General features: G+C 41.9%; 4 protein-coding genes across 5 annotated transcripts in view; 2 read left to right on the top strand and 2 right to left on the bottom strand.

The window, feature by feature from the left end:
* LOC117148773 (glycine, alanine and asparagine-rich protein) overlaps positions 1-26962 on the bottom strand; it is a 55474-nt gene extending 28512 nt beyond the window's left edge. Inside the window, exons 1-4 of one of the 2 annotated variants that reach the window (XM_033316379.1) lie at positions 26569-26962; positions 26246-26508; positions 24968-26146; positions 24179-24340 (exon numbers count right to left, since the gene is read on the bottom strand). In XM_033316379.1, the coding sequence (XP_033172270.1) occupies positions 24179-24340; positions 24968-26146; positions 26246-26508; positions 26569-26962 (1998 nt within the window). Of the gene's footprint in view, positions 1-24178; positions 24341-24967; positions 26147-26245; positions 26509-26568 lie in introns of those variants that run through there. The other variant, XM_033316373.1, reaches the window with a different exon arrangement.
* Positions 20693-22023, top strand: LOC117148796. The gene is made up of 3 exons (XM_033316412.1): positions 20693-20750; positions 20814-20969; positions 21026-22023. Exons 2-3 carry the CDS (start codon positions 20916-20918, stop codon positions 21905-21907), a joined length of 936 nt encoding a protein of 311 aa, XP_033172303.1. The 5' UTR covers positions 20693-20750; positions 20814-20915; the 3' UTR covers positions 21908-22023.
* On the top strand, positions 22311-23535 carry LOC117148787. Its single transcript, XM_033316401.1, has 2 exons — positions 22311-22402; positions 22457-23535. The coding sequence occupies exons 1-2, from the start codon at positions 22346-22348 to the stop codon at positions 23390-23392; spliced, it is 993 nt and encodes a 330-aa protein (XP_033172292.1). The 5' UTR covers positions 22311-22345; the 3' UTR covers positions 23393-23535.
* Positions 26963-42317: 15355 nt separating the features above from the next.
* Positions 42318-70414, bottom strand: LOC117147038 (neuronal acetylcholine receptor subunit alpha-7). The gene is made up of 12 exons (XM_033313763.1): positions 69361-70414; positions 68815-69265; positions 62428-62567; positions 54622-54957; positions 54339-54414; positions 50849-51043; positions 49829-49915; positions 48040-48149; positions 43526-43677; positions 43016-43138; positions 42763-42901; positions 42318-42517 (listed from the first exon to the last, which is right to left on the bottom strand). The coding sequence occupies exons 1-12, from the start codon at positions 69835-69837 to the stop codon at positions 42365-42367; spliced, it is 2439 nt and encodes an 812-aa protein (XP_033169654.1). The 5' UTR covers positions 69838-70414; the 3' UTR covers positions 42318-42364.
* Between the last annotated feature and the right edge of the window lie 1379 nt (positions 70415-71793).

The following is a 71793-nucleotide window of genomic DNA, read 5'->3' as shown; positions in this document are numbered from 1 at the left end:
TCCCTCATGCTGTTCGGCTGAATAAGAAATAAGAATGAAAAAATTGACATAAAATTAGTTGCACAAAATCCAAAAACTATTTCATCAAAAATGCATAAAATAATAATAAAATCGTACGCGAAAAAAATAGACAACCGAAAATAGAAAAAGTTGAATTAATGAAATATTTATATAGCGCACCAAATGAAAGCGGCAACTGGGAAAAAAATGCGAATCAACTAAAAAAATATGTTATGTGTAAAATAAATAATATATAAAATATTTATATAAATTGCAAAAATGCGCAGCTCTGCATAAAAAATAAAACCAGCGTAAAATGTGAAATGCGCAGTCGCCTCTATTTTTCTATTGAGGGGGTCTACAGTTCCTATATGTGCATATGCATATATGCATCGGCGGATATATAATGGAATATGTATAAAATGTCAAATGATTTGTTTGCTCGCATCTCCCCCCTTTCCCGCCATCAACACTCACGACTGCAGCTGGCAAAAAACTAATGCAAAAAACAAATGGTTAGTAATATGCTAAAAAAATCTGAAACCGAGGGGGTTTCGTTGTCAACTTTTGGTGTGAGGCTAGAGCAGCAGCCACTGCAGCCAATTCAATTAAAAATCTGCCACTTAAGCCCTCTAGAAAAAAGGATTGGAACCAGGATTGCTCTGACCAGGAGTGCATGTTTGCGTATAGCTGAAACTCGATTTAAGAAAGGAATGATGTCAGTAGAAAACTGTGTTATATAACAATCTTGAAAATCTTGCACGCAAAACAATGTTTATAATAATCAAAAGTATGAGATATTTAAAAAAGGTTAGCTTCAAAACATTCTATTGATCAATACTGAACTTCAGTGCCTTAGTGGAACATAGTTAATATACTATTATTTTCAGATGCAGCCTGGTTGTAAGCCGGTTTGGTCGAACAAAGATCGCATCCCGTTCATGGAACCTCCAACAGAGCAGCAAACTAGAATGCAACTCACACCCACACAGATTTCGCTCGCACACAGACGGCATGTTGTATATAACAAAAATTTTATTCGAATTTATTTTTAGTGTTTTTTCGCATTTTCTCTGATGGGGAGTGAAAGCAGAAAGGTTCACGGTAGGTGCAATGCATTTTGTTTATATTTTTTTGGCCGCGACTACTACAACACTAAACTGCAACGATACATGCAAGCGTTGTGCGTATGCGTGTGTGTGTGCATGGATGTTCGTGTGTGTGGTCATAATAAATAATAAAATACAGGCACACACGTGAACACAAAAAATAGGGTAACCTGACAGGAGGAGAACGGGTTACTATGCTACAAAAAAAGGGGAAAAAAACGCTCATGCTGTTTGAATTTTGCGCACATTTTACGCCTGATCGAAATATTTTGCGCCATCCAGGCGATGAGGCCATAGAAAAAGTCATACGCCGCTGCGTTGAGCGGGAAGGACCTCGTCCTGCCGAAAATTCCACATCCCAGCCAATCCTCCTATGCACGCGCCTACAAAACTTTTATTGTGTCCGTCGATGTTTTTTCTGCTTTGACGCTTCGACCAAAAATTGCCAATGGGCTTTGTACGACGGGGCGAACAGGGGCTAAGGGTTTTTCGGTCGCGGGCGGGCTGGGGTAGATGGCCAGTGGGTGGTGCACTGCGGTGCATTGTGGTGCAGTGGTCCCCGCTTAGACCACGGTTATGGTTATGATTGTGGTGTGATGGCCCGCTTGCGTTCCATTGGCTGGTCTGTTGCTTGTTTTGGCCCGTTTTGTTGAGGTAGGCTAAGCAGCTGAATGCGGTATATATTCACTTCCACTGTGGACTGCATGTGCATTCGAATGTTTTGTTAATCAGTTTAAAGACCCACATGTGGGTGTGGTCTAAATGCAAAGGTAGTATAGGTGCTGTTCAGCAGAGGTTTGCAAAACATAAATAAATTTATAAGTACGTTTATATAAGTGCACACCTTTTTCTATTCGCTAATCAGTCTTTAAATCTTTGCGGAACTCCCACAAATTTGCTAACATTAGAAGCCAGTAATTTGAAAAAGAAAGTAATTTATTAAAAAATGATGTTGTCAATAATAACAGAAAAGCCGTTTAAATTGGGTTGAGTAACAGTTCATACAGAGATTATTCAAAAGCTACCTGCTCCCTGCATCTTGCCATATGTAATTAGAAATCTTTCACCGTATCAGTGCGGTTGATTTCATTGCGAGTCGCCACTCTTGCAAGCCAACAGTGAGCATAAAAAACCCAATTTAGTTTATTTGCCTCAATCAATTTTAATCAAGTCCAGTGGCAAGATGAACGCACGGGCGAGGAGGCAAAGAGACAAGGTCCGAATATACAAAGACATGGACGACATCTTAAACTTCGCACACTCATCGCATCTTACACACGTCACCTGCCTGAACGGTGCTGGTGTGGGTTTATCTCGAGGTTATTACCGCTGAGTGTTGCCACACAAAATAATGCATTAAAGACGACAGGGGGTGGTCGCAGGACTCAGGACTCTGCACCCGAAACAGGACAACGACAGCAGCAGCAGCAATTGCAGCTACATCGAATGCACAAGGCGCATTTTGTGGGGTCTTGTGAGAGCGGGGAGCGGACCAATGCAAGTGCCACCCCCCACAAGAGCTCATCCCACGACCTCGCAAAGTGCATTCACTTCCATGGCCACCCAAACCTGAGCATGCTCGGTGATTGTCCAACTAAGCCCGACTCTTTGGAAATTTATGATGGCCGAGTGTGGGTTTTCTTGGGCCTTTTCGGCCAATACATGGCCATATGTACGCCTATTGCCCAATACTTATGTACAACAAAAATGCCAAGTTGTCTTAAAATTTAATGAAACTCGTTGCCGAGAAACAGAGCGAGAAAGAGAGAGACCAGAGTCCGGAACTCCTCTTGCCAACCAGATTCTTAGGCCTACTTGGAAGCCAAATCTTTTTATGTACATGCTACACGTGCGTGTGTCTGTGTGTGTGTGTGTGTAACTGTGTGGTGAGATGCAGAGTGCGCTTATGTTGTAGTTGCTTTTTGTGCTTGTCAGAGCCTGCAATAATAAGTTTTCCATGCACTTAATGTCAAGTAAACAGAACGACACCCCATCCAGCCCCCAAAGAGTTCTTCGACTGCATTTTCGGCAGCTCACTTCGGACCCAGGCACACGCACACACTCAACGAGGGGTGTGCGCCCGCACCCACACTTATCAAACAACAGGCCGACTTTTGCATAGTTTTAGGCGCCTTCCAACACATTACGCATACGCACGGTTGACCTGAGACACCCCCCAAGTTGCTTTTGCTTGTTGCTGTGCTGCAACGACAACTACAACTACAACTACAACTACAAGGACTGCATTTTGCAACTGCATCTTCGAATTTCTTGTGCAATTTCTTAAGATCCTGCCAGAATATGCCGCACTGCTCGCACAGACCGGCTTACCTTCTCGCTTCCACCAACGGCCTGCTATCCAGGCATTGCAACGTCTTTTTGGGATTGGAAAATTTGTTGCTGCTGCATTTTCTTAAAATTTTGTTCAAATATGTGAATAATTGCAAAAGGTTCGGGAGCCGGGCCTATGTGCCTGCCATTTAATTTTGCCAAGTCGAACGGAGGAGGGGGCTTTCTTGAGATATCTTCAATACATAATGTGGAGAATATATTTCGAGATACGAATTTTGCCTTGCTCTGTCAACCCGCTCGAGATTTACATAAATAACTAAAATTTTAATATATGTTTATTAAAGCCCCACTTTTAAGAAGGCCTCTCCCTGCAAAAAGCATTTATACTAATTGCCTTGAACATTTGATTGGTCGGCCATTGATTGTGCAAAGTATTTTCTCTGTCTTGTGGGGGTCGCATTAAATTTGCAACTGCAGTTGATCACTCAACAGATCTGCCTGATTTTAGGCAAATCAGTGTATGCTTATTCATGCACATTAGACAGCGATATTTCGGCAATGGAAATGTGACCCACCCGGTGTTGAAAATTAGAAATTAATATTTAAGTTTGGGGAGGTACTTAAAAATTAAGATGATACTCAACCGAATTGACTACTTTCTAGTAACATATTAAACAGACAATTGAATAAATACGATTAGCAGTCAAAATACGACAATATTGTATTTTCCGTAGAAGATTATATGACAAGTGAAATGATTATATGAAAAATATGAATAATTCTACTCATATTCTTTAGATATATGTATCAGTCTGTAGGAATGGACACTTAAGTTAGCAAACCTTTAACTAGCAATTCAAGCCAAGTAATATGGCTTTGAAAATCAACATTTTTAGATACGCTATCTATTTCGAAAAGTTGAGCTCTTGAGCAGTTAGGAAAAAAAAAATCAGTAAGTTAGGCAAGATGATTCCATTTTCATTGGAGAAAATTCGGATTGTTTGGACTTCTAACTACCAGGTAAACTTGTTCCGCACATATGTATTTCCAAGACCTCAGATCCTGGCCATAGAACCAACAAATTGCAAGCGGAGTGAAATACAAGTATAAATTGCGTGCTCCTCGCCAGCGGCAAGGGCAAGGAAACAGAACAAAATTCGAAACATATAATGGCCCAAGACATATCCCTCGAAAATCTTGCAGCCAGTCAAGACGATGAGAAGGAGACCAACGGAGCGAGCAAGGGACAGGGACGGAGTATGGGATTTGGCGAAGGAGCCGAACAGAATGGAACTGAACAGGATGAGCCCGAATGGGACACATGCGCTGGGGCACCCTAAAACCCATCAAATCTAATCTCGGAGCGTAGCTGCTGATGCTCGCTGGGCACTGGACATTGGACGTTGGTTGCCTTGGATTCTGACCCTCTTGCCCTTTTTTTTTTCGTTGCTGTCCCACCAAATCCCTTTCCCCACCCGCGCTGAGTGTTCGAAAAACGAAGCGGACAGCTTTCTTGGAATGCTTCTTGCCCTGCTCTTCCTACGGCCAGAACGAAAATTGATGACCAGCCAGGGTCTGCTGGTCGTCCTGTTTTTAGGTTGGCGGCAAAGATTGGGTTCGGGGGGTTACTCCATCCAAGGTGCGGGGTGTTTGCCAGATTCGGTTTGGTCATTGGCGCTGCGGCCAAAAGAAGTAATTCATCTTATTTTTTTCCCCTCACTCTAGGTCCTTCCTGTCCTTTTACTCACCCTCGCCACGTTTTTGGCTTTATTCCGCTTTTCTTTTCCCCTTGCCCACTGCGGGGACCTTTTTTCCCTGCGCCTTGGCGACGGCTTCTCAAGACGCCCACATGAGTCAGGGCAAGGATACGCCAATAGGATAATGAAAGCAACGGCAGAACTTTGCAATAGAATGGGGCTAGGTCGGCGCTGGCGAAGGGGATCTGAGGACCTGGACCCAAGCGTTGAACTTAAGTGAACTCAAACAAAGGGAGCTGGCGACTCGGGGGTGCTCCTGCAGAAAAGGACGCAGGACCTCACCGAGCTGATCCCTCAAATACACACACACACATATATATAGACACAGTGGTGGCTGCCTCCAGGCATCATTACATCAAATGTCCTTCGCATTTCAGCAAAACAACAAGATGGCGGTTCCCAGCCAAAGGACGAAAAGGCATCCAAAGAAAAAACCCAAAAGCAGCCAGCACAGGAATCGGGAAGGAAAGGGAGGTTACCCAGAAGGATTGGTGAGCGAAAACGGAATCGTGGGGCTAAGGATATCGCCATGGTCGCGCCACAGACGAAAGGGGCGAACTTGGCGCCCCAAACGCTAAGGCGAAAGGACTAAGCTCGAATTGAAGTGGAAATGGAAATGGGCGGAGTGGGAAAGGATGGTGCAAAGGAGAACCAGCTCATTGGCGCAAGCAATAAACGTTAAATTTTTTCTTGCTTCTGCAGCATAATGGCGAAAAAGGACGGGAGTACGAGCCAGCCGAGCATCGGAGTCCGCACTCCCGGGCAGCAGGAGAAGTCCTGTCGAGCGGTCCAAAAAGTCTGACGTGCAATAAAAGACCAAAAATCCTTTTCCATTGCGCTAAGCTCGGAAAATGTTCGGTGGGTCGAGTGGAACGCCGACGGGAGGGCGAAAGCACTAGCTGAATTTTCGGCAAGAGAAAACTTTCTGGGTTGGGGTATAAATGATATAAAAATAATCGTCATAAGAGGACGGTAGGGCGTGAGGGTTGCTTAGGAGAGGGGGCTACTGAAAGTTGCTGGGTTGGTGGTTACCGTATTGCCACCGTGGGGACAGAAAGTTATTAAGTGCTCAATATTATGTAACAAGTAAGAATATAATTTAATGGTTATACATTTTTTTATAAGCCCATTGTTTCAAGTAATTTTCTAAATATTTTCTAATAATTATAAATTGGTATTCTTAAAAGAGTTATTTAGGTGTGTTTTCACTTCGAACGATTTCTACAAATGTTTTACTTATCTTATCTTATATCTTCGATAACTCTGTTTTGAATATTGGGCTATCAATTACGTAATATAACACGTCCCATCGATAATGTCGTTAACCAAGATTTAATTGGGTTATTTTTATCGGGTGCCCGGCATTTCCACAGTTCCTCCTTTCAGGACAGTTCCTCCTTTAAGGACTCCCACTGACATAAGTCAGAGTGGCGCTTGGGAGAAGAGAGAGAACCCCTTTCTGAAACGGACGATCTGTGTTATTAAGGTGGTGCCACGGGCAGCTCGTCCCCATCAGGACCCTTCCTGTCCTCTACCTTGGCTTCTGGCCAAAGTCCCCCGAAAACCAGATACCATTCCCTGTGTTGCATTAATTTTTACCGTTTGCTCTTTGTGCTGCAGCGTATATTCTCCCCCCATTTCTGTTCGTTATTTTTTCAGTCCGTTTCGCTCTTTTGGTTGGGGATATTTCTGCTTTGGGTGCCTAGTTTTTGGGGCCCCACGCAAGCTCGATTCTTTTCCGTTGCCCAGTTGCAGTGTTTGACCAGCGCTTTGTTTCAACCTATTCCCAAATAACCCTAGGCCATTAAATTGTTGCCCGCTGCACCCACACACACCCAACAGCGGGCTGGCTTCCTCCAACAAACACACACACACTCACACACTCACTCACTCACACAAAGGATAACTATGTTAGTTCGAGCCGACGGCCATGAGCCCTCGAACCCATACCGCACATCAAAACTCATTTCATGTAACGCGCATTATGCTTTCCACGGCATTTCGCGTCCACTAACTGACAGTTGATGGATTGGAGGTACAGCCCCCGATGTCCTCTCAACCCCCATTCCCTCCCCGATCACCCTGGCTTTGGTCAAAGTTGTATTTGATATACATAAAGCATTTGAAATCGGTACAGCTTTTTAAAGCTCCATTCGGTGGTTCGCGCGCAAGGCAAAGGCGCTGGGTTTAGGTTTAGGACAGCCACCCAGAAATTCCATTTATATTGTAGCTGACTGGCGCGCCCCAAAGTTGGTCTCCTTTGTGGGCCACCCCCAACTCACACCCACGTCCATGCCCACGTGCACACCCGAACGCACACACATGGGTTAAGCCACAATTTGATATGTCCATTGTGTCTTATCAGGCGACATGGTTACCGCAGCGAACCCCCAGCGAACGCTTCGAGCTGCCAGCGGGTCTCGACTCGAAGTAACACTCTGTTGGCCGGGGTCCCCTGGCAGATCCTTGCGGCCTTGCCCAAAAAAAAAAAAAAAACACCCCCATCCAACGCTTCTAGCTCGAATGAACAAAAAAAAAAGGGAAAATGAAAAGCACTTCAAAAAATAAAAAAATTCTATCATGGTATTGGGTCAAAAACAAATAATCGAAGTATAAGCTGGCTGGAGGCCAATAAGCAAGAGCAGATCACATGTCCAATTAGGTAGAATTTTTGAACTCCACAACTATTAATGTACTGCACAGAAAGTGTTCTTCAAAAAAAAAAAGCTATAGTTCTGGGTAATGAAACATACATAAACAAAGAAGGTGATTCGAGAAAGTAGTGATTCCAAATACAGCTTCCGCCTAATAAGGTACCAGTATTTAATAGTGTTGTTCAGTAAATCCGATTCCAGGACTATATCTTTTTCTCCAGTGCCGGACCGCACTCTCACCAGTCTGAAAACGCGCACTCGTCAGTCAGCCAGTTCCCTTTTTCCCTTCGGTAAGGAATGGAAAGTAAAGGACGGGAAGGGAGAAAGAGGAAAGGAAAGGCAAGGCGGGCCAGGGCCCAGCCCACGTCAGAGTAGTCTTCGTCTAGCACAGTGGCACACCGCCTTTTTTCCAGAGAATCCCCCGTCCCATGCCACTTTCTGAATCCCCAAGACCACCCGAAACTCTGGCAAACCACCCCGTCCCTGGCTCGTTTCCTGCTCAACAAATGCCAAGAAAAAGTTTTTTTTTCGACATCGCTCCCCCGCAGAAGCCCGCCCAGCTCTGTCCTCATCATCATTGTCGTTGAATTTGAAACGTTGTTGCAGCCACTGGGATGGGTGGGAGTATATCGGTCTGTGAGGGGGTCACTCGACGTCCTCAACACCCTCGTCTTCGTTTTCGTCCTGGCACTCGTGTCCTCCGCCTCCCCCACCTTTTGGCAGGAGCAGCGCCACATGGCTGGCCAAAGCGAAGGCAACACATTTGAAGAGGGTCGCATACATCGCCGGAGTTTGAGGCATGGGGTAAGCAAAGAAATGGGAAACTAAAATGAAAGAAATCCGGGAACAGGAACGGTCTGCACTGCGGTTTAATTCGTCACTTGATTTCCAACAAAAAACTATGACAAGCTTAAAGGGGCACAGTAGCTCCGGATTTTAAATATATATTTTGTGAAAGGAAAAGGTTACTCTGTGGATTTCTCATTACTTAAGGAGCCACCTTTTCGCGCAGTGTAGGGGCGGGGTTATTGGACTCGGACCCGGGTACATGTGCTCCCCAACTCCAGCTGTGTTCGTCTGCTCGTTTGTTCTTCGATTTAATGAAGGATATGCCGCATGGCTCACCTCTAAGCACCCAATCCCAAGCTCCAGACCATTTATTGAACTTTTTTTTATATATTTCATAACTTTGCCCTGCTCACATGAAAAAATTTGGTTTTAGGCCTAAAAAGTGGAATGAAGTCACCCCCTTCGTTGCTGGTCTGTTTTTCATGAGGATTTCGGGTTCGGTTTTTCTTACCCTTAACCTTTTCCTCAAATATTTCGCCAGCTGCTTTGCATAAAATGACGGTATCGCTTGATAAAAAAAGAGTTCGAATGGGGTTCAGCCCACCTTGGAAAAGACGCGATAAATTGGCAAGGGTGCCTTTCTTTCTAGAATGGCAAAGATGATGCCAAAATTAGGGCTACAAATGGCAGCGAAAATGTAAGTAAATGTAAAGGCAGATGAATATTTCAGGCTATTTGAAGTATGGTTGTCATCAAAGAAGTATTCAATGAATTCTAACTTCGATTAAGATTTACCCGCATATGAAACTTGAATCGCCGGCCACTTAGGCTTACCATCATTTCAGATGCTTAGCACATAACTTACGCCACTGCCGAATACATACTCGATAAAAAGGAGAAAGGGGAAGCCCTCAGGAGCTCCCTCTCAGGATATTGTCAAAAAGTAATTAGATTCGATGTTATTACAGAAGCGCAAACGGGCGTCCAAAATTGGGAACACTCACACACAACGAAACGATTCGAGGGATGGTGTTTGGGTCAAGGGAGGAGGGCCTCATCCCATTTGTGGTTGTGTGGGGGTGAAGCTCTGCCCATTTTTATATCATTTTTGGGCTCGAAAAATGTGAAACAAAGTAATAAATGGTGACGTAGCCTCGTCCCTTTCGTTTCTCCTTATACTAACTCCCTGAAACTCACCCAACCGCACCCCCTCGTCCATTCGCATCCTCGTCGTCGCAGGCAACAAATTAAATGCGGAAAATAATACAAAGGCGTCCTCCCTCCTGGAGGCGCTAACGATTCTGGTGACGCGAGCTCAGTTTACGCTTAGCGTGGAAACTTACGGCAAATGGCACTGGATGATGAGCATGGAGCTGGGATGGGATGTGGGTGTAAATGTGGGTGCTGGTGGGTGGTTGGCGCTCCTTCGTCTTCGCCGTCATGACAACAAGGCGCACAATCTTCAAAAACAACTCGGAGGTAGAGGTTCTGCCATTCGGGAGGGACTTTACTTCGGGGATAAGTTTGTGCGCTGAAGTTTGATGATGATGGGGGACATACAATGGGTGGTGCTCCCCCCTTTCCAAGCTCTAGATACGGTCCCAACGTCAGTTTCTCTCTTGATTTTTGGTCCTCTTCTGTTTCGGGCGTTCCTAATCAAAAATACATTTCACTTTCCGAAACCAAGTTACAACGGAAAAAGGACAGTAAGAAAAAAAATAAAAAACCTCTTGAAAGGTCGACTTGGTAAATACCTAGGACTTTTTTTGACTTCTCTAATCTTCTAAGCCAATGAGCTTTTGATAAACTAGCGTTTTAATAACTTAAATGTAACTACTAAATTGCTGAGGCTGTTAAAATTTACTAAATATAAGTGTTTATCAGTTGCAAATTAGTGTGAAATCTTAGGGCACAAGAAGTAATAGATACAAAATGCAATGTGCTCTCCTAAAGGGTACATAAAAAAGACCTCTGTAAAAATCTGTCGCACTTTTAACTCACATTGGATTCGAAAATTCTTATTTTGGGTAGGAAAATGTGTCTGATTTGCATTTGGGTTGCCGTGACAGAAAAGGGTTCGGTCCTGCTTCGGTTAAGGGGTGACAAAGTGATTAAAAAGTGTGCAAAGGGGTTGGAGATGGGGTGCTGGAAAACCAAGATGCAGGTGAACCTTCAAGGAAGGGTGCCGGGATAAAGAGCTAGGAGAAAGGCCCACGGTTGGGGTAAGTGATGATGGAACGGTGGCAGGCCCGGTAAGGGTTGCTCGGTTTGAGATTGTGCCTAGTTTAATTTCAGTTAATTGTGTTTGGCTTTCGAGTAAAGCATTTGAGTATTTGATGGAAATAATGCTGGAAAAGCGGTGAAATTTCTCGATCCGGTGGTGGAAAAGCCACGGGGGTGGCCCGTAAAAGGGTTGGGTTGCAAGGAACACACTCTTCTTGGAAGTATGTAACTACATATATACGGAAGTAGTTTGTGCCAAGTCATTTGTGAATCACATGCTAATGTAAATCAGAAAGCATCTAAGAACTTTGGGTGGAGTTTGATTGGGGGTGGTGCTAGTGCTTGGAATACAGAAATTAATTTCAGTAAAGCTGTCGGAATTTGCTGATTATATTACAGCAACCGAAACCTTACAAAAATGACATTCTCCCTTTGTGAAATACTTAATGAAACTACTCTTCTGCAAATGGTTAATATCTATATGTGTGAAATGAAATAATTTTTATAATTTCCATTTGTAAGAACCTATTTTACATTTTTAATAAAGTTTAAAAATGCGTGCGCAGCAACATGTAATTGATTTCGCTATGAATTCCCAGTTTGAATATTATTAAAATGCATCCCCATCAGGTGCTCTGTTCGTCTAGAGAACTGCGATCTGCATGATCTACCACTTCACACGCCATTAATCTTATTAAGTGCATATCATATGATATCACAACAATAACTCACAAAGTTTGTGAACCCTTCTCCCGCGTCATCTTTCCCAATAATTCCTAGAAGCAGAGCATGAAAAATCTCTTGTTGCGGTCATATTGAAAGTTAATTGAAAATCAAGTTAATGCGTTTAATTGAATAGCCGTATAGGCATATGTGCTGTCAGGGTTCCATCGCTAAAAACCTGTACACAGAAATGCAATAAAAACATTATACATCCAGCGAAAAAAGAATCGAGTACACAAACATAAAGCACACATAATTGCTCACACACACACATATCCGTAAACGCACACAAACAGCGGGTGGGAAAACCAGAGGGGGGAAACCGAACGGATGTTCTGTCGATGCGTGGAGGAGACAGAGGCCCATGTGCATATTTATATGTGGAAAATTATATACAAACACAAACACCCACGCCCTCACTGCCCGCCGCTCACACAATATATAGAAAATCATAATGACGACGATGCATCATCGCAGAACAAAGGCGACACGCACAGGCCCAGAACCAGAACCATAACGTTATCCCTAACCCCCGTCCAACCTGGCCGAGCCCCACAGGACCACACAGGACAAGCCTTTGGAAACAGGTGTGAGTTACGCACTATTTTGGGTGTGGGAAATGGGGGAATGCCCGCCTGTCCCAATCAGACAATCGAAGAAGGCTCCTTGCCGCCTAAGGATATGCAAAGCCCAGCAAAAGGACGGCGGGGTCTTACAATCATTACCATATTATGTGGAAAACATGGCAGATAAAATGACACCTTCAGCTGGAGCACACTCTCCTTAGAGTCATTATTTGGGAGCCTTCTTCTCGAAAAATCCAGCAGAAGTCTTAAGGACTAAAAGCAGGCAATGCTATCGATTTGTAGGCCTTGTTGCTTCAGCCGTCATCTCACTCACACACACACACCCACACTCACCAACGCACACACCCACGCTCAAGGGGGAAATCCATTTTTCTTAAGATAAATTTTGATTAAAATTTTCGACCAACACACGTGCGATTTTCCGGTCTCTTTCTAGCTCTCAGTCTCTCTCGTTCGCTCTCTATGTATCACTTTTCAATGCGATGAGTGTGAGGTTTTTGTATCAGGGATATTGTGGCACTTGCAAATGTCTTAAGATCATGCAACGAAAATATAAATGCAACTCATTGGGCGCTTGGGGTGTGGCATCTTCTATACATAAATGAGCAATTTACGTGTTTTTTGATAGGCGCTTTTCTTGGTATTTATGCAAAATTTACCATTAATTTGCATCAAGTCAGAAGTTTTTACCCAATTGAACGGAATTTATTGAAAGACATGACTCTACCGGGTAAAGTGGTCTAGTTTTAATGATTGGATAGAATGGCAAAACTTAATGTATGACATTAAGATGTTTTAGTCTAAGCGAGAAAATCAAAATTTGCTTAGACATGCTGATTCTTTGGGGTCGTATTCCATCTGTCCATCCTTGATGGCCTTCACAACTGGGATAACAATTAAATGTGGTTAAGAAAAGGGAAAAAAATGGGATTTTGTTGTGCCCAGTCAGCAATTGATGCACATAACACCCAAACCAGGTCTTGAATCATTATGCCCGGCACCCAAAAACTTTAGTGCACTTTCTTCGTACCTATGGCTGTCTCGCTCTAGCCTCTGTCTTCGCACACACTTGCACTCGCTCTCCCTCTCACTTGCTCAATATTAAGAAATTAGACCCTCTCGCTCTGGCAATCCGCATGCCGACTCTGTCTAGAGCAAAATGCAAAAATGTGCATTAGGCAAAGTCCAAGAAGGCAAAACGAAAACTTTTAGGGCGTCCAAATGGGGGTGGTGAACGGAAGCTGTTGCAGCTGCATGCGGTTTGCCGTTGTGTGTGGGTGTTTGTGAGTGTGTGTGTGTGTGCCAGTGCGAGTGTGCGTGGGTGGGTGTTGCATATGCACTTATGGGTGCAATGGGTGTAAGTGTGTGGTCAGCTTCTTAAAATACAAGCATACAGCTGCACGACGAGTCCCCGAAAATTCTTACAAGCAAAAGTGCAAATCTCTCTCTTTCTATATAAGTGGTAATGTGTGCGTGTGTGTTTGTGTGTGCGTGCGTATGTGGTCAACTGATGTATGGGAAACTCTTTGGTCAGTTTTCTTGCAAGAAAATCTAATCAACACACACACGCGCGCAGAAACACTTGGCCCACAGTAGTGTGTTACGTATACGCAATGTTGGACGAACGTCGTTTGTGCATAATTCGTTTGAGTGTGGAAAGGGGTGGTAAGGTTAGGGGTAAGGACCGTAATTTCTCCCAAGGGGTCGCCCACAAGCACATACATATATAAATGCTTTTAATTTGCACAGGACACACAAAAGGATCCAGGCAGTGCAAAATTTTGAAGAAAATTCAGCAGCACATGTCGGTAGTTGAGCAGTTGGGTAGCTGGGCAATCGGGAGTCGTAGTGGAAAAGACATTCCACAGACTGGGAAAATCTTACGACATTTGGCCAGCTGCAGAGCATGGGGTAATGCGAGAGAAACGGAGATGGAAGTCTGCATAGTGCTGTCTTATCTTTTTACTTGAAAGCCACCGCACCTCCTCAGCTAGTGCGTTAGATCAAAGGACTGGGTTCGGGGCAGAGTTATGCACCCACAGTTGAGTTTTGGGCTTTACGCATGCATAATCAATGCATTTTCTTCGAAATGTCTGCGCCGGAGAAAGAGTGAGCGAGTGAGCGAGAGAATGAGAGAGATAGAGAGAAAAAGCGAATAGTTTGGAGAAGGAGATGCGTTCAGTTTATAAATTAGTTGCAAAATATAATTCAAGTTCTGGTCTCTGTGCATTCGTCTTTGTGCGTGTGGCATCTTTGGGGGAATGTTCAATCCTTTTTCCTTTGCAAAAACAAAATCTCAACGAAAATCGATTGAAGTGCAGACTCTTGTTATTTTGATCTTTGTTTTGGGATTAAAGGCAATTAGCTAAGCCATTTTAATTGGACGTTTTTTAGAGCGGGTTGCAAAAATTATATTTAATAATTCATTGTAATTAGGATAAGTACGCGGAAAAGTTTTATGATTTTCATGGTAAAGAATTGCGGTCTTTAATAGATACGTTCTCATTATGTGTTTTATCTGTATAAATTTGACAATTTCAAAGGACCTTTTTTAGTGGAGCATTAAACTAGTGTAAAACACAATCTTTTAATCTATAAATCTTTCTATTTCGAATTCGCAGTTTTCAGCGCCATTTCAATTCAATAAAAAGCAATTACAGCGCAATCAATCGGTCATACCAAATGCAGCAATAAAAAGGACTTCGCGTCAACCGCAAAACTGACTCGCTTGATAAATCAAAAAATTTCGCTAACAAACGGGTAAAAAATATGATGCGAAAATCCTTTATCCCCTAGTCGAATATGCAAATAGAAAAGAAATATCTTACCATGCACGACCCCCTTTGTCTGGTTTTTGGCTTTTATTTGATCCTTTTGTTGCTGTCTGCTGTTTCTGCTCCACTTTTGAATTGATTTCGCCGAAAGTCGTAAATTCCTTTGGCAACTTTCGCTCGTTGAGTTTTGCATCCGTTTGGCCGTCGTCGTTGCTGTTTATTTTTCGATTGTTTTCTTGTTTTCATTTTGTTGAGTGTTTTGTTGCTGCTTTTTTTTATGGCCAAGAAAAACGGAAAAAAGCGTTGAAAGTCGGGATCCTCCATAATATTATTCAAAGGCATGCGTGTGTGTGTTTGTGTGAGAGTGTGTTGGCGGCGAGAAAGAGAGCGAGAGCGGGCCACCAATACAATGGCAAAGCCGCTCATCGTCGTTTTCGTTGTCGTTGTCGTCGTCGCGAGTTTCTCTTTGCTCCTTTTCGTCCTCGTTTCTCGCCTCGTGTTTGTTTATTTGCATTTCCGCTTGAGCTGCAGGACTCTCTCCTCGAATGCGTGTATGGCTGTCTGAGTGTGTGTATGAGCGCGATGACTCAACAAGTGGTTGTGTCTGTTGCTTCTCTGCCTCCTCCATTGTCATTCAGTTCTTTTTTCTGTTGTTGCTCGCTTTCTAGTTCGTGCTGCTTGTTTTTTGTCTGCCGCCGCCTCCAAACACTTTTGCCTTCGCATTTCTTTTCCGCCGCTCACATGTGTGAGTGTGTGTTTGTTGTGCTTGGGCTTGTGCTTGCGAGTGTTTGTGTGTGTGTGTAAGTGTGCGTGTGCCCCTAGCCTTTAGGCTATGAACATCATCTTCTCTCGGCACTCTCTCCCATTGTCGGCTTCTCTCGACTTGTTTGCTTATTTGTTTGTTTTGCCTCCACTTTGCTCTTTCCTGTCTTCTTTTGTGCGTCTTCCTCGCCCACCTGACCACCCGGCACCTCCGACCCTCCTACATTTTTCCCATTTTCCGGGGGATAATTTTCTTGGTCGTTTGGCTTTTTGTGCTTTTATTATGCCGCACACGGCTCAACTTTTCAACTTGTTCGTTTTTTAGCTTTTTTCGATGCCGGCAAAATAAAATGGAATAAAAAATACATTTTCGTCAAGGACGTTAATTGTTTTGCTTCTATTTTTTTCGTCTGGCCTCAATGTGAATGTGTGCTTGTGAGTGTATGCAAGTGCGAGTGAGTGTGTGTGTGAGTCCTTTGACTTTTATTTCTGCTTTTATTTTCTGACGCTGCTTGTTTATATTGTTTTTTATTGCCGCCTCAATTTGCGTGCACTTTGCGGTTGTTGTTGCTCCCGTTTTTGCACTGCGTGTCCTTGCCGTTATTTTGCTTTCTTTTTCCACTTTCTTCCGGTTTGCACAAACTGAAACACACACACACATAGTATATATAGCCATACGGCCATAAGTGGCGTTTAATTTATCAATTTGTCGTTTGCCAAAGGAATTCATTATTTGATTGTTGCTGTCTTTTTTTCCGCTTCCGCTTTCCCCCTTTGATGCGGTTTGTTTACTATTGTCTGGGCTTAATCTTTTGTTTATTTACCATCAACGGCATCGTTCCTTCCGTTAGATGTTCCTCTTTGTCGTTGCATCGGAAGTTCAATCGGTAGCAATGTACATTTTCTTTTTTACTTCCTTTGTCCCTCCTTCGGTGCATCTTTTTAGTGTGTCGGTAATTGGAGTCAAATTGTTTTTTGCCCTCAATAGACTATTGATTGGCGATATTGAGTCCTGGTTGAGCTCAACGGAACTGTGATTAAGAGAAAGGGCTCCTTAACGTTAAGACAGTAGATCCTGTGCACAAGGATCTCTTGCCTATTGATTAAAAGTTCCACTTCTAACTTTTCGGTGTCGTAGCTTAAAGACTTTTACCATATATGAATATTAAATTTATATTGATAATTCCTAAACACAAAAACCTGAAGTCAAAATAATAATGCAAATATATTTATCTCCGACATTTGTGCATATAAATGATAATATGATTATATACGTGTTGAAAGATTACAAGATCTATTACACATTTTCATATAAAAAGAAGAAAAAGCATCAGAGAGTCCTTGAATGATAAAGATTGAAGAAGAAACTGAGACAAGTTCTCAATTAATCTCCTTTCAATCCCTGTCAAAACGCAGCACTTATTCAAATCCGTCACGTAATTAAAACGCAAGTCCCGAGGCTAGCCAAAATAAGTAATTGCCACCATGTTCGACAACTCATCAGCAAACAGGAAAATTGTCCAGCAGTGGAGATGATAAAAAATTGACAAAGACGGGTAGAATTGCCCAGCAAGGAAAACTCCAACCGAATTGACAAATTAAAAGCAAGTGAAAATTTTCGAAAAACCCTGAATGAAGAACAGGAGAGCTTTGAAAAGGAAACGAGTTGGGAGCCCAGTGGACAATTAAGCAAGAGGGGGATTGACAATTAGAAGGAAAAGGGGTCGATTGTTGGCGCTCGGAAGGTGGAGCGGCTGAAGAATCGACAACTTTCGGGCGCGCAATTATGATTATGGGTGCGTTTGCCCATTCTTTCGGCCAAATCCTACTTTAATTGTTTTTTTGTTCGCTCTTCTCTCTTATTCTTACCATTTTTCCAGGGATGCTGCTGCTGCCCAGTTGCCTGGACGGAAATTCATTAGAGCAACCCTGGAGAAGCGGCGCAGGGGTAACTGGTCCCTGGTCATGTCAAAGCGACTCCAAGACGTTGTCTTGGCTTTTTTCCTCCGAGAAAATTGCAATTTTTCCAGGACCAGGGCCAGACATCGATGGGGCTGGTACGATTGTCCCTGCCCGGCAGACAGCCCATCCAACCCTCCCTCCACTCCATTCGCTATATCTTGGGGAGGGGCTGGGGGCAAAAAAGGGCTTCGCATCCTGCCAACGATAAAAAAAGGGAAGAGAATAAGGACCGCTAGACGACGGGCAGGCGAGCAAACATAAAAATGCGTTTTTGCCTTCACAAGTCCCTTTTCGAAAGGCTGCTCTGTGGGTGGGGTGTTTCGGCAGGGTGGTGACTTGGACGGGCACCTAAACTGAAAGTAATCAACCCACACACACACAAAGAGAGCTGTGGAGATACACCCACACAGATGCAGGGCAAAAAGGACGAGAAACGCGTCTCCACCTTCACTCATTTGCACTAAACACACCCACAACTTTGGTCCGAGCTGGAAAAACTTTTTTTCGCTTTCGCCGCTCCAGCAATTCTGCTTCCTCCGCGTCGTGGGGCGGGTGGGGCGTGGCATTGTTCTTGTGCCGCCATGAAAATTAATGAAGAAGTGCCCGACCCATGTTCCAAAGGCACTAAAACTCCCTTCCCCGCCCATCGACCGACTGACAGACAGTCGCTCCGGTCCCCAGTTTTTGAGGTTAGTTTGGGGTCTGAGACTGGGATTGGGACTGGGACTTGGGACCTGGACTTAGAGCTGGGTGTGTAGCAGTCGGTATGTGAAAAGGACGACTCCCTCTTGGGGGTGGGTGTGTGCCCATTGCTGCTGGCTTCCAATTTTTCCACAGTCCCCTAGCACTAAAATGGGTTTAGCATAAATTCAGAACCCCAGTTCGGATCTAAAAGGTATATATTAATGAAAATACATATATTAATATATAATAGAAATAAGCGAGACTGCAGGGATATCAAAATATAGTTAATCATTAAACAATTTGTATATCCTGAACTTAAATTGAAATATATATTTAAAGTACCTCGATAGTAATTTTCAGAACGTTTAAAACACTTTTAAAATGATATTAAAGTTCAGGGCAATAAGTATTTTTTAACTTCTTCGTTTTAGACAATGTTTGGGCTTTTAAAAAAACTTGCAAATTTCAAAAGATTTGTAATTTCCTGCAGGATAACCCAATATGTGCAATATTCAGATTACTTAAACAGTTTACGCAGCTTCTCGAAACTAACTAGATTCCAACCTCTACAGACGAAAATCTGTTCAAAATATTTTCCGCACCGAATGACAATATCTGAAACGAAACGGGTAAAAAACAGCAAAAGCTATTTGGACACACTCACGGAGCATTGGTCAAGCCAAACCCTTTGGCTGGTGGAGGATTTGTGGATGGGGCTGCGATTTCGAGTGTGGGAGACCCAAACTGACTCACCCAACTGGGACGAGGACTCGGAGGACAAACACACACACATCATACGCCCACATACGGTCAAGTGGGTGTTGACCTGTTCACATTTAGAGGGGCACGGACTAGTTGTTGCCTCGTTTTTTTCGGGATCCGTGAAGGGGAATGAAGTCGGTTGGCTGCGGCAACTGTCGCTAGATGGCGCCAGCCGGGACTCCGAACAGGAGCCGTGGTAGCAACAGGACATGGACGAGGACGACGCCTTTGCTTTTAGCTTGATTGCCAAGCCTAGTTAACTGTAAAGTTTTATAACTTTGGCCGGCCACCCAATCACCGCCTCCTCGCAGACACCTTCGCCTCGCTTTGCCTCACCTGTAAAGCGTTAAAATCGGTTGGTTTATAGCACGCGCCAACGCAGCCCTCGCCCCTCGGCCTTCCTGCCCCCCAAGCCAAGTTCGTCCTGGCTTTAGCCCCGATACCCCTTTATCCCTGACAGCTCCGACGCTCGCTCGACCCTTTTAAAAAGTCGTCAATACTCGCCTTGTCTGCCTCCGTCCGTGGAAAAGGACGAAAAGGGTTTGGGGATACGTGCAACGGCCTCCGAGCTCTGAGCAAGGACTCCGGCCAGAATAGGGAGCAGCCACGGGGCCACGAACCTGGGACCAGGACAAGAACCAGAGGACCGGGCGTCTATCAAATTCCAATTTCGGTCCCTTTTTTTCCTCCGCTCCGTTGGCATTCAAGGTTTATGGCGTCTTTTTAGCGTAAATCCTGCATGGCCATGACTAAAGTCCGGTCCCGCTGTTGCACCATTCAGCGACCGTTGCTGGACCGTGACCTCCCAGTCCCCGAGTCTACATAATTCCATCCTATCGGTGGAGCTACATCTTCAATATCCTATCTCCGTCACCCATACTTAGGCTCGTTCCTACCAAATACCAAAGGACAGAGATACACTTTTATTTTGTTCATGCCGCAATAACATGTAGTTCATTTTAACTGCTATTTGAAACCTCACTTCATAGAAAGATTTGATTTTCTCTGTACTTTACTGTTGATTACACTAGGAAACAGTGTTATGATATATGATATTGATATGTTTTGCATCCTACCTTTTAGTTATAAAGTAATATTTGTAATCAGTAAGGCCATTCACGGAAGTGAACTATTTGGAATAGAAAAAACCAACTAGTTCAATCATTGCTCACCGCTATCAATAGCTTGGGATTACACTTGCAATAAAGAAATTCAAAGCTCTGAAACTACAATTTTATTGGCAATTTGCATTCCCGGGTATAACCAAGATGTTTTATTGTGAATTTTCAGATTATGAATACTCATTAAATGTCAATTTAGGGGGCACTCTCAAACTTAAAAACCCGCAGTACTGAACTATTCCTATTAGCTGAGTGGAAACATATAGTTGGATGATGAGTTTTTAAGGCTGAGAGCGGCGGAGTGACTTGTTTTTCAAGTGAAAAGCACAATATAAGCTGCAAAAACCGGTCTTTTCCGCTGGCAAATGGCAGACAACAATTCTCAGTTCATTCAAAACTTCTCTTACGTGATAAGCTTACATTATTTATGAATTATTTTGTTATTTTAAATCCAATGGAGTTTTGAGTTTTATTTTATAAGTTTGTTAATATGCATACGCATTAAAAGGCAAAAAGTTTAAAGTTCCTTTCAAAAAGGCGCCATTCTCTGAGTAAGCAGATGAAAACGTGACTTTTTATGAATAAATCTATATACTATATATGTATACAAACAGCGCGATTATCATCGATCGTCAATTGTGTGCTATGCTCGCGGAATCAAGTTCAGTACGAATCAGGTACTTGAAGCAGTCGCATGTTCCGGTTTAGAACAAAGAATGAAGTTCGAAAGTCTTCTGATTGTTTGCATAAGTTTGCTACTTCAATTATGGGTAACTAACTCAATATCTTCCCATCCAAAATATATCACTAATTTACCCATTTGCAGATGGGAGCAACTATGCCTATGGACAAGGCACTCCCGCCCTCTGTGTATGCACAGGCTAGGCGTTGGAACCTGCATGAAACAGTTGTTAATAATATGCGGATAACTAAAAGGCCGTGGATAGTCACAAAAACTGAAAAGTGCGGCAAGATAATTAGGGAAACCTACATGTTGAGCCCCAACGAAGAGGAACTCATAAGGAGAACGGAAGTCATGCTCATGCAAATTCAAGGACAATTGGAATGTTTATTTAGCCAGTTGCAATCGACATTAGGATTTGGCAGTGTCTACAATAATCCCTTCCTTAATCCGGTCGGATTTGGTTTTTCCGACTATAACCTCTTCCAAAACTTTCCGTTTATCCCGGAATTTAAACCGCATCGTATTCCTACCGGAGAAGATCGCAGGCATGAAAATAATCCTCGCCGAGAAGATCCCCGGTTGAATGAGCAGGATGCGTGGAATTTACGCCCTCAAGAAGTCCCCCAAATAGATGAAAGCATTCCCAATAGGGAGTCGGATAGTGATAGATGGGTGCCAAATCCAACATCCACACACCGGCCTATGGTACCTTTGCCTACCCTGGCACCCCCAAGCTTGACTGATACGGAGCCCATATGGGTTCCCGTCCCTGATCCAACATCAACCGAGCGAAGCTCCGTCCCACTGCCCACACTCGCACCCAAAGGCAAAGGAACTGACTCGGCAATCGATGACTTTTTGGCAAAGGTGGATCTCACTGTTGCGGACATCAAGGAGGAGGATGGCCAGCTGGTCACCACAATTGTGGACAAGCAAGGACGAGTTCTAAGTGCCAGTTTTGCACTGAGCAATAAGAACGGACAAGGGGGTGCGGAAAACTATCAAAGTCGCACTGCAAAATGATATACATATATATATAGAGAAGTGTGAACCAGAAAAGCTCTACTTAAATTAACAGACAAGTTTAGTATAAATAATATAAATAAATCTATGTTTACCGCATTTAACCTTCTTCTAGTGGCAATATAAGTATTGAAAACTTGTATCGTAGTTTCTTGTTCATTACAGTATGATTCAACTTCTAACCCCAATTTAACTAAGTGAGTTTCCCGGATCCAGAAGCAATTTGTTGTAAGGAACATATGAAGAAACTATGTTTTTATGAAAGCTTTGGGAAATATATTCTGTTAACAGTCTTTGATAAGGGCGACTTTGCGAAAACTGTTGATAACCTTTGAGTAGACACTGCGAATAGAAGCGACGAGCTCAGTCAATTAGCATTCTAAAATCAGTTCGATTCTGTCGATCGAAGTATTCACAAGTGTCGCGGAAAGATCGAATATGCAGTACTCCTATCTACTGGCAATCTGTGTAAGCTTGCTGCTTCTAAAGCTGGAGGTAGGTCATGGAAGTCTCCAGAAATCTGAAACTGACGTCATCTTTCGCTCACAGGGAGCAGCTGCCACTTCTTTGTCCACCGAACCGACTCTGGAACTTTTGAATGCGGCCAGGCAAATAGGATTGGATGAAGTTGGCTTGCGAGAAATGTGGAATAGCCGGCAGCCGCTGGTTATCAGAAATCAAAACGATGCTGGTCAGGTCACCTCTGTGACCTATGAGCTAAGTCCGGATCTCAGATCGATTTCAAGACGCACGGTCTCCGAGGGAATACTGCCTGCCAGGCTAGAGGATAATTCCGGCTCTAAGCCCCAGCAAGATTGGGAGTATGTGCCAAGGGCCGGGCGTCAGTTCCGGCCCTTTGGAGAATCTAACTTCGGGACAGGTAATTTCGACACTAAGATATTTAGCTCGGAATTTCCGAGATTTCCGAACTGGGAGCTGCCAGCAGGAGTTACTCCGAAAGTTACAACCAAGACGGAAACGGATAGCTTGGGACGCAAGGTGACCACCACAACCAGAACTTATAGCGGCACTCTGGTCCCAGAAAGTAGTGTATTCAAGCAGATATTCCCCGACATCTCCAGAGAGCCTGGTCCAATTAACACGGACTCAAGCCACCCAGCCGAAAATCCTGACACCGCAGCCTTTTCCGCATCTCGTACTGGACCTATTGATTTTAACTATGTATATAATTCCCGACCATACCAAAAGGAACCCGCCTTTGTGCCAGTGATTGACTCAACCACCACGCAGCGGACTTCAGTTCCCCTGCCCACCCTCGCAATACCAAAAGACGACGGATCAGATCTAGTCATAGATGATTATTTGAAAAAAGTGGATCTAACTGCCTCAGAAATTGAGAACTCGAATGGTGAAGTGGTCAAGACAATTATCGACAAGAACGGTAGAATTCTAACTGCCAGATTTGTTCTAAGCTCAGTCAAAGGAACTGGCGAAGGATCTCAGCAGCAGAGGCCGACCAAGTAAATAGCTCATTATAAATATTAATATATGGAAATTATTGCAATATTTTTTAAACAATGCTTATAAACCCATAGCGCAGTTTAATAAATAAGCTTATCAGCCTGGGCTAAACCCAGAAATTATAATAAAAGTTCTAAATCAATCTATCACTGAAATATAACCTTTATATAGGTGGGAAATTGATAAGGGTGCCTGAGTTGATACATAACAGTCAGCTCAATCGAAATGGAATGGAATATATTGTACAAACTTACCTGTTTATATACGGTAAATATATATATATTAGCAACTGTAAATATACATATGCTAGCAACTACAAAGCGCTCTAAATTATTAAAAATCTACTCGCATACATGTATACATTTTGGGAAATGAATAATTCTTTATTTTCAGATCGTTGGCCAAATTAATTAAAAAGCATTAATAGTTTTGTATAGCTAATTTATTACAAACAATTTTTTGTTTTCGCTAACAACTGAGCTGTAAAAAATAAAAGAAAGGAAAAATATAATTGGGATAATAAAAAATCAACGAAATAATATAAAATAATAACATTTGGAAACTAAGCATGATAAACAAAACATTTCAGCAAGGGAAAAAAATACTTGCAGCCAAAAATAATTCAAGCATTAGGAGATCAAAATTATAAATATAAAAAACGCAGCGCGGAACGAGAAATTCAATTGGAATTTCACGGCAAACTGATTAAAGCACGTCGAAAAAACTATTGCATAATTTTGTGCGCAGCTCAGTGCAAAACGCATTTGGTGGCCGAAAGCAATGTGTTGGTCATGGGTGATTTGGTTGCAGTTCTTTGTAGTCGTGTGGCTGACAGCCTGGTGGTAGTTGTTCGGCCGACAAAAGTGCATTTCTGTCATTGTCTTTCTCGCTCGTTAGCATTGCATTAGTTGGGTTACATTTATAAGCCAAGCATGTCAGAGAAAAGAGAAACTAGATTAGTAAAAAAATGTTGTTTTATCGAGTGGAAATGGTGTGGAAATCGTGGTGAAAGCATTTTTTCTTAAGTCTAAATATGCGGGTTAAAGCCAAAAAAGCAAATAATAGTTGCGCTTTGGCAACTAACATAAATTTAAAAGCGCCGCCTTGCTTTGGGCGTTAAACATATGTAAAATTCAACTACGCATAAAATATGTTACAAAAAGCATTAATATTTGAACAATTTCGCTGAGTCCTTTGTTTGATTCTTTTACAGAATAAATATGTAGGTGTATAAATTTGTAATTTTTTTTAATTTTTTCTTATGAGATATTGTAATAAAGGTTTCACAACGCCAGCGGCTTTCAAATTTAATATAATACGTTCAATATAAAATATATATGACTGGGAATAAAAATTACCCAATGATTGACAACTTTTTTTTTTGTTTTTCATCAATAATGCATGTAAGTTTCAAAGTAATTTGGTAAATAATAAACGTTTTGCTCGATAAAACTTTGATTGCTCATTTGAGATCGGATGTTTCCATTCAACTAGCCGTAGTGGAAACTATCATAACTTCTCAAATACATCCTCAACATTTGGTTAGGTCTAGAGCGAGTACTTGAAGTCCTTACTCACCAGATTGTCGAACCGCAAGGCATCCTCATCGCTGAGTCCCATGCTGCGTGTCAACTGCAAGTATGTCGAAGTGATGGGCTTCAATCGCTCCAAGTCCAAAGGCGGCAGTGGCAAGGCTAGCTCCACTGGCGGCATGCCGCGCAGATGGGGAATGCGTAGTTCCGGCAGTGGTTTTGGTGGACTGGGCAGTTCCACCTTGAGTGGAACTGGCGTCGATGTGGATGGTGCATGTCCGGTTTTCAGGCTGGAAAATATAGATTTCGTTAGATTAATTGGAGTGTGAGCTGTGTTTTTGGGCGCGGCGGAGGTGGCTGTTGAAGCCACGGGAGGAGTGCGTGCCCGCAACAAGCTATCCGGAGAGGTCTTGATCTTGGGAGGATTGGGTGGCGGAGTCGCAGCCTTGGGAGGGGCCAGCATCTTGCCAGGAGCTGAGGTAGTTGTGGTAGGGGTCGTAGGGGTTGCTGTGGCCGCGGTCGAGATGGTGGTTGGATAGCTGAGGCTCTGCAACAGGCTGCTGCCGTAGATGGGCGGTGCTAAAACCGGTTCCCCGGCATAGAAGCGCCTCATGAAGTGATAGTATCGCAGCAGATTATCCCGCGACTTTAGCAGCTGTTCATCAAAGCCTTGGCCACTTGGCTGTGAATGGGATTGTGACTGTGACTGAGATTGGGACTGGGGTTGGACCTGAGATTGGGATTGAGCACCGGTGCTCGGGTCAGCAGGAGACTGATCTTGCGGACTCGACGGACGCTGCAACTGGGTCTTGATGCGGATTTTGGGCACGCTAACAGGTGTGGCTTCAACAGCGGCCTCTGCCGCCTTTGGGGGCTTGGGGCTTCGACTCCTGGGCACTCCAGTCCACAGGACATCCAACTGAGTGGCACTCGTGCTGCTGGCGTTTCCCGCACCGACAGCCAAGCCACTGGCCAGTGAGGCCTTGATTTCGGCGCTCGAGTGCCGACGGCGCTTGGCAGTTGGCCCCGCCTCCAGCGAGCTCTCCGTGTGCGATGAATAATTGAGGTAGGTCTCCACTTCGGAGGAGCTCTCATTGCCGGCCAGGTCGGAGTCCTTTCCGCCCCCCGATGGTGAGGAGGGGCGAAGGTTCTTCTTGCACTCGGGACAAATGGTCAGGAAGCGGGTGACCGCCTCACGGGGCAAGAACGCATAGGTTTCAGTGATCTGCGAAGAAAAATACATTCAGAAATTGTAATAAAGGAATTCTGTTTTGAGGACTTCTTATCTATTAATGAATAAATACAATCTAAACGCTATACTCACAATGCGGTAGGTGCGTTTTTGACCCGCGTGCATGCCACTGCGTCCTCCCAGCTCCATGTGCACATTGTAGATGATGTCGAAGAACTCTTCCACACAGGCCACTTTGCGGTAGGTTCGTCGACCGAATCCCTTGCTGGTGGATGCGGCAAATAGGTCCACATCAGCGGGATTATCCGACAAAATGGCCGAGCTAGGAAGACTTTTAAGGCAGCGCCGACTGCCAGGAGCCTCTTCAAAGCCCTCGGGTCTATTAGTAGTGAAGCCTGTCAAGATTGGATATCGCACATGAGTTACCGCCTTCATATACCATGTCCCTCACTTACCCTTTGTCTTGACCCAAAAACGGAACTTGGAGCTATCGGGGCGACTGTGCTCCTTGCCCTCGAGTGCCTTAAGAATTCGCGCCTTCTTGCGCAGTGTTATCGTCTTGGTCTTGGCCTGATCGCCATATGTGCTAAGGGCCCACGGCTGGAAAAGCTCGTAAATGATCTCGCGCTCGGCCGTCGGCTGTTCCAGCTCGTCCACATCCGCATCATAGGCCAAATCAGTCTCCACCTTGCCCACAGTCATAGGAGAGCTCTCCTCGCGCTCATCGATGGCATAGAGCTTCCTTTTGCTGCTCCAAACCTCCGACGAGGCAGTCATCGACGAGGACTGTGGGTGAGGTGGCTCATACTGGTCTGTACTGGGCTTGCTACTGCCATTTGAGTGCTCCATGATGCGAATTTGGAGGGGCCAACTTAAGCACACACTGTTTAGGGAACTCAAAAACCAGCAAAATCAAAGACAATTCCAAGCGATTATCGATGACATGGAGATACAGAATTTTGTGTGAAATTAGAATTTCAGCTGAATTCAATTCTTCGTTTGGTGGGATTTCTCGGAATGTCCTGCTAAGATAAATGCAAAAACTTTGGTTGTACACTATTACAATACGACTTTTAAATTTAAAAATCTTAATTGCGCACTTCTGACTCAAAAATCTTCTAATTATTTAGAGAATCAGAATCTTAAATATTTTCACACACGAATTATTTGCACTTAATACATACCTTTTTGTATGTTGAACTTGATTGAATGGGTTCACAAAGTATCAGACACAAATTTTTAGAACAAATATTTAACGAAAAGTCAACGAAAAAATTAGTTTTTTTTAACAATATTAAAAGTATAACAGAAATCCCACAAAAACGAAAAACAGGGTTCAGATCTTTTCGGCCCAACAAATAACCAAAGGCCAAAAAAGAAATGAGTAACAGCGAACGCGACGCGACCGAATGAAAGTTCAAACACAACTGACTGCCCAACTGATCAACGTCCCGCCGAGAAGATCTCGAGGAGATGCGGATGCTTGAAGGTCTTAGGGTCCAGTCGAAGACAGGCTGGTCCAGATGCAAACCGGTTGATCGGGCATCTTTGAACTCCAGCCCCGAGTGCCAGACAAATGCCAGAGAAGCCAGCCAGAGCCAGCCCCCGAAGAAGCTCGTATCTTGCAGATAACCATAGAGTGCCTACCTCAATAAGTTGCGCAATTGCTGGTCAGCCGGGATTTGCCCGGCTGAACTTCCTGTTGCCGAGCTAAACCAACCCGAAGATGTCGATGGTACGGCTAAAGTCACCCCTAACCCGGCGCTTAGGTGTTTTGCATTTTCACTACCATACTTTTAGGCAGTTGCGGAGCAAGCGGAAAAAAAGGAAAAACTTGGCGCTCGTTTTTCCCAGCCATGAAAAACGATGATGACGTTTAGAGGTCGACATAGCCACCCACCAAACCCATACCAGCGACCGCCTGTTGCTCCTCTTTTCGCCTTCAAGTGTACATTATTTCGTTTGTTTTGCGTTGAGTTTGCCAACGAAGCGTCACAAGTTGCGCCACTTGATAATAGCATTTTTATAACGCGGTAAAATGGTGTTGTTCCAAAAGAAAACAGAGCTAAACAAGTTTCTGAGTGAAAAAATTAAAGAAAATTGCTGAGGAAAGTTGGTCGTCGTTTATGAGCCGCGCCTAGAAGTAGACTTTTAAAGGACAGCCTAAGTCTTATTCGGCAATGGGATGGTCCTTAAAGAAGAGGACATCATCTTAGGGGTGATTCTTCATTGTTTCGGTGCTTGTCGGATTGTTCTTGTTTTTTATGATCTCAAATTTATCTTGCCTTGCTATTGGTCGGCCAAACTATCCCATAACCGGCTTTATCTGCGTGGCTGCTCTGTTGATGTGACTTCTGTCTGCATCTCAGGATCTGAGTTTTTGGGTTCAGCTTAATTACTGGACCCGGCCAGAAATTATGTTGAAAGTACCGAAAACTGGTTGATCATGAGCATCCTGCATATATTAAATATTAAAAAGACAACGGGTATTTGTAACGAACTTTTAGAAAATCCAATAGATACACATTAATTTATATTAATAATAATACATTTTGCTTGAAATGCAGATCAATAACCAGATCAATGTAGCTACAAAGAAAAACTAAGTGTTTTCAGTATGTTTTTAATCCATATCTTTAGCTGCTAACTTGAACTTCAATCTTTTTTTCTAGTTTTAAGTTAGTTAGCAAATTCTACAGAGTCCATGAAAACAGTTAACTTTCAAATTGCTGGTAAATTGGGGGTTGGACGTCCGGTGTTCATTAGTGGCCGTGGCCTCATCGCCTATGCATTGAAATTGGCAGTCAGATGTGAAAAAATCAATGCATGTCTGAGTAATCGATGCGCCTAATGGAATATCTAAGCTAATAAGGTGGAGCACCACGGCATCCGCCAGGAGCCAGATGAAGTTAAATGGTGACTCCGTTCGAGGACAATTACCGAATCGACTTATAGTCAAACAATGGATGGCTTTTGCCCATTTGGAGAGCTAATGTTTGGCCGCCTGACTGGCCGGCAGGCTACTTGTCATTTGGTTAGCAATTAGCCAACTGACCAAATAGCATGAATAAATAGACTCCCCGACTAAGTAGTTGATCCAGAAGGAGCGACTGGTTTCTCCAGAGCCAGCCAGGCGGGTCAGCATCTGCGGCAGGACATTAGATGCAAACAAGTTTGGCTCCGCCAAGGAAACTTTCTCACGCTCGAACCCAGCATCAGCATCGGCATCAGCATCAGCACTCGCATCTGTGGCAGGACACGGAACTTTTATAAGAAATCCCTTTATCGTTTTGCTGAACTTTCACATCAAAATTTCAACGGATTCGTACCCAGAAGCAGGCCGGTTTTCCAAACTGGACAACGGCATCGAATGCCGGTGAACTTTGACACGCATCCCGGCCAAGATGAGCATCCACATCAACCCTTTCCCATCTTCGGAGCAACCAGTTTGCCGCTGGTCACTCCTCAGCCTCCGCTGGTCACTTGGTATCCGTTCATTCGGGGTGGGTTTTCCGCCTGCACCAGCTGATGTTGCTGTTGATGCTGATCTGTGCCGATGATTTGGCCCGCATCGCTCCTCTTTTCTGCTTTTCGGCAAAGATAATGTCCAGTTTTGGTCAGATCTTTGTTTGCTCCCGAACTTCTTGCTTCATTTGTGATCTTGCTGCTGACGCTGTGCCAAAGGACACCAATAAAAAGTCCACACATTTGCCACCATGAGAGTTTTTATTTCAGATCCGAATAGGAAGAAGACCTTTGCTTTGGTTCAAACCTGTTCCGTTTTCAATGGCCTATTACTGGGTATGAATACGATGATATTTTTCAGCATTTTGGTATTCGAAAATAGCTCAACTTTAAACCAAGCTATTAATGATGCAATAATATATATATATACAGCCACTTAATGAAGACTATTTGTAATGTCAAGCTACCAGCTTTAAAACTATTTTAGTATGCCAATATAGCTTTAAGAACCTTTTATACAGAACAAGAACTGATTCAGTAAACAGCCACAGTGAACTATTTTTAAATGCAGGCTCAGCAAAATCTGGAAACCAAGAATTTTTGTTCAATTAAGAAAAATCAATATTGATAATAATGGCTTGTTTGGCAACCTATTAAATGGTTGCTGCCCATTCTAGAGATTTAAAAAAGGGAAACAAAGGCATCGCTGGGTTATATAATTCCTTCGGTGAAATCTATGAGAGATTTGGCGATCCGGATGCACTGCAGCTGGAAAAACTGATTCGTTGTCGGCCACAACAGGCAGATAATGAGGCATTAACATGGGGACCGGGTGCGGCATTATTCGCCGAAGGGAAGATGCAATTTTACGCACAAAAAAAGAGTTGACGATGGGCATGATATGGGTGTGGGTGGTGGGCATTGGGTGGAGCGGTGATGCGGTGGGAGTTGGAGTGCGTCGATGTTGATGCTGCTGCGGGGGGTGTAAGCTTAACAACGCAACATAAATTAACGCATATTTCAGTTGCAATTTAAAAAGCGCACAAAGCGAACGCAGCCTGCAACGGACGACGGCGATGTTGGCTGCGCTGCCAGCGTTTCAATTATTTGTTGTTGGTGCTCTGGTTGGCCTTGTTGCTGTTGTTATTGTTATCATTAACATTGGTGTTGTTGTCAAAAGTGCCAGTACAGCGCATTATTTCAGCTCCCCGTTGCACGCACAAAAAACGAATAAAACCGACAACGCCCCAAATGCTGCAAAAAATGCTGTCCCCCCTCCTGTAAGGATGCATCGATGCGCCTAAAAGTATGCAACGCAGTGGCCGCCCATCTGTCTGCCCTGCCCCCCATTTCGCACACCATCACAGTTCCGCACACACACGCATACGAATGCAAATGCATACACAGTGCACATTCGCGCTGCCTGTACATTATTTACCTCTTGTTCGTTTTTTCCCCGGGACAGCGGCGGCAGCGCGTTTTTTACAAGTTTTATTGCATGCGTGCGCGAGTGAAAAATAAAATATATAAAAATATATATCGGTACCGCTCCAGCACGAACGACCACGGCCACCATTGGCCTCCATGGCCGGCGAACGAACAGCCGCTCAAAAAATGAACAAAAAGCAAGAGAGATGCCCAAATGCGAAAGTGCGTGCAAGCAAACGGGCCAGCAATGTCCTGGATGCACAGGATCAGGGTACATAGGTGCACTGATTGCCTCCATCGAGTGGGCGGCTGGGCGGTTGGATGGCGGCGCGGAGTGGACAGTGGGGAGGATCTGGGGCAGGAGGAGCTGCTGCAGCGACGGCAACGACAGCGGCAACGGCAGCGGTGACCATAAAAAACCCCAGCAGGACAGACGTCGGGGCCAATGGTGCGTATGTGTGATGTCGGCAAATGTTGGGCGACAACAACAGCAAGAACAGCAAGAACGGCAGCAGCTGCAGCAGCGGGAGAGGAAAAATAAATTAAAAATGGTTGGAGCCGCTGCTGCTGCATTTTTCACTCGCATTGTCGTTTCTCCATTTTTTAAGCTCTGCGCAAATATATTGAAAATATTTCCCTTTTTTATGCCTATATTTATTATATTATTTCGCTTTTTTTGTTCCGCTTTTTCACTGTTTGTTCGCCTAAAAGCGCACAACATTTTTTAATTGGGTTAGTAATTGAAATTTATCGAGAGGCTTCCACGCACTGCGAACTCCAGCAGGCAGGCAGTCCAATCCAATATACAAAGCCAAATGAATTCTAACGCGTTTTGGTCAGCTAAAAACAAATCTAAAAGAATACTATCAACATCTCTCATAATAACGGAAAGAATCGAAAAAGTTTCAGCTGAAAATCACCATAAAAAATGGCTTTGTTTGCAATAATGCATTTTTGGGTATTGATTCCTTTTGGCTGGTATGTTTAAAATTTCAATTTATTGGGAAATTTGTATCACGCATACTTGACTGTTTCCATGTTCATGCTTATTTATTCAAGTATCTTTAATTACGAATATTTATAAAATATATAAAATAAACAGAAGCATGGCAGTAGATCTTCCTGGCTCCATCAAAATAAAGGTGATTAACAATATATTTTATTACTGGGTCATCGAGACAAAATCTATTTTTTCAAAAGTTATCATCGCTGTTCTGCACTTGAACAAAAAACATAAAAAATTTAACTTTTTTTGAAAAAAAAAAGAAAGCGAGCAAGAAAATTGATATCTTTTCAACTATATTCTCATATTTTCATTTGTTTCACATGGGAGTTATATGATATAGTCGTCCAATTTTAATTAAATTAGAACCAAAGGTATATATTGTTCTTGGATAAAGTTTTACATAGAATTGCTTAAAGGATATGGCTATATCGACTTGCCTGGTTATACTAATATAATTTATATACTTTATATGGTCGTAGATGTTTTCCTTACTGTGTTACAATCTTCTGGCTGCAATCGATCAACACTCTGCAAGGATATACTCTAAAATGATATAACTGTAGCTTAATATCGCTTATTACCTAGACAGACTATTAATTGATTCAACTTTGAGATTTATAAGGGATTCTGTTGAAAATTGTAGTTGTGTGGTTCCTTTAAAGTATTAATCATAATTGCAGTAATTATTGTAATTTTCTGTGAACATTTCTAACTTTAAGGTGCCAATAAATCACACTTATCAGCACGATTTAGATAACCTTCTCAAAGGACCAGATGAAGGCGAATTTCATTGCGCCGTGCTGATGGCAAGCCAAAGAAAATATAAGGCCGAAAAATGTTATTATCTTAGGATACAAGTGTACAAGTATAATGCATGCTGTTCTCTACATATTTATTAATGCCATCCAGTGCCGTCCGAAATTAGAAACCAAAGTGAGCTATACATTGTGTGTCTTGAGGGCGGCCCGACTTGGAAAGCAAGTCAAGAATTTATGGCCCGCTGCAGCTGGGGTTTGAGTTTTCTTGAGAAAGTTTGCCGGAATAACCCCTTAGAGAATACGCAGTGGATGCAAAAACTGCATCAAAGTGCAATGGCAACAACAACGACAAACACAAAAATGCAATTACCGAAATGATAACAAGGCCTACGAGCGCATAAGGCTTCGATGGACATTGGACAATGGACGGAGTCCTTCATCTTGGACTTTGCTTTTCCAGCTCAAGATGTTGCTAAGGCCAAATTGCTGTGTATGTGTGCCTACGCTCGTGTACATGTATATGTGTGTGTGTGTGGGTGAAGTGAAGCATAAAATATATATTAATACACAAATGTACAAAAATGCCGTATTCGATTGTAAAATACCTTACAAAGACGAACAAATATTTGCTTTCTATATTTATTTCGTTTTGATCTATCAGTTACCCAGTTTTGTAAATGCAATTCGTAACGAATATATTTGTTAATTTATGAACCCAAAAATAATAGGATCAAAGATGAATTTGAGAAAACCAAAAGAACGAGAAGCATTACTGGATTTCCATAAAATCTTCTAGCAAAACACATTGTGTTGACCCTCATTTAAATGGCGAACAACCCGAGATAGTTTCCATGCCCAGTGCATGCAGATCTTAAAACACATTTCTGTTTCCATGCCTCTCTATAAATATTCACATATATATGTGCCAGGGCAAGACACTCGTATGCTTACGCATCTGTGCGTATGGCTGTGTGTGTATGTGTGTTTTTGAGCAAGTCAAAGATTTTCTATTAAATTTTAAATAATTCAATTTTACATTTTACCAAAAACATTGCAAATGAGTAAAGTAAACCCAGCACAAACACACACGAGCGCACAAGTGCAAAATGCAGCTGCATCTCTAGACATTTTCGTATACATATATGCTTGCACATGCACATGTATCGGTGAGGTGGCTGCATCTTGTCCAAAAATGTTTCATTATGTTTGTCTTGCAACTCGCACTGTCCACTCCAAGAAAATCTTAAGCCTGCCCCACCACCCCACACCCCGTTGCAACGCCTTTGCATTTTGTGAAAATATACTGCATATGCTTAGACGTTGCATTTCACACTCAAGTGTGTGTGTGTGTGCTTTTTGGGCGGTTGGGTGGTGCGTTTCATTTGGTTTTTCGCCGCACCACTGGCCCAGCCATAAGGCACACATAAGTTTCTTCTTCGGGCATCCTGTATATAATTAGGATGTGCCATGTGCCGGGTACAGTTTTCTATGTACCACAAAGTGCGTTGCACTACATAAGAATCCGAGTGCGTGTGTGTAGGTGCTTAGGTGCGTGTGGGTGTGCATTAAATGAAATGCTTGCAAAAACCGATTACATCCGATTTTTGGTAGTTATGCCCGAAAATATCATTACGATTGCACTATTCACTCGCTCATACTGGCTCCTTTCGGCTATCAAGCTTTTGATCTGAAAATATCAAATATTAGTAGCGATAATAGATAGCTTAAAGTATTTCCCACAGGTCTGCCGCTGATTAATTATGCCCTGCTGAATCTTAAAGACGTCGTATTCATAATATCTGCCAAACTAAGCATATCTGCACTGTTAATAAATTACAAGGCGACAAAGGAATGTGAAATAAATGATTTGTTAAACGAAAGGGAGTCAGCTTCGTTTTCTTTCTGCATGCGCAATTTCACAAGCAAATCTTGGGAGCTCCTCTAAATATTCGCAGGACATGTGCCCCTTTGCCCCAAGGATCCCAACTGCCCCCTCGTCGCCCAATGGACAGCACTCTTCTTAAACCTCGTTAAATTCAGCACACACTGTCCAGAATGTGACGGCAAATGCATAAATTAAAATTGCACGTAAATTCTGCCATAAGAAACGACACCCAAGAAGACCCAACGACAACGGCGCCGTTGACCCCCACGAACAGCCCCTTAAACTCCTAAGCAACTGTCCAAGCCCCTCGTCCTGCCCCTTCTGACCGAAATGCGTACTCGTAATTTGTGCTTATTGTGCAAGTCCGATGGCCAAGACGGCAGTGGGGGATGTACGCTGTGGGCGGTTGCCAGTGGGAGTGGGGTCATAATGGGGCTGGAAGGCCCGAGTAGCGGAGACTGTGCCAAGATGCACACCAAGTCACAAAAGAACCGGACAGCGTCAGCACCCACACCCTCCAGGACACATAAGCGTACACTGGGCGAAAACGCAGCAATTACGCAAAATGTTCAATGGTGAATGGTACGCAAAATGGTGTTCAATGAAAACAGAAGCTCATAGTTCATAATAATAATAAGGTGGTCAGATGACGAAAGACGTTGAGGCTAAGATCAAAAGCAAACAAGAAATGTAAGAAGAGCATCAGATTGAACTGAGTTAAATGCAATTATGTTACATTTTAGTTTTTATTTTTATTTTTGGTTATTTTATACACAGAGAAAAATAGTTGTATATAATACCTTTAATAAAAAGTAAAAAATAGATCCTTGTAAAAAAGTGCTAAAAAATCTAAGCTATTTTAACAACATAACTATCAGATCGTTTAAGGATCCACATATTCGCTCAGTGCACTTCGGACTAAGCGGCGGAGTTCCTTTGCCTGTGTGTGTGCTAAAATTGAGGTAGGCCGCCGTATTGAATGCTTGGGTGGGTGGGCTGATGCAGGGGTGGCCAATCGGGGGTCGGAGGTCAGGGGTCGCAACTTGCACTCATCATCAACTCAAACTCAATCAGCAGCAGCAACAACAACAACAACAGCAACACCAAGAGCAGTGGGAACAACATTAACAACAAGAAGGGCATCGGCAACATCGCGGCACAGTGCGTGTGTGTGCGTGCGCGAGTATCTGTGTGTCGCTTTTGACATTTACTTTATGTATTCTTCGCATGTAATGAGGTAAGTGTGGAGTGCAAGGGGATGTTCTATGTACGCGAGTCGCTGTACGCACACTAGCACATACTCGTATGTGCATTGCCGTTAATTATATACTTTACACGATACGCACACACACACGCACGCATGTAGGCGGGGTGGGGAGATAGGCGGCGATTTTAATGTACAACAAAAGCGCATTGTTGTTGTCGCCGAGCGGAATTGTGTGCGGGTATATAGGTGGCACCCGCTCTCTATTTACAACAACTACTAAGTGCGTGCCACCTATATATGCACTTATATCCCCGCTATGTACAGCCTTAAATCGCTTTGTTAAACTTGTAAATACAAGAAAAAATAATTTTCCATTTTAACTCTCTTTTTTCACGCACAAAAACGTGTGAAGTTGCGAAAAAATTGCAAAATCTGTGCAAGGGTGGCAAGAGGTTGCCACGGGCATAGGCATAGGCACACGGGTGGATTGTCCGCATCCCTTATCATTATGATAAGAGGGGTCAGGCCGCCTTTGGTCGGGGGCGTGGGTATTTGTGTTTGCACTGCACTTTTTTGCAATAGCAGCGGCGACCACAAAGGAGCTTGTTGCTGCCCTTAGTGATTGTCGGTTGAGAGGGCTTTCGAAATCGCGAGTGAATGTTGGTGTGTGCGAAACCACCATATGTTTGTTTATCCAATTGCGAGTTTGTTTGATTGGCAAAGGCAGACCAAATGAAGCAGAAAAGTAATACAATCACCTATATGGTGCATTTTAAGTCACTTATTATAACATGGTTACTTGTCACCAAGAGATCAACATAAAAACAATAACACAAGAACAATAACACTACGAAAGTAGTGTCAATTCAAATTTGAATTCTCGTTCCATTCCCCATGCTACTCCATAGCACTGGTATCAGTGTTGGCTAGCACGAAAATACACAGGCGACTTTAACTTCTAGTGGCTGAATTGGGAACTAATCAGTGGTTTGACTGCGCGCCACCTAGCGGCTGAACAATGCTCGTGTAGAAAACATGTATAACCGGCGTATAATACATGTCGTCTGGCAACGCTGACGGTTGACTGTATTGCACACGGATGGCATCCCTATGCCGCATGGCCAAGCTTGGCGCGCGATTCAAAAAAATTCTGTAAATAATTAAATATTCTGCTGAGCTAACTGATTAAATAGTTTTAATTTTATTCATTAAATGCATACTTATTACCTTCTTGCCATTTAAAGTTTATAAATTAGTGTTGGATTGCTCATTACTTGAGGTTGCTATTTACAAACGGATTCATTAATTTATCACTGGAAACCCACAGATTGAAAACCGTGTATTAAACATTATAAAATTTATTTGTCGCAAAAAAATACAATAATGTCAGCAAGATCATTTGTTAAATACTTCAATGCATGATGATGTTTCACTCGACCCAGATCGATTAGAGTCCTGTAATGAGAGATCAATTATTAAAGATATCCACAGTAGATCGATTTAGCAAACTTACCTCGAAAATCTCCCAAGAATGTTAGCAGTTGCGAATGGATTAGACATAAAGGAATCGTTTTAGTCGGGAATAATATATAATATTATAACAATATCATGCATAAGCAAATGTATACAAAAAGTGCAGAAGTAGGAGTAGATGTGACTGAAAGTTTAATCTAGTTTGGATCGAATTTAGAAATTAGGCTATTGATTGGACGTTGGAAATAAATGGAAGAAGGTCGTAAAGAAAACATGCCAAAATATTCGGATAAAAATGGGGCAAATTCTTACAATTTTACTTTCCACAGGGGAAAAATGAAATCAACTGGTTATACATACACGCAGCATTCCTCCAGCTGTTTTTTATTTGAAATCAGTTGTTTGACTAGCTGGATATAGTTATTGGTTATATAATTGTTTCTGTTATGGGAATATCGTAAAGAAGGAACTGGATTTTAATTTAGATTTCAGCTGGTTGTTGACAAACTGCGCGGGGATCAGAATTTTCCTTTAGTAAAATTCGCCAAAAACTCTATTTTTGGGAAATAGTTTTGAAATTTTACCACTTTGAATATAAATGCCAAACGATTTGGTTTCTTGTTTTCAGTATATAGCGTTTGCTTGTCCATTCGTCACAGCGTAATTTGCTACGTAATCTAAGCATTGATTTTTACAGTGTATGGTGTTGTCTTGCAATGAGTTTATGACAATATGATTTTGTTTTTATGAACATCGATACAGTATATTTACATTTTTGTAACATATGCGTGAAGGTGTTTCGATTGGAGTACCTTAAGCCTAACTCGCAGCTTTTTCTAGAGCAAAACACAATTTACCTTTCCGACCTCAGGATGCAGCTTCAAGTTCGTCCTTAGAGTCCTCGTCCTTGGTCCATTGATGTTTGGTTTTCTTGACAATAAAACCTAATTTGTTTTTGGTATTTCTGTCAAATCTTTTCTTTTTGAATTTTTATTATTGAATAATAATTAAAATTTTACAATCGCTTTACTCGGTTTTGCCTTCTGTTTCGTCATTGTTTCCTTTCAACTTTTATTTTATTTTCCTTCTATAATTTACTATTTAGGTCAAAATGACCAATTTAAATTTTCTTCTAATTTTTTATGTCATATATCTTGTGTTCTTTAGTTAATTCTGTATGTTTCTTTATACGCAATTATTTAAATTTAAATACTAATAACGACATAAAAAATCAGCGCTTTTCTTTTGTTTTCTGTGTTCTTTGTTTCTTTTCACTTTTTAAAATTAATTTAATTTAAATATTTACTAGGTTACGATTTCATCCCGCTTGATTTGGTTTTTATTAAACCCTTTTTAAATGACTAATTAAATATTAATTTAAAGTTTTGTGTGTTTTTCATTTTTATTTTTAATAGAGAAAGGAGTTTGGTTTTTGCTTTTTACGTTTTTTAAGAAATATATACCTTTTATGTATATTTTTTAAAATTCTTTTAAATGCAACTAGTTGTAGGAAAAAGTTTCATTTGTTTCAAATATTTTCTTTTATAATTTATTACATAGTATACTATATATATTTATATATATACTGGTTTGTCTGTGTAAAAAGAAGTATATACGTATGCACATATATATCCATGTAAATATACACATATATGTATAAACTGTGTATTAATGGTTGATCATGAACTATTTTCCAAACTGTCCTCATTATGCTCTAGAACTTTATTAGTTTAATCTCCGACATTCTGCTCCATTCGATGGCCTCGACTAATTTTGACGATTAGTCAGTCAGCCCAGATAGCCTTACTATTTCCTATGTATTTATTTACTGGGGTGACGTTTTTCTTTAAAAATTGCTTATATGAAAACTTTTGTTCAACTTCAGCTAATTGGATGTTGAACATAATCCAGTTATTGATTGCTATTTGAAAACGGCCATCAGATATTTCAGTTGGGCATTTTGGTTTGCTTTCTCTTGTGTTTAAATAAGCACATTTGATGGAAATGTATAAAAGATTTAAAATTAGTTATTGTTTTTATTTTTCATGCTGGCAGCTTGTTTGCTATGTTCTCTATTATTATTTCTTTAATACTCTTAAGCGTTAGGATTGAAATCTATCGTTAATCGTTCTCACTGACACTCGCATTGGAAAAGCATACAAAATAAAATACATGTTTATCAAAAACATTAAGAAAGTCCCCACAAATTTCAACCGTTTCGCATCCATTGGTTTTCCAGCTACTCCTGTGGGCATACAACAAAATGTACAAATAATTTCACCTTTCATCAAAATATACCAAGTTCTCATATTATTTTACATTTGCAATCTTTTTTATCAAAAGCTAAACCTTATCTGTAAATTTCGATCAATCATTGAAAGTTTAATCAAGCAAAAAAGAGTGGATCAGAAATCTGTATAGTTGGGCATACAAAATCTGCATACAAAGTGATGTTTGAAAATTTTCCTCTAACCGAATCGCATAAAAACCAATTTGCTCGATATTCATATTTGCTTAACTATTTCTTCGTTCTGTTCGATATTCGAATTATACTTATTGTTGCTTGTAAATCTATTTCTAGTATGTTTTGTTGAGTTCGCGTTTCTTAGCTCCTTGGATAGAGTCTTAACAATTTATGGTTTTGTGTGTAGCCTAGTCTAAATTGAATGACATCGTTTAGTTGCTAATCATATTTCCATTATTTATTTTTGAAATCTTATATGTTTTCATTTTGCATCTTCACTGTGACCCATACGCGTTTGTTTGCTCTTGGCTTCGGTGTGTTCGTATTGTTTATATTCAAAGAAAAATTCTGATTGTTTACATTGCACAAGATTTACAATTAGAAGCAGAATAACTGTAACTTAAAAATTAAAAAGCTAATTTCATTTCGAACGTTTTCTTCGCTTTTGTGTGGAAAGAAAAGTCAGTGTGAATTTTCGACCAACGCAGCATTGCTTTTTTTCTATTCTGGGTCATGGGATCCTTTCGCTCCGGAAATGCGCAGTATGCACAGGGATCGTCCTGCTAGGACCTTCCCCAGCCGATCCTACGCACTTCCCGACAGATCCGCCAGACCTTGGTAATTTTTAAGATTTTGTTTCTTGTATTCCTTGTCTTGTCATCTTGAAATTGTGTGCTTGGCTAGTTGGCGGACAGAAACATACAAATTGGCATAAGCTGGCCATCGAACAACCGAGTGTGTGTCCTGTGTGGATTCGTGTGTGGTACAAATATATGAAAAGTGGGGTCAGACCCTCACGCTAACTCCGTCATATATATATCATACATATATCTGTATAAAGCTCCTTGGTTTATATGTTTTGGTTGTTGTGGTCTGGGATCAGTATGTTTTGTGCGCTCAACACCAGAGCAAGCACATAATTACCCATGCACCGGCATGTTACGTGTTCTGGGATCTGTGATGTTCATTGTTATTGGTATATCTCGAATGCGCTACTTGTTGGTCTGCCTGGCCTCTGATTTTCTATCAAGTTATGTTCGGTTTGTGTGTTGAATTGCTTTCTGGTGCCTCAACTTTGAGTATTTGTTAAAAACAGAAGAGTGAAAGTTCAAACGAAAATGTAAATGAAAATGAAAATGCGTGAGATCAATACAGAAAGTTAGATTGTATAGAGGTTCGCTGTTCTCAATGCGCTGAAGGAGCGAACTCTTGCCCTTTTGTCGTGGACCTCGCACAATAGTTCGATCGATCATCGTTTGCATCACCAAAAATCATGCAATTCATCAACACGCAGATATTATTGCTCGCAACCATTTAATTTATAAATTCATTTCCTGTGCAGCGCCAGTCAACATGAAATGCAATCCGTCGGATGCATTTCATTTACTGAACGCCATTCTGGGCTCATTTTCACCTGCTATGCCGCTCGTCAATTACTCTCATGTTCGCCCATTTCATTCGCATGTTTTTGATTTTTCATTTTCTTTTATATTCCAGTAAATTTTCTTAATTCCAATTCAGATTGGTTATTCTATTGGTTTTGGTAGGGTTTACGGGGTTTGGTTTTTACGCTTAGGGATTTGGTTTTCGATTTATTTTTCGATTGGTTTAGACATTCAGTTTAAATTAAGACGGGAAAGGGGGCGCTAGATACACAGTATTGGATATGTAGGGTTAATTGGTTCTGTTTCGGAAATGCAGTTTCGTTTAGAGGGGGGAATGTGGCGTAATCACTTAGTTGGCCTAGGTACTAATTGTTAGCAAAAAGTTGCTCGGAACAAATCTCTGGACTGACTTCAATGCTGAAGAAGAAGATACAAATTTGGTTGTCCGTCTGTAGATCTCAATACGTTGGGTTTTCATATCGTAAACGAGTCGCAAATTTCCCACCTACGTTTCCTACTACGAGTATAAAGCTCACAAATTGAAGTTTTCCTAAAAGGTTTGGGGGAGGCTTTTGTTCGGCTTTGAAAAACTGCACTTTCCATTGAAGTCTGTCAAAAAAAAAGTTTCGAAAACCCATGTGACTATTTTCGCTTATCCTATAAAATAGAACATATAAAATCTAAAAAGAAAATATACCCGTTTTGCTTGCTGTTCAAACATATATAGTATGTATATATATATTCAATGGAAGAAATCTAGATACTGGCTTGTGGGGGCTTGCGGGAAGTGGGGGGATTTCTTTGGTTTACCATTATATAGATTTTTGTATAGAATTAGGAAAATTGGAATTAGTTAATTTTTAACGTTTTAGTATATGATGTTGGTTTAGTCTCTTATTTGTTTAGTGTCTGTTTGATTTGAATGAGACTTTTAAACGAGAAGTTTATAATTAAATTATTGTGTTTTCAGAGACGATTTTTAATTGTTTTTTTTTTTGGTTTTTTTTTTTGTTGGATGTATTATTTAGTTGATGGTTTTTATCATGTCTTTTCCTATTTTTTTGTGCTTTTTTAGTGTCTTTTTAGTTTTAATTTACTTAAAAAGTTTCGTTATTAATTTAATAATTAACAAATTGATTTTATAATAAAACCAATAACAATAACCACCTCGCCCATATGGCTACGAGACAATAATATGTGGTGCTGATAGTAGTACAGCTATTGTGGCTAATATTGTGAACATTGTGAATATGATAAGGCACAGTCTGTCAACGACCATAGCTGCAAATTTCCAATCATTGGCAATGTCATTGCACTCGTCATCTTTACGTAGCTGTTTGATGTTTGATTAGATTGATTATGTCAGTTATCACAGGAAATAGTGGGTTGGGTTGGAGAGAAAGAGATGAAGCGAAGAGTTAAACTTGGTTCAAGTCATTTTTTCTTGAGTGCTAAAACTAGGCTGCGCATGCAAAGTAATACTATGGTATTCGGAATGCAATTCAAGAGCTAAAACTGTGGTTAGTACAAATGAATGATCTGCGCAAATCTGCGGATCTGCAGCAGTCGCCGGCTTACCTGATCAGTTATAAAGCGGATTTCCTTTAAGATTAAACCTAATTCATATTCAGTTGATGATTTGATGCACGTATGATGGGTGACCGCATCCGGCATTCGGGTGCTGCCAATTGGCCCAATGCTGCCATCGTCGCCTTGTCTGTTTTTGGTTTCATCGTTCATTTGGATCCGGCCGAAAACGAGAAGAAAGGGAGAAGTTTTGGCACGTGAGTGGCTGGATTCACTTGACCCAATCCCAAATGTGACTCGTTACCCATAAACCGTGCGATAGAAAGCCGGGTTGTGTGGCAGTGTTCCGCCGGGCGTCATGGGGCGACAATTGTGCCGGAAGTCATCATCGATGTCTAGTACGTTGGCCAGCAGCGATTTCGACGAGCTTCATTACGGGGAATAAAGACAGCTTTAGTAGCCTCAGTAGGAACATCTAATGCAGTATGGGTTATAAGTACTGTTCCTGCTCTCGCTTTACACTCGAAGAAAGCGGCAGCAGGAACTGCGACACTCAGAAAGTGTGAGTTATTGAAAAATCGATAGGTTGATGATTACATGCTTTAGTTTTAGGTATGCCATTCATACTTTATAAAATCAACAAGGATTTGTATATCTAAGAAGTAATTTATCTTGATCATCATATCGATATTTTCAAATGGGTAGTGCTTAATATATTAAGTTGCTATGATAGCAAGATTAGGTTGAACACACAATATATCTATGTATATATAATGTAATCTGTAGTAGTAACACCAATAACTAGATTAAGTACCGCTCTTTCAGCTCAACGTCGGAGAGTATCTGGTGCTTCCGCTCGGAGGATGTGTCCGAACAGGGCGTGGTCGGGAACTCCAGGATCAGCGGTCGTCCTGGGCGACTCATTCGCAGTATCCATGGCAGCCAGCACAAAAACACGATGCGTATCTAAGCGGCAGGTGGCGAAATGGAAACGTTTAGTGGGACGGGCCCGGGAATAATCCGATAAAAAATCAAATTTGATGTATTTATGCTCCAATTGCGTGTGCGAAAAGTTCGTGTCTGTGGATGATGATAGCCTCCCTGCCTGGGTGTGTGCATATGAGTGTGTGTGTGTGGGTCTGGAAAAGTGTTATTTTGGAGTGGGACCGAAAAATGTGTGGAAAACTCAGGCGGGCTTTCCACGATTTATGGGTATTTTGCATGAAACCGGCACTCACACCCAGACAGATGACCACAATTATGATTTATATTTGATTTTGATTACAACTAAAGCAACACTGTTTTCAAGTTGCTGCCCGGAGAAATGAGGAGCAACATGTGGGTGTTCGTTGTTTGGTGTTTGTCAGTTTGCAGGATGATTTGTTATTACACTTATAATAATATTTATGTGGGTTGTTGTGTTCGTTTCGTTTGCGAGAAATGGACTGTGTTCGCATTTCGCCATGGTCTCTGCTTATTTATAGCTACGGTGCATGCAAAATTTATGATCTACAACACAAACACGGATACAGATACAAATACAGATACAGATACATGTACAGATACAGATAAACACGTGTATATCACGAGCCAGAAACACACATACACAACAATGGCAATAGCTATAATGACAGCAACAATAACAAGTAAGATGATGGTAGTTGGCCCAAAGCTGATAAGCTGTAAACAACTCCCCCATAAGGCATTCACACCGATCTATGGATTATGCAATCTATCTGTATAGCTCTTCTAGCACTGAATATCATCATTCTGTCAAATATATCATACACTAGATGTTCAATGTTTATAAATTTCAATATCGCACTTTAAAGCTGCATGACTTTAGAATCAATTTGCTAATCCACTGTCTTTGTATGTCCGATAACAAAGAACGATTGCGTATCTCAGTTGTGCCTTCTAATCTCATTCATCAGCGATTGCCATCTGGTTAAATGGCAGGGAGTAAACATGGCAGCATGGAGAGCGGCTAAACTGGTTAGCTGGACGTGTAGTCGAGCAGACTTCAAATACGGCCACAAAAAGGAACGCCATTGTCGCAAAAACGCAAATCGATTGGATAGTCAGGACATGTTACGCTGCCCCTCGTTGCAGCTTATCCCCAGGCATCGGTGTACGGACCACTTCCTACTCCGACTCCTTCTCCGCCGGCACGAAATCCGTAATGCAGTTGAGGAGCTGAAAACCGACGCTCTTAGCTGACAAGCTCGCTTGCAGTTTGTCTGAAACTGTCGTTGTCCTTCGTCCTGCGTCCGTCGTCCTGGCTGGCTCCTCCATCATGTCGGCTCCTCCTTGCTGGCGGTTTCCACGTTTTTTCCCTGTTCCTTTCCTCTTTTTTTTTTTTGGCCAACAAGCGGGGGGGAGCTTACATGGAAATGCGCTTCAGGACGTGGCATGCAAACCAAATGCAAAGTTAACCATTGCCAGCGAGCTACTGGCATTTTTGCCCATATCCATATCAATGCGGTCCACCCACACTTGCCACCGCCTTTTGTGCAAATTTTGCGCAAATTGATTTGTTGTTATCACACAAAAGCGCGGGCCAAGCGGGGTGTTTGGGGCCAATTCAAGTGGCAGGCGACAGTCGGCAGTCGGCAGTCGGCAGCTAGGACCTGCAAAAAGGACTTCTTGGGCATGCACATTTCTAATGCACCTGGCCCCGGCCCGCCTGAACCAATTGGCTCAATTTTCGGTGCCGTGTAAGCACTACTCACAGTTGGGCCAACTGTCAGGCCCCCCGAAACTTGCTCCGTACTTGCACTCGATTGCTGGCTTTGGTTTTTCCCCCATGTGTTCCAAATTCAATTGTGTGTCGAGGGGCGGAGACACCACACACATTCTTGCGCGAAAGCCATACAAAACTTGTCATGTGAGTGACTCCTTAAAAGCCAATCGACTTCGTCTGAGCTGCCCTTATTCTTGATTTTTTCGTGCCTTTCTGGGTCTCGTCTAGCGAAACTTTTCATTATGCACTTGGAGGCCATTGCAATAATGTGCTGAAATTGCTTTCCACTTGACTGTCCTGTGAAAATATTGTCATGGAATGTCTGATATTTTCACCAGCGATATCAGTGTTGCAAGTTAAATGGAAAATAAAGATACTTTCTGAGGTGAACGGAAAACGAAAACCTATTGAGCTTAGAAAAATATTTGCTTGTGTAGCTATTGCTTTTACTCTCTAAGTAATTTTCACTTTAAACAAATTTAAGATACGTCTACTTTGTGAGAAAATGTGAAAAAGGTTGTGCAGTTAGCTTCAAGATAAAATATTATTTCTACAAGTACATAATGTAACCTATTTTCTGCATGTTAATATAGGCGGCATCGCTGGTTTTATTCATTTCATTACTAATTTCACTACAATTCATGTAAAATTTAACCCTTCAATGTTCAGAGCCCCACCATTTTCTATTCAGTTATAATTATGCCTGCCGCCAAAGGCATCATAAACTACATCACACTCAGGCACACACGGCACCACACACACACATAGAGACTATGTACAGAGATATATGGATTAAATATGTACTTAGAGGAAAAAAGATATTGGGGAGGCAAATAGAGGCTAGATTACCATTTACAGAACTTCGTACACCAGCACAGCATATTGCATAATGGATAATTGGACAGCAGTTTTGACGCTGCCATCTGCTTTGGTTACTTTTTGCATTATTTGTTGTTTATTTTTTTTATATTTGTTAAACCTATTCACATTGGTACGAGTACGAGTATAATGATGCAGATACAAAAGCGTGTGCGCAACTGGTGACAAAGTTACGAGATAAAAAAGGGGATTGGGCTAGGGATTGGGATAGGAAGTGGGCGGGGTTTGCTGGTTAGTCGGTTGGTATCTGGATACTTGCTGGGATCGAGGAGGTGGCTGGCATACACGTAAGTTCAAAATGAGGGCCCAACATCAACATTACGATATTTTTCATTACATAAATTATTTTATAGTAGACACGTATAGTAGCTAGACATGTTGGATGGTTACAACATTCATTTCGTACTCTGTACATCCGTCCGTCACATTTCGGCTCGGCATTCCCATCGCTTCGTTATATTACGTTCCTTTCGGGTTCTTTTCATATACGTTTTTTGGGTCACACACACAGGGTTACACGGGGTTACATGGGGCTAAACCTCGACTCAACTGACATTTCTTTTGGTTTTTGGCTGGCTTTGGTTCTCGGCTAAATTGCAGATACAGTTATGCATACTAACAAAATCAAAGGGGCAACACAAAATTGCAGCTTGCATAACGGCCTCTAAGTAGGCACCAAAAACTAACAAAGAACCAATTGAAAAACCGAACAACGAAAGGGGTTTTTTTTGTGTGTGTTGAAACAAAAATGCACGACAACATCAACAATAATAACAATCAAAGGATATCGAACAACATTTATTTGTGCAACTATTCGCAAATACGTTTTTAGGCATTTTAAGTATTTTAAATGTTTTTATAGCTTGATGCTCTTAAGGGATGTGAGCTATGATATAAAACATGAACATGTTTTTCGTTTTTGGTTCGAAATGATTATGGTTTCCACTAGAATGAGTTAGTACATTGACCGACTGTGGGATACTTTTCTCTTTTTAACTAAATTTAAAATTTGACTTTTTAATGACCGATTTGGGCTTTTGTATAATCGCAAGAGTGAAATAATCAGAAGTTATTTTTAAGGATATCTGAATAGTGAAATTTGACAAAATTTATATTTTTATGGTAAATATTTGATTGTGACTGAATGGCCTTATTTTAAACCTAGTTGCCAAATTGAAAATGAAAAGAAAATGTATCTCATAAAATCCTTTTTTTTACTAATCATGTTTTAGAGATGTATGTTTATTTGTTAGGCTTCGTTTTTACAATCAAGGAACACAACACAATTACAACAATTAACTAAACAATGTGAAAATAGCTAACACAAAAACATTTCGCTAGCTAACACATAAGTTATCTTAGCACAGCTCTTTTTCTCTTTTGCAGTGATAAATCATACAAAAAAATGCTAATTCTATGCGACAGTGACCTCAAACCCGACAGCACAGAGGACTTGGGGGCCTTTCGTCCCGCGTTGGCAGGAAAAAGGATATAAGGATATATGGGGCAGGATATGGGAGGTTCCTCTGGAGCTGGCGTTCTGAGGCCACTGGAAACTGGCTGAAGCTATAAATGATGAGTGATGGTCGCTTTTGCAGTTGTTTCTTATTTTGATATTTTTGTTGGTTGGTTGGTTGGAGATAGTTTTTTGGTTGCTGTGGTTGTTTGGAATGGTTGTTTGGTGGGTTGACCTATTTGCAACTTACCCATTCGGACATTTCGTGCGTATCAGCATTTCGATGATGATAATTTAATATTAAAATCGTTGACACAACGGATGAAGCTACCATAAACATTATGCAATTGAAATATGTACCTGTTGGTTGGTTGGGCGTGTTGTCAATATATATATATATGCAAATATTATATATATTTATTATGTTTAGTGTGGGAATATATTGTAATTGTTGTAGTGGTGCACGTGGATTTTGGTTAGTTTCATTGTCATTATTATTATGTTGGATTGGAAGTTGTTGTTGTGTTAGTTCGTTTTGGGGTAACGCATATTTCAAAGTTCAGATTTATTCATTGTGTATGGTTTCGTTTCGTTTATACGCATTTTGTGTGCACATATCATTTTTGCGGAGGGTACACAGTTGTTTGAAAGAAAGAAAAAGGCAAGAAATATGTACAAAATATTTTAGTTAGTACATTAAATGCAAAAAATTGTCGTTTTGTTAGCTTCTTAATTGTTCTGTTTTTAACAGGCATAGCAAATGTTATTTTCAGGAAAAATACATATAGATTTATATTCTGCTTTTATTCACACACACACGAGGTTAACTTTAGCTTGTATACTTTAGACATAGGTTAGGTAAATATAGAAGTTAGACACCAAAAAGTGTACGCCAAGAACGGAATTAGAGAAATTCAACAATATAATTTTAATTTTAATTTTGTTAGCTCTTTTTTGGAAGATAAGTAATCGGATTTTAAGATTGTTTAATTTTGAAAAACAAAATTATGGAAAAGTGGAAAAAAATTTAGTTCGGTTGACTATAATTTGGTTTTAACTATAGAGTGGGGTTGCTCCTTTTTATTCTTCTCTAAGTATTAAAATGGATCCAAAGAACAGGATCATTAGCCGAGTCAGTGTAGAAAATGCTGTAATAATGTATGGATATCTATCAATATCTAACTAAATACTTTTCTGATCTGAGCAATTTGGAAAAGATTTACGCCAGGTACTGTCTGCTCTCTATCTCAATTTCATTATGACTTCTTTGACTGAATTGCGGGTATCTTATAGTCGAGACTAGATATTAAACGTTTCTTTTATTTTTTCTGATTATATGCGCTCAAAAAGGAACAACCCAACTGTATTTAAAATTCAGATACCTTGACAACCGAAACTAAAAATAGTTATAACGTGCAAGAAACTCGTTGTCAAATATGTGTGCATTGTTCAAACTAACTCGTGGTTTAATTTATATATAGGTTTTGATCAGCTTTTGGTCTTTAAGGTTCATATAATATAGTGGTTTACAATGTTATTAATTTGTTCTTCGCAAATTTGTTAAGGCTATACAATCTAATTATATGCCCCTCTAGTTATGGTTAATTAGTTTTTCGATCGCTACTGCTTTTTGGAAACATTTATTTTGGTTGCATCAGCACGTATATTTCCTTTAAACTTCAAAGCCAAATATTTATGTACAACATTTGACTTTGCTGCCAAAGTAAATAACTCAAGCCGTTAGCTGTGCTCTCCAAATTCGCTTGGGTTTTTAATTGTGTGTCAAAGTTTTAATATTATAAGATCATCGGATTTTATTCGGATTTTAAAATCATTTTAGAAATGCATGGATATATAGAAAATGAGTATGCAACTGCAACTTTATAGATATTCATAAACGATAGGTATATGAAAGTATTACGGTATAAATGTTAAGTTAATGATTCAAAAGCATAAGTAGGAACAGCGATAACATGATTGAGGTTACATATACGAAAAGCTCTACCATCGACTACTATTGGTAAACAAAATGATCTTACCCAGCAATGGCACCGCATCGGAAGTAGCCGGCATTGTCTCGGCAACCATATTCAGAAACACGGTCAGCGAGAGCAAGATGGTAACACCTAGATATCAGATGGAAAGCTTCGATTAAGTAAAGTAAGTGCATGGAAAATCAAGGCAGTTTCAGATAGTGGCGCAATACTTGTTGTCATTAAGTATTGCATTACATTTTCAGAGTCCATTGTGATTTCAGTTTTAATTAAAATGTGTTAGCTTCGTTTTTTAGTTTTGTGTTCCTGGCTAAACCATTTCTCACCATTTTCTAACAGTTCTTAAAGTCGGCTTCTCTGACTAATTGTTTTCCAAATCATTTGGAAAGACATGACCCATCATTAACACTGCTTGAGTAGGTGCAACCTACCCAAAAGCTTTTAGTATCATGCACTTTCCAACTCGCCCTCGCTAGCCATTCAGTTTTGTGTACTCAAGGAGCCGAGTCCTCGGCTAGGTCGAGTCCCAACTGATTTTCCGAGCCACTAATGCTATGTCCTGTCGACAGACAGACAGCAGAACACTTTAAGGAGCATTCGTCGACTCGTTGAACACTTTACACAGCTCCCAGCTCCGATGGCAGCATTAAAAGTTCAATAGTTTGCTCACCATCGCTGAGACTGTGGCGTCATCAGCAGGCCCAAACTGGCGGAGTGGGTAACGATGGCCATAATGGATAATGTGCCATGTCAGTCGGTTAGTCAGTCAGTTACAAAGTGAGGAGGCAGCTGGCTGGGGAGCTGTAGCTCATTCTTATCGACACGATTATGAGGGGCTTCTAATTTGAAATTCGCTGCTTTCGCCGCCAACTAGGCTGTCATTATTTAAAAAGTACTTGGCAAATACTTTTCGAGCAGCTCTCAAGCTGTTTGCATGTGTGTTGGCACTTCCCCCCCGGCTTGTTATGCCCCAGTATTTGCGTTGCGTAAGTGGTTTGAAATTAATGTGGCGCTTGGCTCTCCCCTCTCCAGTTGGTGTGCCTCTGGCATCCCAGCCAAACTTACCCAGTGATAATTTTTCACCCGAATCCGGCGGCAGGGTGAATCCGAGCAGGGCCATGGAGGCAATCAGTACACAAGGTATGATCAGGTTGAAGAAATAGTACAGAGTTCGGCGGCGGATGATGATGGCGAAGGTGATGTCTATATAGGGTTCCGGGCAGCAGTTGTAATAGATCTCGTTACGTTTGCCGGGCACACCTGCGGTTGTTCAATTGTAGGAAGAGTGTCATTATGATAAGTTCTTGGTGCGATTAGTCGGTATATATCATATGTTCTGGTCAGATATGTTGTATCTGTGGCAGTTTTTACTTGTCACTCGGGCTGAGCATCTTGTTTTGAGCATATTTCGAGATAGGAGTAAAGTAGGGAGTATGTAGTAGTAGTAGAGCATGGTAGAAAGTTGGTAAAAGCGTGTTCGGAACAGAGCAGAGCAGATCAAAGACTAGAGTGGGCTGGTTGAGTGTAATTGAAGCATTATTGCCATTCACAGTTCTTCAATGTTTTACAGATATGAGTGGCTGAGTGACTGGGAAACGAGTGCAGTGTGGGTGGGCATGCCGGGTTGATGTTTGGATCTTGGGTCTGGGGTTTAAGGGTTTCAGGGTTTGGTTGAGTGTAAACTTAGTTTCGGAAGGAGTTTTATTTGTCTGGGCAACTAATTGTAAGTAAAGTTACATAAGAGCAGAGCAGAGAGGAGTAAAGCCGAGCAATTTACTATGGGGTAAAAGTTCTGATGCACTTTGCTTTACAAAATGTAAATACGTAGTAGAAAAGTATGTAGAGATAAGAAATCGTTTGTGGGTAGTTCAAGTATGCATATACATGTACAAAATCAAAGTTGAGAGTGAAGTTGTGTAGGCTGAGTTTATTGGCTGTAAATGAAAGGTCCTTAATGTGTCTATAGAATTGTGTGACTTGTACTTATTTTGTCTTTGATCAACCATATATTCTTGACTAACTATTACCCTTTTGTCACGGTATCGATCTCCCAAAATTATTGGCCAACTGTAGTCAAGGAAACTAAAGCCGCAGCCAAACTTAATAGTTGTCCCTGCTGATTGAAAGATTTCTGGAACTTCTGCTAATCTACTTTCTGTAAGAAACTTTCTCCTAGAACTCAAAAGCACATAAATTCAAAAACCATGGAAGCTTCTACCACGACAACTCCGGTCTCTTCTTAATTGCTTTCCTTCCCCCGCCCATTGCGCGACATGTTCGCAAACATATTAGCAATAAAAACTTTTGGCAAAAGCATTTGCCATATGCCCAAAAGAAATGCAGAAAGTACGGAAATAGCTAGTGGCAGTGGTAGACAACAAAATTTCAAGCAAAATTATCTGCTCAACTTACTTCAAGATTACCAAAGGGATTACCAGCAACACAGACTGCGAACAAAATGCCTTGGCAGCGTATTTAAAAATGACCTAGCTACTTTGGGCCTGCCACCCGAAGTTCCCAAACTCCTTCCCACAAACAGTTTACCTCTTATGTCTGGGAGCACTTGGCCAACTCAAAATAATTTGCATAAGCTGGTGGAGAAAAAACCCGCAAATGCGGATAGAAAATAAGGAATGGCCGAAAGGGGGAAACAAAAACAAAAAGCCGGCGAAAAACTTTTGAAAACTCCCGAAAAATTACGCACAGAAAAATAAAACAACCGAGAACAGGAAATAAAAGAGTGCGGAGTTGGCAAATGAAACCCAAATTTGTTGCAAACATTTTTCTTTTGCACTTTTGTGGCCAGTGTTGAGTTGAAAACTTTCTGTGTCTGCAAAAGGCACTAATTCGCAGTGCATGTGTGTAAGTGCGAGAATGCAGAAGTATTTGTCTTTTAATTTCTTAATTGGTTCTGCAGCGCGGCTCTAACAGACAGCTAAAGAGCATGGCTCCATCCCTTAACTTATCTATTCAGCTGGCTCAAAGTTTTCCCGGACGGCGGAAAGCTTGAAAAATGAGGGTGTGACTGGATTTTCAGCTCTCATGGTTTTCAATAGCATGCTGCACTTTGCCCATTGACTGCAAATGTATTTTGACTTTCCTTCACTGAAATCTTTTGGCTTTTGTGCTCTAATTGATTTAGTCCAGTTGAATCCCTCCTCTAATTAAAGCAGCCCATTTAGCCATTTTTAATTTAAGTAATTCTAAATCTAACTTCACTATTAAACGGTGTTTTAATTGTTGAATATCAGTTCTGAAAGGACTTCCTAGGCATTAAAGTAATTTTTTAATGTCTTAGAAAAGATTTTCAAACGAAGTACATACATTTGTCTTGGATAAAATAAAAATAACAAACATAATTTACGTTACATGTTTCTAATAAAATATCTTTCGTTATATAGAGTATGTACAGATTTTGTATAAGCTCTCCAAACATTCCTCATATATATAATTGTTAGACAAAATGCAAAACGTTTCCAGTATTCTTCATAGCTGTCTCAGTATTTGAAAACAGTTTGTATAAGGTATAATTAAGCGATTCTATTCAGCATTCATTTAGTTTCTTATCGTTACGCTATCCGCATGCCTTTATCAGCGATCAAGAAAAAGATTCAAATATTCCGGGAAGTAAATAATCTAAAGTAAATGCATACAGGGGCCGGGCCTTACCTCTTTATCAGGTTTAAAACTTATTGGGGCCTGCACTTGGAGTAGCATAAATGGACTCTTATGAGCTCGAATTATGCTAATCCAAGCAGGCTTCTTACACTGAGAGTAAACGAAATGTTTACGCGGCTATTTCGGACTTAAAAGTTAAAGCGCCCAAAGAATTTTTGCGATAGTTTTGTTTGTTGGAGTTTTGTTTTGAAAGTTGAGTGAGTGGGAGAACACTGGATAAGCGTGTGATTTGGGTGGAGTACGAAAGTATTTGAGTACGAGTAATTGGGTGGGATAACAACAGGGTTCATCGAGTGCCTTACTTAATTCCGTATTCATTGACCTCGAAATTGAATGAATTAACCATAGAAAAGTATCAAAAAAGCAGTGATGTAAACCTTCTCATCCCTAAATGATTGAAAGCTGCTTTCAATCACGTATTGATGAGCAACACAGTCGTAGTTTCGAACGGAACGAGTTCGGAACTTTAGTTCGCAGCTTGAACCCTGCTCAAGAGTGAAAGAGAGTAAGTAAGAGATAGATAGAGAGCGAGTACTGCTGAAGTGTACTGGTGTGTGTGTATCTCTGTGTGTTTTCTGCACACGAAAGTATGCTATAAATCAGCCGCAAGGCCAAAACTCCGCGAGGGAGCAGCAGCAGCGAGTCCTTAGCACTTGGCCAATGTCCTTTCGCTGGCGTGGAGTGTTAACTTCCACTTCCACCTCCACACACACTGGAATCGGGAGCATTGCGGAGTAAGATAGTATCTCAATTCTTATGTGATTCTTTCTGCCTGAAGAACGGGGTAGAGAGACCGCCTGCTCAGAGTCTGAGTTTGGGTGTCGAAGTATGTAGAGAGAGGAAGGTGGTCGCTCCAGGACGACGTTGGCTTACTCACCCAGTAGTTCCCACTCGCCGTTGAGCACGTAACTGCTGATATCACCGCCAGTTTCATCTTGTAATTGTAAATCCAGCTTTTTATACGATATTCGGGGAGAGGGTATAGAATAATGTAAATATCTCACTCGCATTATCAGATCAATGCAGAAAAACGAACCAAGGGGAAATCATAAGGCATAAATACACTCGATTCGAATCGGTCAAGCATAACAACTACGAGTTCTTTTCAGTAAGTTAAGTACTTCCTGGTTGCCCTGCTTGCATGGGTGACTGAACCAAACCTGGAATCCGTCGTAGGTCCAACTGCCGAACTTCATCTCGCACCGCTGGTCGTCGAAGGGGAACCACGTGATGTCGATCTTGCACGTCGACTTGAAGATCCCCGGCGGCACGTACAGGCACGAGCCGTTGTTCCGCACCACCACGTTCGTCTGGTAGGTGCCGTCAAATCCCTCATCCGCACTGTTGTACATCAGCACGTCCGGCTTCCAGATGCGATGCGGCGGGATTCGCAGATCCTTCACTCCGCCATAGTCGGAGGTGTTCCAGCGGAGATTCATATCGTTCCACTCCAGTTTCAACCACACATTAGTGACTAGCAATTGATTTTTCTCGTCCTGCCGGAAGGAAAGAAAAAGAACGGAATGCCCAACAGGAAGTTAATTACACACGTCGCACGGAATCATGTTTTATTAATTAACGCGTAAAAATCGGCTACATATGATGTATTCATAGAGCACAAAGTTCGACTGAGAACTCGCACTGGCTGTTTTTTATAAAGTATTTCCTGCCGCAACGGATGCCAGCTGCGGTGGGATTTGGTCGGCAGCTCACTCACGTGCGGCAAAAATGGCAATTGAAAAAGCGGATACATCCGCAGCGAGTTGCTTGCACAACCAGCTGCGAGCTGTATTCCTTTCATTTCACTTAAAAGATTAAAACATTAAGCCATGCTTGGTTACATTTTGATAAAATACCGCTTTTTCTTTAATTAATTAATCGGTCAATATACCGTTTCCTAGAAATTCCGATATACGAACACTGTCATAAATATTTTTAAGTATTGTGTTATGTGGCATTCTAAAATTATACATATATTATACATTTTTAAAGTGATGCGAATAATACGAAATCAACAAATTTTCCGTTCACCGTATGAAAAGTTAATAGTGTTCTTTATAAATAATTAAGCATAAAAATCAGCAAAAATTGCATTTCTACTTAAAGCGCACTTTAATCAAGATAGCTGCATTTTTTAAATGCTTCGTAGCCCACTTTCCCAAGGGATGTTGCCCAATAACCGAATCCGCGCGTTACAGAGAAACCAGACACTGAATCCGCTGGTGCTGCTGCGGCAGCTGCTCCTAAAAAATGCAACTGCTGCGCACAGGGCGTATGTGTAATTTACAATTAAATGCCTGAAATATTCATGGTTCACTCGCTGGGCGCTGTTGCTCACAGGAAAGGAAACAACAAAAAAGGCAGAGTAGCAGTGGAAAACTGAAAACAACTGGCGGAACCCAAATCTCTGCTGCCTAACTAACAGAGCGAGGGCCAAGGACCACAGGGATCGGAATGGGCATCGGGTGGGGGACAAAGGATTCGGGATGAGCACTGACTCCGCGTTGCTCGAATGTTTTGTCCGAGCAATTTCCCTTAGTCAGTGTGCAAGTGCAATCACAAAATGGGCTCAAATATGCGACAGGAATGCGGTGCAGATGAAATGGAGCCGCCCGCCCCAGCGGAGATCCAAATACCCAACCAGCAAGCGGTGTCCAACCAGCATGCTGCCAATATGTTTTCCGACCAAATCGGATCGGATGACGGTGATGGGGGGAGCGAGGGAATGGCGGGATGAAAGCCAACAGACCAACAAAATCGAAGCTTGCGGCAAATATAACGTTGTAAAGGAGCGACGTGGCAGGACTTGGTAATATTGCGGGCATAACGCAGTCCAAAAGCAAACATGCAACGTGTCCCTCTGTCCATGTGTGTGTGTGTGAGAGAGAGCCTGACTAAATATAGCCATTACATTATTGCACTTGACTGCAGCGGAGTCCATTTCGGCCAGCCACCTTTCCCCCGTTCACATGGGCAAACAACATCCCTCCCTCCTGCATACTTATAATTTTCAGTGTACTTTGCGACTGCGACCGCAGCAGACAAACAAATGCCTGCCGCTAAAAAGTATGCCATGGTTTTTGCCAGGACGAAAGTGGTTGGACAAAGGGGGGCGGGCGGTCAGGCGAATAAAGGCTCGACTGCGACCTAATAAAATTCCGTTTTCCAAATTGAGTTTCTGATGACGCTCCATAATTTTCACGGCTTACACATTGAGTGCGATTTTGGTTTGACGCCACTAGGATAATTCATTTAGCTGGCCAACGTAATGGAATATCCCTCGGTGCTCTTATTTCTAGGTCTGCTCTTATTTAAATTCATTCATTTACTTAATTTCAGTAGGAACTGCCTGCTTTTGACAGGACATTGCCTTTCGGGATATATATTCCAACTGCAGTTGTCGGAGCAACTCCTATTTGCAACCCATCCAATTTAAATTTTGAATGCGCATGTTCATTTGGAGTAAAAGCGGTGCACACAATTATAAAACTAACAACCGCAAAACGTGAGAGCGCGAAAAATATAATTAAAAACGCAAACAAAACGGGAGCTAAAATGAGAAAACTGAAATTATATACATATATCTTAAATAGAGTTTTGCTTGTCAGAACCGTGATGCGAACTAAAATTATTTATGACTTGGCTTAAAGCTTTGAAACTAACGCAAATTTAAAAAGAAACCAAGCTTCTTAAACATATCTCATGAACTTAACAAAGTTAGTTTAAAAATCTACTGTGTACTGTGTATCTTTGGTTGGCGCTCGCAATTGCTTTTGATGCATCCTTAAGGGAAAAAGGACAAGTTTTTGAAAAATGTGTGCAGTTTTTTGTGTGGTTCCTAGTGCAGCAGCCTCACAAGAAAAGCCCATGTATAAATGAAGCTTATTCGCATTCAAATAGTGTGCGTATGTATGAATGTGTATGTCTACTAAGGGAGGCGAGGAAAAATATATATAAATAAATGGCGGCTACGGGCGGCAGTTGTTGAATTTTAAATGAGCAAAAAAGCAAACGGCAAAATTATTACAGCCCAGAGTTTTTATTTCCCCCCCACTCGCTTTTTGCACAGCCTTCGGCCGGGCCAAAGACAAGTTTTGGTATGCGGAAATTTGCATATGTGCGCCGCAAATACATATTCTCGCAAAGCACTCACACACACGCAGAGGCGGTTCATTGACATGGCAGGCCAACAACGTTCGGGGAATTTAAAAAACAGTAAGCCAACTCGAAGCCGACTGAAAGTGTAGCATAAAACGCGGCGCGCGGTCTCCACGCACACCACCACCATGCATGTGCACACACACATACAAACGCAGGCCTAGTTTCTCATTGTGTCCTGTATGCATAAAAAATGGCTGGCCCATCTCGACTTCATTACTCATTTTCCGCTGATATCCGTTGATATGCACCCCACTCCTTCCGTCGTCCTGCGTCTACTTAATCACTTCCTCCGTCCTGCCACGACCCGACACGCCGCCAGATCCTTGGCCTGCGTCTTGGCCCTTATCTAGGCCCTCTTTGCCGCCACTGTCTTTCTCCCACTGATGCCAATTAATCTGCGCCTCGCTTTGTCTGCTCCTTTTTAATTAATGCGCCTGGGAGTTGTTTTATTTGTACTTTCACCGCCTTTCGCCAGCCCTTAATTTCACCTCCTTGTTCTGCCTGCTCGGCTTGCCGTGCCTTGTCCTGAAAGTCAACTTCTTTTTGTATCCTGTTTTGCCCTGGCCTGTTTTTCACTTTCTTTTTTCATTTGTCTTTTGCCGAGCATAGTTCTCAATAATCCCCTTCCATTTGTCATGCTGGCTGATTGTGCTGAACGGCGAAAGCATGCTTATTGGCTTACTCGCAGCCTTGTTTCCAATTTGACTTACTTAAGAAAGGATTCGATTTTTTGGTATCAGTGGAATTCCTGCAAACTATGCATTACTCTTTTTGAATTCATAGGGCTCTCAATAGAAATCGAGAGCCATAAGATCGCGAAGATGTTACTTCTTAAATTTAATTAAAAAACCTGTTTCATTTCACCCATTGAATGTTGCATTTCAAAATCGTTAAGTGGTTTCGTGGTTTATGGCTCTCCATATTTACTTAAATACCCACCCAGCATGCAATGCACTTCGGCATGGAGATTCCTTTCACTCGGCGCATTTAATTAAAAAACACTTCAATATTCATTTCTTCCGCTGGGAAAATAATTGGAACTGATTTTAACAGCGCTCTTTTATTTTATTTGGGGTAACAAGAGCGATCCTTGGGCCTTCCAAAATGCAATTAAATTGCAATGTTTGTATAATTCCGCGGAGTTAACTGTTCTCCCTTGAGCAAACACACTCGAATGTTTATAGTGAAAAGTATTTAAAGGATATTTTTAAAAAAGTGAAGAGCAGACATACATTTGTGTGGGTCGTTTTAAAGTACCTTTTTCATCAGAAAATTTATTTTTTAAACAGCTTAAATGTTTTTCTGTGCGGTGCTCTTACGTCTGTTACTTAATGTAAAGAAATCCTCAATTTATAACAATTAAATTGAAAAGCACAGCTCAAGTACAGTTGCGTTAGCAGGGGGTCAAAGTGCTGTCCCAATTCCTGCTAAACACATACCCTCACAAGCCACAATCCATTCAGCAATCCTCTGGACGGGACAGCCATCCTGCCATCCTTTACATCTATTTATGTGTGCCTGTGACGTTGTGCTCATTTGACAAAATCGTATCTGCACATATGAACGGGAACGGGAACGGCTTGGAGAAGGATTCGCAGGACACAGGCACATGGATCTCCGTCTCAGTCACTTGCACAGGGAACAACATCAATCAAAGTGAAAGTGAGTGGAGTCGCCCATCCTCAGCGCTCAAAAAATCCCCATCCCGGCCGAAAATGCATTGAAAGCATTTGCGAAAGTATGCCAAGCATGTCCATAACCATCTATGCACATGGAAAACCTGTTTATGCTGTTTATGCCGATGGAAAACTCGCAGACTAGCAACGTGCAACCAGCGAGCATTGATGGCCAGTGTGTTGCCGTGCTGGGCCAGGAATAGAAAACCGCTGGCAAGTGTTGCACGAAGGTATTCTAATTTCGTTGCACACACAGCGGAGCGCACAACAAAGGGAAAGCTCTTCCGCACACTTATAGAAACTCATGACTGAAGGAAATGCAATTTGCAGCGTCAAAATTGCCGACAGGAAGTGAGAAGGTAAGACGGTGAGGTAAAATGGCATTGTCCTTTCCCCCGAGGACAGGTGACCTCCGGGAAAAGCAATTATGACCTGTGCTTTACATAAATCAAATGGGCATGAGAACCATATTACACCGAAAGGACTGCCATTGTTTGCACGGCCGTGTGATTAGAGTCCTTCGGAGAGCCAGCTGGCGAAGGAGCTGTTGACATTGCCTGATAAGTGAAATTGATGAAAGGATGAAAGTGGGTGAAGCGACCCCAGTGTATCCATTTTTCCTTTGTTCCTTGCCACACCGAGTGCAGCACTTTCCATTGCAATTCTGGCGTCGGTGTTGTTGCTGCAAAATCCCTGCCAGGTGCTTAATCTTTAAATGCCCAGCTGGAGAAGGCAAAAAAAAAAAAGAAAAAAAATATGCAAATGCCAGTGCAGCCACTGCATTTAACAGTTAAAATATTGCCACCGACGATCGCTGGCGTATCCTCGGCGGACAACTAATGGCCCTGCCGACCTGCAACTGGCAGAAAAATCGTTTACTTGACACAAAAAGTGCTCTACTTATGGCGAAAATGTATTTTTACCATTCAACGCAATTCTCTTTGCAACGATTGATTGAACAGATGGCACTTTCCATTTTTGAAATTCACCTTTTTTAAATTTAATATTGGTCACGATGAAATAAGCTCTTTAAGATGATCCTTAAATTCTTCGTTTATTTAAATAAAGAATTTCTAGATATAAGAATGAGTACGAAATTTCCATGCAACACATAACGAGAATGCCGATTGAAACGGCGTGTGGCAGGAGAGTAATATCCTTTATTATCGCACCATATGCAACTAATTTCCTTACGATTACGATTCCCTGCGAAGCATTAACAACTTTTGATTGCCGTGACATCTAAGCGGGGCACTAACAGTGCGCAATAAAAGTTTGAGTACACCACTGGGCTCATAAACCCTAGTTTGGCATCCAAAGGTGGTAACGGCCGTCAATCCCTCTCATTTTACCCGAATGACCCGATTTTGGTTTTTATGCCCGGAGCACCGCGTCGAGCTCCCAGTTCCCAGTAATTGCCGCATTTCTGCTGCCTTCGCTGCTGGATTTCAGCTGCGTTTCGAGTGTGCGTGCTGCAGTTTTTACTGCCACCCAGAAACGGCTACAAACAACGACCGCCGGCGCATTGTGCCCATTCGTTCTGTTCTTTCAACTTCATTTTGCACCAGCAGCAACTCGCACTTCATTGCTTTGCCCCCACCATTCAGCAGGAACTCCAGAAACACCCCTCGCCAGCCCGCGGGCTTGTATGTTTTGGCACAAGGTGTGAAAAGCACATGTGCAAATTTTATTTATTCATTTTATTTGCATGCCAAGTGTGTACGGGTGTATTTTATTGTAAATGCACGGCACGAAATCGGGAAAAGATTTAAGAGTGTAGATTTTGCGAAGAACTCGTTGCGTGACTATGTAATTTCAGTTATCAGGATAATAAGTAAGTAGTACTAATGATATTTTTCCTTTTCGAATTTCAGAAATATTATTTTGTGATTCCCTACTGTTTTCTCTCGGTGTACCCTGCATTGCCTTTCACTGTTTGCCTTTGTGTGAGTGTATTTGTTTGTATGTGCGACTTTTAGCGCGTCACTGAATGCGCAGTTTTCTAGCGTCTGGAATCGTTTTCGCTTTTACTTTTTCATTTTTTTCTGAACCAGCCATATATGCCAGCAGCAACTTTTCTGCGTTGCTGTTTTTGCTTTTCATGCCTCATGTGTGAGTGCCTTTTGTTTGTGCGCTCCATTTTGCTGAATCCCAACTTTATGCGGGACACAGGGTTCTTTGCCTCGCTCAGGATCTGGTCCTGGCTACGTGGCACTGGCTCCTGGCTCCTGGCACCGTGGGGATGGCCAAACAAACAAGCCGCACATACGGACAAATGCAATGCAAATCTAATATGAATTGAGGTTGTCTCACTAACAAAGGCAAACGCCTCGCGTCGCCTTTTCCGACAGTTTGCACCTTATTCGCTCGCCAGTTCTTTCTCTAGATTCCTGCCTGACTTTTCACCCCCATACGCAATTGTAAGTTGGGGCAAAGTTTTCGCAACTGATGAATGCAGAACGAGCAAGCGACCGACCGAACGACAGACAGACCCACCGACCGCCCAACAGCCCTTTCCAAAGGTGAAAATGAGTCAAACGGCGCACATGCCACATGACGTTGCATGTAATTTGCTCGACACTGCCAGTCAGCCAGGATATGTGTGTGTCCTGTCTGCAAATAGGCCAGAGGAACGCGGGATGGGGTTGCGGGGTGCAGCTGCCATTCAAGGAACACCCAACAGGCAACAGGACACACACCATCACATGTGTGTGTGTGCCCTGCTCTCTGGCAAATAATTAAAATTTCACTTTCTTGGCAATTCACTTTTTACCCAAGCACCAAATTGTGTCATCAGGGATTCTTTTTTTCACCTGCCTACTTTAAGGCGCCCATTCAAAAGGAAAAGCAGTAAAAAACCGGTGAAACCGAAAGTTCCTTGCTGACACAAGGCTGGCGGTAATTAAAACAGGAAATTAAAGGAATGCTTTTAATTTCGTGTTCTTAGTCACAGCGAAATGCAGTGTGGTTCTTGGACTTTCAGCTTGCGGTATTTCAGCCTTTTTAATATAGTCAATTGCGAAAGAATACGTTGTATCGTTTAAACATTTGAACAATCAATATCTATATATATATATATAAGTTTTATAATCTTAACAATAAGATATATTATGTAAATCTACTACTTACCACATCGATAATTTGCATTAAAGTTAAACCAAAGCTTAATTGTAACGGGTCCGATTCATTGAGAACGGGACGTTCTAGTGTATTATAAGGATCCAAAAGATCGTGTAACAGTCTCTTTTCATGATATCCTGCTAGGCAAACTGCAAGTAGATAAAGTTCGGATTAGTGCATACAAGACGGTCGACAAAGTTGGCTAAGAGTGCTGCAACTGCTTGCTCTTTCGCAGAAGCACCGCAAATCAACATCGATAATTCGGCAAATGGGTTTGCTGGGGGGGAAGGGGGTGCTGGAGTGAGACAACAACTAAAATTTATTGATATGCAAAAGTTTACGAGTTTCTGGCTTCTGCAAGTTGGTTTCGCCTGCCACTTGGACTTGGCCTGTGGCGGGGGCGGCGAACGCGGCGTGCAGGACCTGTTTGGGATGCGGGTCCTGCAGTCGGCGTCGGATTGGAAAGGCAACAGAGAAAGGAGTTCGAAAGGATGGCAGAAGACAAGTTTTTGTGCTCCGCTCTGCCAACACACATATGTCTTTAGCAGTCGCAAACAGTGTGTTTGTGTGCAGGGACGAGACCATTGTTCTCTGGCAGGCGAATAACAAAAGGAAACTTTTATTGAGCAAAAGTTTTTCACATACAAATTTTCTTGTTACGTTTTTTCCCCAGCGATAATAGATTGCCTCATCTACACACACACACACACACACACACACACACAGTCAAACAAATGCAGGGACGAACATATTCGCATCGTTATCGTGGAATTATTTATGCATGAATGTGGGCAGCAGAAGAAACTACAAAAGAAACTAGATGATGTGGAAGGAGGAATCCTGGCAGCCCGCCTGCTCTTTGCCTCTCAATTTGATAATTTCTTAAGAGTTTTCCCCCAGTTTTTCCCAGCACATTCCCCTTTTTCCCCCGCAGAATCTCTATAAGCAGACAGTAAGTAGCGATAAGTTGCGGATTTATTGAGTTGATTGAGAATGCAGTTCGTGTGGCAACGGCGAAAATAATCTGGGAAAATTGGCATTGATTAGGTTCTTGAAAAGTGCATTAATACCAGATTGATGAGCAATGCAGCATGTGCCCTGAATGTGAAGTGTTCGGTAATTAAATTCTCGAATAATTCAATCTGGTGCTTTTCATTTTCCGCAACGATAGTTGAAATTCTGTTGTACGCAAAAAACTTTTCACTTTCCACCGAGCTTAGTGCGCTAACCCAAAAGATTTGCATACGAAATGAACAACGTTTAGAAATTATGCACATGAATTTTTTAGTTTTAATTTGTCTTTAGTCCTGTCCTGGTCCCAGCGTTTCAGCTGGCTTTCTTCTGGCCCAGCCACTTTCTCTGCCGTTTTTGCATATTTCATTCGCTTTTCACGCGCTCTCTCTTCCTTGTTCATTTAATATTAAAACAAAATGACGAGCCTGCAGGCCAAGAGAAAAGCCGAGAGCAACCAAATGAAGGAAGAACTGCAGCTAACGAGCACAGTACGGGCCAGGCCAACAATGAGTGTGGGTGGGTTGGTAGGTTGGCAGGTTGGCAAGTTGGCAAGTTGGCAAGTTGGATAGGGCAGCAGTTAGGCCTTTAAGGCAAAGCATTGACACCAGCCAACTCGGGGAGTGGGCCTAGAACAAAGCAACCGAGGCTCAGAAGGCACAAAAACAGCAGGACAACAGCGAAAAAAAGAGGCCAACGTCTGATGAAGTGTCAAAATGAATGTGATAATAAAGCAAATATGAGGGCCTGCCAGCGATCCTGAGTATCGGCCAGCCATTGTGGACTGGCACAAAGGCGACTTTGCCGACTTTTGCGACTTTTGACTGCGACATCACGAGCCGAGACTTTTGTTTCTATTCACTTTTGTTGCCAGACCATCAAAAACATAGATACAACGAGCAGAATGTAAACTATGTGCCTAAAATGTAAGCTGAAAAAAACAAACGATAAGTTGGAAACCTAATTAAAGATTAACGAGCCTAACGGGCCAATACTTTCAAATAGCCAACCAAGAAGTGGAAAACATAACTTAAGCTACATTTTTTAATCAAGAAATAACTAACTGAAAATAACTGCAGCAAATAGTAGTGTTAGAGCTCGGTAATTAACAACTCTGAGAGGAATATGTACAGTCATTAACTATCCATTTTTGAGTCGTTAACTTTTCGCCAAGTCATCTTTAAATTTGGATTTCTTCTCCCCACTCCACATTTTCCCTACAGTCTGCGGCCATTTCGAAATGCCTTTTCAATGGCTGCACTTCCGTTCCGCTATTTTCCCTATTTTTTGGTTGATGCCACCGTTGTTGTTGTTATTGTCCGTTGGCAGGCCGCATAAAATTGCAATTTTATTGCAGTGGAGCATGAAAAAGTAATTGCTATTTCACAAAGCCAAACCAAGTCGTTGGCCAGGGAGACAGGGTGAGATGAAGTGCGCGGGGCAGACAGCGCGAGGAAGTGCGGCAACAGCTGCAAGGATAGCGGGCTGCAAGGACCTCCAACGCGGGGCACACTCGTGCGGGCCAATTTAATGTGGCAAATAAAAAGCAACCGAAATTGGTTAGAAAATGCAGCTGCCTTCGGAACACACGCCGCAACAACAGCCATAATAACGACAGCGAATTTGGCCAATGCTCCTCAGAAACGAAAGTAGGACCGAAAAATAAGAAGTTTGCCTAAAAGTGCCTGTGGGTTGATTTTCAAAAATAACCTTTTCATATCCTGGCATAATGTTGAAAATCATGATAATAAAGAAATATAATTATTAAGTAAGTGGATTTTATATGTATATTATTATTATATTTTTTGAAAATAATAAACTTGTTGGCTTCTTTCCCGGTTCATAACGCATAAGCTCTGTAGAAAAATCCTTTACTCAGTTCTAAGGTTCATCTATTTTCCTCGGTTTGGACGCAGGACCTGAGCTAAGTGTAGAGAGATATCAGAGATATTCCGACTCGCGCTATCCGCCGATATTAAAAATTGAAAGCAAAATGAAAACTGACGGGGCGCCAAACCACTTAAGCTTCCAAAACCGATACAGGATAGGGTGGGGACGGTGGTGGAGGAGACGACAGTGATGAAGCTTGATGGCTGTCTGTTCAGAAGGGTGAACACTGTACATGCAGTCCCAGGGCAGGCCACCTGCTAATGGCTGCGGGGTAGGACGTGGACAAGGATTTGCGCAGGACGATGAAGGGCTTTGGGAAACAAGAAAGAGCTCAGAAGCGAGCATTTTAATAGCGCCAAGGTGACGCTTAACCATTCAAAGCTTAATTTATGCAATAAAAATTCCAACTCTAACACCCGCCCCTTCGGAATACCCCCTCAAGTCAACCCCCCCACACACACACATACAGTTGCCCTTAATTGGATGGAGCTTGGGAGCTGGGAAAGCATTTAATTGCTTATGACTTTCTTGTTTTCCTTTTTCCTGTTTCTTTTTTAGGGCCACGGATGGGGCAGAAAGAGTAACCTGAGACAAGAGTAGCCTTAAAAATGGAAACAAATCGATAGATTGCTTTGTAAGGGGAAATAACAGAGAGGATAGCAGAAGATCAAATAAAATTGTGATCCTTTAAAGTATTTAGGTTTGAAATATAAATAAATTTTTAAAAAATTTTAACTCTTCCTTTAAAAATATAACATCTTAAAAGAATTCAAAGTATTCTGCTACTTTTTCCCAGTAGAAACAGTAACTGGCATTTTCAGAACTCCCATGACAGCGCCATCAATCAAACTGCGTTGTGTCCACTATTGAAAATTATGAATGCTATCACATTTAATGATTGATTTTAGGCCAGCCATCCCCATACTTTCTCTCCTGCTCACGTTTGATCCTTTGTAATGTTGGCTGGATATGGGTAGGGGATTATTTGTGCCTGGCTGATGGGCTCATCATCTGTCCCAGACGCATGTGTGCGATGCTCTGGGCCTGGATGGGATCCATAATGCAAATGGCAGGCATGACATTGGATTTTTCTTTCTTGTACAACCCTTTAGCTAATGATGGAATGGAACTTGTGACATTTATCGTATAGATTGATAGAGCTGAGTGGGAGTTGACATTCAGCGAAAATTCCTGAATAATGCATGTTGTTGTGGGTGGAAAGAAGTTATAATCAGGCAGGGAATAGTATGTTTGCCTATGATGGAAGAAGAATATCTCAAACAACGATAGAACACCGTTGCTATCAATCAGGTAAACTAACCACTTTTCCTTCAAGCATGAACTTAAATTTAATGGAAGCAGTGTAAGCTGCCTTGCTGTTGGCCTAAATACAAATTAATGCCATCATCGCATGTTAGCGGCAAAAGACAAGGAATTAAACAATAGGGGGCTGTCAGATGCGAAGAGTCCTGAAGTCTTGAAGCATGCCAAAAGGCTTTCGGTAGCAATAAATGTCATACTTACAGGACATGACCAGGCAACGTAGAAAGGGCACTTGGCTGGCCGACGGGGCGTATGAACGATGTCATAGGGCAAGCGCATACTCGACACACTTATGAATACAGTAACAAGTAAAGCCGCACACACTTACAGCTGCTGTAAGCAACGTTGACGTTGTGCAAAGTTTAAATCTGATTAGCGATGGCAGCCAGAAGAAAGGCGGTAGAAACGTGTGGCGAGAAGGATGAGGAGGTGGAGGAGGGGAGCAGTACAATATGCCCGGGCGGAAACGGAAGTGCTGCCATAAAATCATAAACATGCACACGCATGTGGGCAAACGGCAATTGTTGTTGAAACTGCTGCTGTTTCTGTTGCTGCCACGGCTGTTGGTGTTGCATGAAACATGAACTCAAAGCCAAAGCGACAGGACAGACACAAAAAACGAAACGGAATAACGACTTCGACTGCAGACACAGAAGTTGGCCCAGCACACACACATGTCTTAAATTTATGAATACAGTGGTTTGATGAAATTTAATGCTCTTTTTTACTTCACTATAATACAGTGCAACTTTAATGCAAATAGCAATATCGTTTAACAAATTACTTGTAAAACAATTTTCACAGTCATAATAAGTCTCAAATGAAAGTAAATATGCTATTTCACTGGTCGTAAATGAGTAATTTAATATAAAATAAATAAATAAAATGACAAAATGAGTTTAAAGTTGAATTCACCATTAAAACCTTTAATTATTAAAACACGGGAATCTAGTTTAATACTGCCTTTTTACCACCTGCACCACCGTTGAACGTGTGTACTTATTTAAGCTTTCATTACCTGGCACGCCAACCACGACACGCGAATGCGACTTAGTCCGCGGCAGCCTGAAACATTGGCAACACTTTCCATCTTGTGTTTCTGCTGCTCCAGCCATTAATAACCCCAATATGTGTAAGTGGCAGTGGAGCCATCTCCTTGCCACCATCTTCAGGTGGGGATTTTCTTTTTTCATGCCGCTAATGGAACGGCAGGCATTTGAGCTGCTAACCAAACTTAGTCCTTGTCTCGTTGGAATATTGTTGTCGTGGCAAAGAATTTTTAAGCTTTTAGTGCAGCGCAGTAAGGACAGAAAAAATGCCATTACACAAGATTTTCGAAGCCCCTTGCCGCAACCACTTGATATGGGAAATTTCTGTGCAGCAAGCGTTTCAACAAGCATTTGTTGAAAGTATTTATGGCATTGCAACTTTTCGCCACAGCATCAGCCACACATTGTTCGACATGACTTTGCTTTGCTTAGTTTCTGGCAAATAGTTTTTGTGCCGGAAAATGTGGGTCAGCTGAAGCGAGCAATTTAGTATAATTAACCAATAAATACCACACTGTGCGGGAGTTTCATACGATGATACATGCTCAACGCAACCGTTTAAGTTTCGAGGAAGTGCCAATTAAAAACTAAAAACTGAAAGCTTCTCAATTACAGACATAAAATGGTTTATCCTTCAATAGGGCTCGTTCAGGTGCATCCGAGTCAAGAGCGTTTATGCAACATGCCCTTTGAAGGACCTCAACTGCGGCCTGCCACGCGTTAGCCACGAACAAGGACTAAGGACTTCTCAAGTGGGGGCGACGGAAGAAAAGAAAGAAAATAACCTTAGGCGCAGACGCCTTCAAGTGGCATAGACCGGTCTGAGATGGCTGTTGTTGCCTCACTTGAGGCTGTCGTAAATGTCACAACTGGCAAACAACAATGACATCAACAAGGGGCAACACAACGACAACTCCGGCCCACAAAATACTCGCATCCCACTCGTGAGTGGTTTTATGTGTCAAAGTGACAATATGTTGCCGGCGTGCATTATGTTGCTGCTGCTGCCACTGCCACAATGCGGCAAACAATGCGCCATGTGCGGCAACTGTTGCTCGCTGTCGATGTTGTTGATATGGTTGATGTTGCATGCAGCACTCGAGATAATTTAAATGACACTTACCTTTAGCAGATAAATTCAAATATATCAATAAAAATATCCATGAGTGTTTATTAAGTCCGTTTATAATTTGCGTGCTGCTGCTGTGGCTGCTGTTGCCGTTGTTGTTGCTGCTGCTGCTGTTGCTGCTGCTGCTCCTCAGTTGCGCCGCAAAGCTGCCTAAATAGGAAATGAAGGCGGTGATGCTCGCTGCGATCCTTCTGCACAGTAGCACCGATCGCTGTTGCACGTGAAGTTGCCACTGTTGCAGCGACACGAGCAGCACCTGCAACACCCAGGCGAATGTGGCCGTGGAAACTCTATCATGACTCGATATCGGAATGCTGAACTCATTGTCGCTGGCTCGACATTGCATGTAGGTGGCTGTCGGACAGCTGGTTGTTGCTGCTGGTGTGCTGTAGGTGTCCGTGGATTTGCGCGTTTTGAAGGGAGGCATGCTAAGTTGCTGTTGTTTCTGCAATTTAAGGAAGGCAATATTAAAGTGCTGAGTGTGCAATTTTTGTCTACATTTGTATATATTTAGTCAAATATGAGGTTATTGATGTTTACCTTGATATCTGCTTCGTTTGGGGTTGCTGGTTTTCTTTTTCGTCGGCGACGCAATCGTTGTCGCTTGCGTGCACACAGTCTTATGTTTGTTGGTTGTTGGGTTGTTGCTTCATCGCCGGCAGCAGTTGCTGCGGCTGTCTTTGGCGACAACATGTTGCTGCTGTCTAGCTGTTGCAGATGCGGCTGCTGGTCATTGCTTCTACCTTGGGTGGCTACATCCTCGTCCTTCGATGCTGGCTCCTGTTGCTGGCTATTGTGCTGCTCGCTTGCAATGTTGCTGTGGTGTTTTGTACTTAAGCTCCTTGGTTGCAGTGTTGTGAGTTGCTGGTTGTGCCTCTTGTTGCTGCTGTTGCACGCGCTGCTGGTGGTTCTTGTGCTGCTACTGCTGCTGATGCTGCTGCTGCAGTGCGCTAATCTTACTGCCAGCCACAGCTCATCATCGTCAACTTCAGTCAGTTTCAGTTGTGCATTTTTCATAGTCTCTTTCGGTGTTGGTTGTTGCCAGCGGATATGTTGTCTGCTCTCTACTAGATTACAATAATATAATTTTCGGTTTTGTCGGCCTTATCCAGCTGCTGCAGCTTTCATTGTTCTGTGCGGGGTTTTTTAGTTCCCTTTTTAGCTGTGTGCCTGGGCTGCCCTTAATACCTACTAATCTTTCGAAATTTCCACCGCCTTTTCACGATTTCCCTTTATATCAATATGGCAAGTATATGCTTTATTGTTTGCAACGTTTTCATGTCTTTCTTTTGTCTTCTTATTTTCTTTACAACCCGAAGAGCGTTTTTCTATTATTTTTATGCGTTTTCCTACAATAAAAGTTTATACCACAACTTTTTTCTCGTTTCTGGGCTTGCTTCATGCTTCATTCATCCAATTTTCATAACTTTATTCCGCTGTTAATGTTCCTTTTTGCCTTTTCTCCCTCATTTGTTCGTGGTCTCCGATTTTGTATAGTAGTCGCTATATTATTCTAGGTTTCGTATTGTTTTGCTATAAATGTTGAGCTACTCAATTGTTAGTTCTCCTAATGCAATCCGTTGCAGTTGTATATGGCAGTGCTTTGTAGCATTTGGTTTCTATTGATTTACTTGACTTCTTCCTTATTTGTGAATGCAAAAGTGGTGGCTGTAAGGAAAAGATACAATTTCTCAGTTAATAATATTTCAAAACCAGGAAGATACTTTTGTTATACTAAGCTAAGCGCAGCACTTTAATTTCATCTAATTCAACATAGCACTTAACACACTTTCAATATTAATCCAAAGCCAATCGCCATTACCGCAACAACCTTAATCTGCATTATAGTTGCTTTTTCAAGTACTTGCATTAGAAATTTACCCTGTGGCATCTGCCATTCCAATTTGGCTAAATCAAGCTTCTCAGATTCCGGCCCAATGACCCATGCAGTAACCCCAGGCAATAACCTACGACGTTGCATTTGATCACAAAGGAAACTACAACATGCACAATTTTCGATAGAAAGCTGAAAGCTCTCTAAGCAATTGCCCAAATTTTAGTTTCAATTACTCAAACTAATTAGTTTTGCTAAAACAATAAACCCTAAACATTTTGCATGCTAATCACTCCTAAGAATTTGCGCATCTGTCAGCTGGGATGTCAGAATGTGGCAAGAAGATCCTGGATGGCCGAAAGGCCTACTCGATGCCAAATGCGAACACTAAGTTGCAGTTGCTCCCGCACTACCGCACTCCCGCAGGACTTCCAATTCCTGCCCAACTCGCACTGGTAGTCTCAATAAATAATGCGTATGCAAAACGATAAGCACACAAGGGTCCCAGTGTCCTGGCAAATGGCCGAGCAGGAATTGAAGCCACTGCAGGATGCGAAATGCAAATGCCACAACGGAAGGCCTTCGGGCAGGAACGGAATGAGAACGAGAACGAGAACAGAACAGAACCATTCCTGACGTTGATGGACGTGTGCGGGACATTTATGGCATGTCCTGTTAAGCAGGACTCCTGCAGATCAGAGCGGCTTTGCTGGGAACCATGGACCATGGAGTTTATGCATATTTATGCCACAAGTTGTTACAATCTCCCAATAGTTTGCAACCAAAAGTTTTTGAATACGAAAAGACAATCAAACTTTGACCACACAATTACTTTGAACAGATCTCTGGCATAATCCGACTGGTTGGAATCTATTGCCACTTCCCCCAGCAGTCTGAATGTCAATTCGTTTTTTAAATTTTTTGAAATGCCAGCCGGTTTTTGGTAGCATCTTTGAAAAAAAAAACTGAAAAAGAAATGTGCCCGGCTGTCGGGGCGGAAAACAATAAATGCATAAAATAGAAATGTCAACAAGCAGTCTCTCTTCTGTCAAAGTTCAGTTTTGCAACTGTCAGTGGAATTTGAATTGAAAGAAATGGAAATAGCTTCCGTTTGGAACGAAGGGAGTTTTTTGGCTCTG

Source organism: Drosophila mauritiana, chromosome 2L (assembly GCF_004382145.1).
Source record: "Drosophila mauritiana strain mau12 chromosome 2L, ASM438214v1, whole genome shotgun sequence".
Taxonomy (NCBI): domain Eukaryota; kingdom Metazoa; phylum Arthropoda; class Insecta; order Diptera; family Drosophilidae; genus Drosophila; species Drosophila mauritiana.
This window is presented reverse-complemented; position numbering and strand designations above follow the sequence as displayed.

Excerpts from the sequence above, each read along its gene's own strand:
- LOC117148796 (XM_033316412.1), top strand. The coding sequence starts at position 20,916 with ATGAAGTTCGAAAGTCTTCTGATTGTTTGCATAAGTTTGCTACTTCAA. Across the intron at positions 20,970-21,025 it reads GTTTGCTACTTCAATTATGG|ATGGGAGCAACTATGCCTAT; the intron begins GTAACTAACTCA and ends ACCCATTTGCAG.
- LOC117148787 (XM_033316401.1), top strand. The coding sequence starts at position 22,346 with ATGCAGTACTCCTATCTACTGGCAATCTGTGTAAGCTTGCTGCTTCTA. Across the intron at positions 22,403-22,456 it reads TGCTGCTTCTAAAGCTGGAG|GGAGCAGCTGCCACTTCTTT; the intron begins GTAGGTCATGGA and ends TTTCGCTCACAG.
- LOC117147038 (XM_033313763.1), bottom strand. The coding sequence starts at position 69,837 with ATGAAAAATGCACAACTGAAACTGACTGAAGTTGACGATGATGAGCTG. Across the intron at positions 62,568-68,814 it reads TTTGAATTTATCTGCTAAAG|TTTGCCTAGCAGGATATCAT; the intron begins GTAAGTGTCATT and ends ATCTACTTGCAG. Across the intron at positions 54,958-62,427 it reads TAATGCAAATTATCGATGTG|GACGAGAAAAATCAATTGCT; the intron begins GTAAGTAGTAGA and ends TCCTTCCGGCAG.